General features: G+C 45.1%; 2 protein-coding genes and 2 long non-coding RNA genes across 6 annotated transcripts; 2 read left to right on the forward strand and 2 right to left on the reverse strand.

Annotated features, from left to right (window-relative positions):
• Positions 1 to 12,326: 12,326 nt before the first annotated feature.
• On the forward strand, positions 12,327 to 22,039 carry LOC135901333 (uncharacterized). Its single transcript, XR_011512109.1, has 2 exons — positions 12,327 to 12,381; positions 21,804 to 22,039. It is a non-coding gene; the product is annotated as an uncharacterized lncRNA (long non-coding RNA).
• Positions 22,040 to 27,475: 5,436 nt separating this feature from the next.
• On the reverse strand, positions 27,476 to 33,605 carry LOC135900789 (uncharacterized). 2 transcript variants are annotated; one of them, XR_011512108.1, is made up of 3 exons: positions 33,351 to 33,605; positions 33,010 to 33,129; positions 27,476 to 27,685 (listed from the first exon to the last, which is right to left on the reverse strand). It is a non-coding gene; the product is annotated as an uncharacterized lncRNA (long non-coding RNA). The 2 variants fall into 2 exon arrangements; XR_011512107.1 differs by lacking the exon at positions 33,010 to 33,129.
• Positions 33,606 to 34,072: 467 nt separating this feature from the next.
• On the forward strand, positions 34,073 to 40,619 carry LOC135900787 (uncharacterized). 2 transcript variants are annotated; one of them, XM_065430364.2, is made up of 2 exons: positions 34,073 to 35,412; positions 35,576 to 40,619. In XM_065430364.2, the coding sequence occupies exons 1-2, from the start codon at positions 35,298 to 35,300 to the stop codon at positions 36,145 to 36,147; spliced, it is 687 nt and encodes a 228-aa protein (XP_065286436.1). In that variant the 5' UTR covers positions 34,073 to 35,297; the 3' UTR covers positions 36,148 to 40,619. The 2 variants fall into 2 exon arrangements, with proteins under 2 accessions (XP_065286436.1, XP_065286437.1); XM_065430365.2 differs by having other exon boundaries at positions 34,088 to 35,470.
• A 3,231-nt stretch (positions 40,620 to 43,850) lies between these two features.
• Prosbeta1 (proteasome beta1 subunit) lies at positions 43,851 to 58,588 on the reverse strand. Its single transcript, XM_065430367.2, has 6 exons — positions 58,404 to 58,588; positions 58,146 to 58,213; positions 56,913 to 57,044; positions 48,566 to 48,695; positions 47,917 to 48,061; positions 43,851 to 44,043 (listed from the first exon to the last, which is right to left on the reverse strand). The coding sequence occupies exons 1-6, from the start codon at positions 58,527 to 58,529 to the stop codon at positions 43,916 to 43,918; spliced, it is 729 nt and encodes a 242-aa protein (XP_065286439.1). The 5' UTR covers positions 58,530 to 58,588; the 3' UTR covers positions 43,851 to 43,915.
• Between the last annotated feature and the right edge of the window lie 13,501 nt (positions 58,589 to 72,089).

Below are 72,089 nucleotides of genomic sequence, written 5' to 3' on the forward strand. Positions count from 1 at the left end.
CTTGCCGTTGAGTGTGTTTGTCGTGTAGCGATAACACGACGACTGCTGTGTCTTGTGGTTCAATGCTACGAGCCAGTGCAACTGTCGTGACATGATGAAGAGGCGGTATGGATCGTGTCATCGTATCTCCTCGATCGTGTTCGGGCTGCCAGCGCGATCTGATCTCGCGGCACACCAATATCAAGCGTAGTGTGTGCGCGTGTGTGAATGCGGTTGACTGTTAATTCTCGTGAACCGTGCGACGTCGCCGCGTGAACTCGAATCATGATGAGCATTGTTGTGTTTATCCCTTCTCGCCTCCGAGGGCCCCTATACGAAACGCACGCGGATTGGCCCAGCTACTACTGCACTGTGTTTTGCTGGCAATCCGTGTATCGCTTTTGGCGTTTTTCTTATGTTCATTTGCAGTTGTGTGTTTTTCATCAGTAAAATGGCATTGCCGATTACTGAAACATCTTCGAGTGTAAGGGAAACTTGGAAGGAACGAGCTCGTAGCTTTATGTAATGTACTTTGATAGGCGTAATACAGTAGTATTACGCTTTATTATTTGACGGCCAGTAGCTGTGGCTATGCAGTATTCGTTTTTAAAAGCAGAGTAATGCAGGCACTTAGCAATATATTTATTCACATATGCAATGCACAAAATACGATTAGGATATTGGAAATTACTTTTTGGACATGTTGTAAAGCGCAGTTAACAACGCGCGCACGAACACAGGAAAGTGTAAAAGTAGAATTCGCTGCTGAAATTTATTTTTTATCGCACGTAACGCAATGCGGATATTTGTCAGCGAGTTAATGCGTTTCTGCCCCACTTGCATGCTAGGTCATACTGCACTTGCTAAGTCAACGGGCTCATAATGCACTAAAATCAGTAATCTCCACAAACTTTGGCCGTCATCATTCATGCGCGCGAATGAACTAATACTGCAGCTCTGCACACACAGGTGTATACCTTCTCTCGCACCTTCGTATCGCTCTACGTTACTTTCCTCGCATAGTCGTGCACTTACCGACGATTCAGTCTTTGCGCCCATTTCTATGCAACCACAATTACCTTCTGGTTAGGTTTTGTTTGCTGCGCGGGATGCAAAATAACTTGTTGTCATCCTCCGTCTGATCTCGGCACCCATCCGCACAGCAACAAGGCATTTCGGTCCTTCGCATCCTAGGTCATACCGATCTATTCAGAGGGCTCACAGCGAACTAAAATAAATAATCTCCACAAACTTCGGCCCTCAACATTCATGCACGCGAGTGAAATACTATCACCGCTCGACACACGCACGTGTATACTTTCTATCGCACATTCGTATCGTTGCATGTTACTTGCCTCGCATAGTCGTGCTGTTACCGACGGTTCAAAGTCCGTCCGTCCAATTCTGTGTAACCACACTTTTGGTCTGGTTAGGTTCTGGTTGCCGCGCGCGATGCGAAATAACTTCTTGCCATCCTTCGTCCGGTTTCAGCACCCAACCGCACAGCAACAAGGCATTTCGGCCCTCCCGGAACGAAATTATCGCAGCGATGTGCATAGCACAACAGGCGAAACCCGCGCACTTCGCCTGGCGCGCAGGAACATTCATGGCGGCAAAGGGGCGGAGCAAGGTCACATGTTATCGATCAGCCTATCGCAGGCGTTGTCGGCTGGATCAAAGCCTGTCGGTACCTTTAACCCACCTAAAGTCTCTCAATCACGGAGTTTCCTTCCTCCGTGTCTCTCAATAATTCCCACCTGCACTGCAGCGCTCCTAGCGGCAGCCGCCGGCATTCATTGCATCCGGCGCCACCCTCGAGGCCGCGGACGGCTCACCATAGGGCAGGCACGTACCCAGGATTTTTTTTCGGGGGGGGGGGGGGGGCACCACCTCCACCATCATCATCATCGTCATCATCATCAATCTGTTTTATGTCCACTGCAGGACGAAGGCCTCTCCCTGCGATCTCCAATTACCCCTGTCCTGCGCCAACCGATTCCAACTAGCACCCGCGAATTTCCTAATTTCATCGCTCCACCTAGTGTTCTGTCGTCCTCGATTGCATTTCCCTTCTCTTGGTACCCTTCTGTAACCCTATTGGTCCATGGGTTATCTAACCGTCGCATTACATGACCTGCCCAGCTACATTTTTTCCTCTTGATGTCAATTAGAATATCGTCTATACCCGTTCGCTCTCTGATCCAAACCGCCTTCTCTCTTAACGTTATGCCTAGCAATCTTCGTTCGATCGCTCTTTGCGCGGTCCTTAACTTGCTGTCAAGCCTCTGTCCCATATGTCAGCACTGGCAAAATGCACTGATTGCACACCTTACTTTGAATAACAATGGTAAGCTTCCAGTCAGGAGCTGGCAATGTCTGCCGTATGCGATCCAACCTATTTTTATTCTTCTGTGAATTTCCTTCTCATGATCAGGGTTCCCTGTGATTAATTGACCTAGGTAAACGCACTCCTTCACAGTCTCTAGTGGGCGACTGGCGATCCTGATCTATTATTCCTTTGCCCGGATTTATCATTATGTTCATCTTCTGCATATTAATATTCAACCCCACGCTAACACTCTCTCTGTTAAGGTCTCCAATCATTTGTTGTAACTCGTCTGCATTGTTGTTGAATAGGACAATGTCATAGGCAAACCGAAGGTTGCTGAGATATTTGCCGTCGATCTTTACTCCTAAGCCTTTCCAGTTTAATAGCTTGAATTCTTCTAAGCACGCAGTGAATAGCTTTGGAGAAATTGTGTTTCCCTGTCTGACCCTTTTCTCTATAGGTATCTCTCTGCTTTTCTTGTGTAGAATTAAGGTAGCTGTAGAACCTCTGTAGATATTCTTACGCGAAGGACGAGTCAGTAAGACGAGAAACTATTTACAGATTATATTTACAACAACGGTTGCAGCGCTGACCGGTTAGATTCACAGCGCGAGCCCAGTTCGTTCTTCCTCCTCTTTTCTGGAGTGATGGCGCCCACTTACCTCGTTCAAACAAACAAATACCACACGCATGTAGCAATATTTTTCAAGCTTTTTACGTAAGCGTTCTGTAGTCCTTGATTACGTAGTGCCTCTATGACTACTGGTATCTCTACTGAATCAAATGCATTTTCGTAATCTATATAAGCCACATAGAGAGGCTTATAGTACTCTGCAGATTTCGCAATAACCTGATTGATGACATGGATGTGATCCATTGTAAGGTATCTCTTCCTGAAGCCAGCCTGTTCGCTTGGTTGACAAAATCCAGTGTTGCCCTTATTCTATTGGAGATTGTTTCGGTAAATATTTTATATAATACTGGGAGCAAGCTAATGGTCCTATAATTTTTCAATTCTTTGACGTCTCCTTTTTTTTGTGGATTAGTATAATGTCTGCATTCTTCCAGTTTTCTGGGACCCTTGCAGTCGATAGACACTTCGTATAAAGAGCCGCCAGTTTTCCAAGCATTATGTCTCCTCCATCTTTGATTAAATCGACTGTTGTCAGTGGCGTAGCAACAGAGGGGGCAGGGGTGCCGTTGGCCCCGGGTGCAAGGGGCCAGAGGGGGGGGGGGGGGGGGCGGTGTCATATACGTCTGAAGACACAGCTCTTACTGCCGGCTACACCCAGGGGGAGAGGGGGGGGTGACAGAAGACCTACGGGCCCCGGGTGCCGGACGACCTAGCTACGCCACTGACTGTTATTCCACCTTCTCCTCCCGCTCTTCATCGTTTCATGTCTTGCAGGGCCCTTCTGACCTCATCGCTAGTTATAGGAGAGCTTCTGTATCCTGTTCATTACTGTTTCTAAGTAAGGTATCCTGACTCTTCTCGGTACTGTATACAGGTCAGCTTAGAATATTTCCGCTGCTTTTACTATATCTTCGAGATTGCTTATGATATTATCCTTCGTATATTTTAGTGAATACATCATGGTTTGTCCTATGCCAGGTTTCTTTTTTACTGATTTCAGGCTGCATTCATTTTATACGGCTTCTTCAGTCTTTCTCATGTTATAGTTTCGAATATCAGTTATTTTCGCCTTCTTGATCAGTTTTGACAGTTCCGCGAATTGCGTAACGCTGTGCGGCCGCCAGTCCCATACAACCACGTGGAGCGCAGGACTCTGCGATTCTAGGCGTACTGCGCTCACCGCGAAAGGTTAGAAAAACACCCACATAAGCACAGCAGAGAAGTGGCTACGTGAGGCGGTTCGACCGATAACTGTAGAAGCGTCATTCAAACCAAGTAATTGTTCTCCACTTCCGGCGGCGTTTTTTCTACTTCCCTTTTAAATAAAAAGATGTTGATCCATAAATATTTTCATAAACAACGGTTAACTTTTGATTATTCGCTTTTGCTTGCAGTTTGGTTGTTGCCTTGGCTCTCTCCCTTAGTAGATCGCTTAATTTCTCAGCTCCTTGGGATTCTTGTTTCCGGTTGCCAATTTTGCACGAAATGTGCTATACAATTAGGGAAAAACAGACGAGGTAACGGGTGACAGTAATCTTGCTCATGGGTTTAAGGGTTATTGCAGGGTTTCATGATGGACGCTCTTTCACATTATTTTATTTCCCACCTTATCTAACCCATATCACGTGTATATGGTTCCGCGCATCTGCCAGCGTCGCGGCGAGCCGTAACTCAAGGAAATAATGAAGCAAACGGATAAGTTTAAACGCAATTGGCGTTTTCTCCGGCCGCAACTCGTTCCATGAGAGTACAAACCAGCTAAGTAACAGCCGCATCCCTCTCCTGGTCCCAGGATCAGCCTAAACAAAGAAGGTTGAACTAACTAAAGCAACAGCTATGCGCGTGACGGTTGAATAGACGGTGACAACTGAACGCACCTCGAGTTAATCGGGCGGGTGCAGAATCTATGAGAAAACTGTCCTTCACATTACAAGACATGCCGATAACTACCGCCATCTAAAAGGAGTGAAAAAGGAAGCATAATGCTGACCGATGAACAGCTGCCAAGTCTCAACATTGATCTGGCGGCGCTTTAGGAATGTGTGAGGAGTGGTGGCGTGGGTGGGTGGGGTATGCCATTTGATTTCGGGGGGGGGGCGCCCCCCCCCCCCTGGGTACGTGCCTGCCGTAGGGCATAGAGATTCCTACAAACTTTATGCCATAGGGCACACTAGCCAGTACATTCTAGGCTAGGGCATTGAAGGAGGAAGTCAAGGGAGAGATAATACCATCAATCGGGGAGCTAATGTTTTCTATACTATTTTAGATATTTATTTTGGGAGAGGTGGGAGTGAAAACTAAAGTTTAAGGGGAAGTGGATATAAAGAAAAAAAATAGGAAGGGGAGTAAAAGGCAAGGTGGCGTCAGCCGCCGCCCGTCACAAAGGGTGTAGCCGCCATCCATCCATCCATTGCATCATAGAGCTACGAGTTTCTCACTATAACAGGATGAGTATAGTGTATTAGCCCCGAGAATTAGGAGTGGCGCCCTCTCGCGAGTGACGTCACGGCCAGGACGCCGCTCGCTCCGGCTCGCTCGGCTGCCGCGCGCGCTCGTTCCCTTCGTGTATGCTTGGGGGATGGGTGGCTCGAGCCGTACGTATTGAAGAATACGTCGGCTTCTTTCAGCTGCCATACCTTAACCATAGTTTCTTCTTCAAAAGCGTGTGAGTCGAGAAACTTTGCGGCTTGGATATCGCAAGCTAAGTAGCGTTAAAGGGGTCTACTAGGTTTTGCAATGCATATATGCGCCGTGTCTATCGCTAAATTTTGACTAAAAAAAGAATATCTGCAAATTCAACGCGCGAAGTTGTGTATGATGCTTCGATAAACACTTAACATTCCTTTAGTATTTAGCTATGAGAGGCATTGCATTTTATGTCGAAGGAAAATTTGGTAATTGGCGTCAACATGTTATCCGATGTTAGAAAGACACTGCCCAGCGAAGCTGTCATCACGATTCCTATTACTCTGGTGTGTTGTTCTATTCAAATATGGCCATTCATTGTTGCGTAAAAAAATAGTTAGGCGCGCATTTCTTATGAAAAAGTTTGCTGCTACTTTCATCCCCCTCTGAAACAGGCCTCCAAAAAACGAATTGCTCATGGCTGCTAACACGACGGCGCGTCATGTAGAGTATTTACATAGTTAATTCACAAACACCATAGTAGCAATCACCTGAGAGAAAAGTTTCGTTGTTAAGATCGAGAGCCACTCAATTGAAAGTGATGAAATGTTTCATAGTGGCCCTCAGTAGCCTTTATCGACAATATGGCACACCCCTGATCACGTAACGGTAGCAATCGACTGTCCGTATGGCGAGGCACGCTATGTTCGCAAAACCCATCAGTTCACTACAATTTCGAATTAAAACCATAAAGCATTTTTTACAATGCTAACTGGAATGGCTAAAGTATTCTCGAGCTACTACACCGCGCAGCTTAGATTGCCTACAAAAGGAAAATTCAAGCACCTCACGATGTCTCGATCCAGCGTTATTTAATTATACAAACGGATAACAATTCGCTTCGTCGGTACATAAATTAAGGCTAAATTAAGTTTGCTCCAATCCAGCCGCAAACATTCATAAAGAAAGCACCACAAGCCTTGCATATACTTTCACTTGATTTCTGACCCTCCACCGGGGGAATTTCGATATCTTGAATATGTCCCATACTACTAGTCATTGACGCTTCGACGTCTTTCTGGCTGCAGCTATGCGGTCCAGCAAGCATGCTTCACTAAAAAAATTGGGCCGAGCAGCCTGTGTCAGTTCGCCAAACAGATTCGTCATGTATATTCCTCAAGCAACAAGCACCAGTAAATTTATCAAGTGAGTTTGATTTGATTTGATTTATTAATTTCCATTTACACACACACATGTGCAGAGGAGTGGTAAATGGAGGTGGATGAGGGAAAAAAGCCGCACAGACGCGGCTTGAGGTAACCTCACCCCCTTAGGTACAATATGGCTGCATGGGGTAACACGTCAAACGCCATATAAATTACATTTATATAGTGGCCATAAAACATTGCAGTTATACAATATATGAAAGAACAGTAAAATATTTCCACAATAACAATGCAAAACACACTGCGGCATTGAAATAAATAAATGATATACACTAGGTAACATAGACAAAAAAAAGAGAAACATAACATACATTATTAATCATTAACAAAGGCTCTCTAAAGAGGTGAGTTGAACGTGTAGCACGGAAAAGGGAATATATATTGGTACATTCCTAATTGTACTCTGTAAATAGCTGTAAGCCTTCATTAACTTTACTTCAAGTTTCCGCCGCTTAAAAAAAATAAACACGTGAAGAACCGCCTAATATTGACAAGCAGGTAAAGAAGCAAGTGAGGCGTGTAGAATCTAAGCTCCAGTATTAGTTAAGTCCCCGTGCTACTGCCGAGCGTTTCTGTGAGGAAATGCAAAAATTCGATATTATACCATGAACTTCTCGTCGTGAGCAAACCTGTTTTAGCGGAATAAAATCAACGTGACTGCTGTAGAAGTCATATATAGCCAACTTTGTGACATACTTGTTACAGCGCGGCAGGTATGGTATCATAACTGGATTCCTATAGGCTATGCTTTTGCGTTTGTCTATGTGCGTATGAAAAACCCGCAATGGGCTGGTCTGCGTCGCTTCGGCTGGCACTGTAGCGTTGCCTTCGAGAGCTGCATTGTTGTCTAAGAAATTAGCTCTTTGAATAAATGTTCGCAAAGGAAGACGTCGTAAAAATATATTTGAGACGACCACCATAAGTATACAAGCAGAGAGAACGAGGGTGAACAAACGAAAACACCGCAGAAAGCGCCCGGACAACGCCCGAACTGTAGCAGACGACAGGCGCGAGTCCGTGCCCTGACGTCACGCGAGCGGCGCTCGCAGCGCCGCTCGTGTTCGTTCTCGGGGCTAATAGTAACTCCATGGTAACTCTAGATGCCTGCCGCGTGAGCCGAGAAGCTGGTTCCTGCCCATCTCCTCTTTACTCTGGCGCACCCGGGTTAACCCGGTTCGGCTGCGAGCGCTAGCTGTGGTGGCCATAGAGTTTCCTACAAAAATACTCTATGGTGGTGGCCGCTGCAAACCTAGATCACGTAGCCCAGCCTCCGAGATTTTAGTGGCGTCTGTTGCGATCCCGGAGGCAGGACCCACAATCTCTCGTCAAGCGATTGGTCGAGGGCGCGCCAGCCTAGTTATCGTCACTTCCTCCGCAACAGGAAAAATAGATGGATGGATGTTATGAGCGTCCTCTTTGAAACGAGGCGGTGGGTTGCGCCACCAAGCCCTTGTTACTATGCTGCCTAATAGCCTACCTAGGTTAACCAATGAAAAAGGAAAGAAAAAAAAGCACTATAAACTACCACGTCCAAATTTTCTGATCTTCTATTGCGAACTGTGTTTTTGTACGTCTCCGTCTTTTGTCGTTTCCCTGGTTGGGTTAAAGTCCCTGGGTGGCATAGAGTTTCATATTAGTATACCTAGAGGCAAATCTGGCGCTGCGATCGTTCAACATCATGGGAATGATGGGAAGTACAGGCTTCGGATTGGCATTCTGTTGACTGGCGAACTAGTGTACAAGTATTTTTTTAAAAGTTTCGGTTTCGCTCCAAGCGCAATTGCTATAACCTGCAGTTGGACAGTGCAACGCAAAGCTCTCTGCGTTTGTTATGTTGCTCGGAGTGGCAAAAGCGCGCTGGGCCAGCGACTGGGACGATGCTTGTGTCGCGGTGTGGCGTCGAAGCCGTGACGAGAAAGCGGCGGCATCGTAAACGTTGAAAGAACATGTTTTGAGCGTTTAGACCTTTGCTTGTTAAGTGTGTTAGGTTGGCACTGTAGCGTTACGTGCTTTATGAAACTTCAGAATAGGACAAAGAAGGCACTACTGATACAAGACATATACAATTGTACTTCTAGTGTCTTGACAATCAAATTTTATTGAGGGCTTTATTATGTGCTCGTTTATGTGCTCATTGAAATGCGTGTTTTAGGACTTTGAGAACACAAACTTACTTGTGGTAGGAAAGGTTGCTGCTTCCTGGCTGTAGTCTAGTGTCGCGCAATGGGTACCCGCAAAGCCACGCTGTAACGCTTCGGAAGCGGTACGCCAATATAAAATATGATGGAGCATACTCGTAGGAGGCCACTAGCGTCCTAGCTAGCACTGCAGCAGATGTGCTTAAAAGTACTTGAAGACGTTCAGCAATTGTGACAGCCGACGAAACCTTTCGAAAGAGCGAGAGAGTTCGCAAGTGCCTGTCGTCTGCGAGAAAAGTCTCGCGTTTGCAGCGAGCAGGCGTCGTAGCAGACGACACTTGTAGCATTCCTCTCAAGGGCGCAACGCTTTGTCACAACACAACATTTTTATTTCCAGACATACTTGATGAGTATTTTTATATAAGTACATGCACGGTTGTTTTGCTGTTGCAAAAATGAATAAATAATTATTCTTTGGCGTTAAATTGGGAACAGAATCGCACAAGTATGCATACCCTGGTGTGTCCTGCTGACAAACCATAGTAAACCATGCTTCCATCTCAAAGTCATGCAAAGTTTATGTAGCGTGTTGTGCATTATATAACATACTGCAGAAATATAATTAGATTTTACGCGATAATATTTGAGTATAGCGTTGTTTAGTGCGCCAGAAGCAAACGCCATTAGTCTAAAGACCGAAGTCAATCCGAAGCCTGTACTTCCCAGGTTTCCCAACCACGACCTACTGGAACTCCAGACCTGCACAGATATCCGGCTTCTATGGGAGCAGCTTGCGCCCACTTTCGTTCAACCGACTGCCGTAGGTGGCGCTTTTATAACCTGTTCGTCTGCTACGCGGTGGGCGGTTGTGCGGCGTTGTAAGTAGTACGGCAGCTGTGGTGTTGCGACGAAATGCTTCTCTAGTTGATGATTTTTGCTAACACAGTGACAGAGATGTCACAAGGCTTTGATCGGTAACTTGGCTCCAAAAGTTGACTCCCCGAACCTAAAGAATGTCGGAGCGTGTAGTCTGCTGCTCTCTAAAATAGCGTTAAATAGCCGCTCGCACTGCCTTTTTCAAGGAGATTATTATAAATCCCATTGTGTATAGAGTTCGCAACGTACCCAACAGTTTCATTGTACACGTTGTAAAATTCGCGTCTGCGCTCTTTAGAAACTTGAAGCCACCGTAATGTTCGACGACAGAACGATTACCACTCATTTTAACTCTTAAATGTTGTCCGTGAATGCGTCACGAGCTCAAAAAGTGAATTACGCACACAGATTCACTGCGTACGTATCTTCAGCACCACCGTTATGCTACCGCCGTACTACGCGGAAAAGCTAGCTTTACAGTTTGAAAAGAGTTCCGTGACACGATTTTTAAGGCCTGCGCTGCAGCACGTTTTAAAGCATTGGGATCGCTTAATTTTTTGCGCGCTTTCTACTGAGCTAGACATCCAACGATATTAAAAACAAGATATGCTCACCTTCCCTTGAAACAGAATCGATCAGACTGTTGCACATATCGGGTGGAGGACTTACTAGTGAATACTTTTACTATACTTTTACCAGATCATCTTCCTTTCACTACGGCACACAGTAGTAAATCCTAATGTCATCTACGACATTAGGCTGTCTGTAATCAACTAAAGAAAGCTAGATTATCCTATGAATCTTTTTAAACAATTTTTCCAGTCTCTTAAGGAGGCTAGGAAAGGGAAATTTATGCCGTTGATCTAGCATTGCAGCGGCCACCTATGCTCGTTGTTTACATTTCTTGCACCGCTCATCCTCTTCTAGTTTCACTATTCAAACGCAAAGCATTCTCAAATATGTCTTCTTTTGTATATTTCTGAATTTATTCATTTACCGCCAAAACAAGCGCTTTGTGCCTGCCGAAATGGCAAGACAAGCGCTGAACAGATCGCAGAAGCAGACGACAGCGAACAGGTTATGACTAGCGCCACTCTGCTCGTAAGTTCTTTCCCTAGCGGCAAAAGGGGCGAACTAGACCAGGCGTGCTGGAGGAGGGAGATCTGTGCAGGTCTGTAGTTCAGTAGGTCGTGTTCCCAACTGAACATCGCCCCCGAGTGCTCCGTGGTCTCTGCGCATGCGTTAGCTGAGAGAAGGTGAGAAAGGAGGACAAATTAACTTTACCGGATGTGACGTCACATTGTTGTTTGTTTTTGCTTTTTCGAAATAACTACCCTCGAACTCAGACGCGTGGCTCGCGTCTCGTTCGCGCGCGTATGGCGCGCGTACGTATGGCTGTGGTCCGCTTTTAGTTTTTGGCGAATGCCTCAAGTTGCGGACACTGCGGTGGGCCAGGGCTTGATGACATTTTTTGCCCAGCTGCTGGTGCTACCGCGACGTACTTGGAGCAACGGTAAGTGTTGTGCGATTACCCGTTCTCTTGCTGACACGTAAAAAACCGGTTGCGCATTCGAGCTGTGGTCGATGTGATCTCGAAATTCGAAGGAACACGAAACGGTTGTCGCAGGTCCCGTAGTGATCGCAGTATAATTTATTCGTTCGTGCCTTCAACACTGCAGTTCCTACGCGTTGCACCGATGTAAAAAAAATAACAAAAAAACAGCGGCATCTTCCACGCGCCAGAAATGCATGCACTCAACTAGCGTGGATGTCGTCCTATGATGTTTATCGCGTTCTTAAGTCTATTTTTCTCCATCTCTATAGGATGACTACGCTATGCCCTTCTTATTTACCCATGCAGCGCATTGCTGCATTTAATTAACTTTCTCACTGCTGACCGCGGTATGGGCGTCAGAGGCTTTCAATCGTTGCAGTGAGATAACGAAAGCGTATTTCCTTCACTTAAAGCTTCTTAGTAGCCCCTTTGCGAGCCGTCGAGTTAAATCATACAATGCGTACGTTGTGAGCGAGCTGGTAAACGAACCCACTTTACTGCTGCTGCTACTATCGCTTTTACTGGAACTTTCAAAATTAAACATATATGAGTATGAATCGGCTCACCAAGCTTTATATGCACGTCCGTTGCTTTCGTTCATAGATCATGTGCGTAGCTTTGCAACTGTGACCGATATTTAAAAAACAGCAAGAAGGCAGATGACACAAGTAGTGTGTCTGCTTTAATTGTTGTCTGTGCTGTTTTTAGAATATCAACCAACTCCACGCACTCGTGCTGTTTACAGCTAAAACGTGTTTTTTCTTGTTGCATGAGGAGCATTTGCTTCTAATTGTGGCAGTAACGTTGTGAATTGTCCTCGGCCCAGATCGCTGACTGTGTGCAAATTTGTCTAATTTGTTTCACCTTACTGCTGTCTTTACAGCTTCTGCTTATTTCCTCTGCCTGCACCTTATATTTGTTGTGTTTATTGAGACCTGGCCTTTCTCTGCCTCGTTGAAGACAAATGGACACAAGTACTGGTCGCTGTTGGTTTGTTTGGTTTGCTCAGTCTGAGCGTGGTATGTATATGCATTTGCTAAAAGGGTATGCTGCTGCATCTAATGCAGGTACTGCTTATCTAAAGGTAGATTTAATTAGTAGTGGTTTGAGTGATGTATCACACCAGGGAGTTATTGTTCTAGAAAGGTGACAAAGCTGGTCCACAAATTTAAGGTATGGAGATGCTTAACCATGTAAGTGTTCTAAGTTGCCGTGAAGTATTACACACATTTAAAATTTCAGTTGCAAAAGACATAGTAGAAGAATCCAGAAGATTTGCTGCCAGATGTCTTGAGACAATACATTGTAGAGAAAGCATTATAGTGTGAGCTGCCAATGATCGTCGTCAGCTCTAACCCATTTTTCTATATAGTCATTGTTGCTTCATAGTCTGTTGCCATCGTATGCTTGTTATAAGCAAAAAATTGAGCTGCGTGACTCCCCTGATTTTTCTCGCTCATAAGCTACAAATATTTTGATTTCGGCTGCCTTGGTTCCTCATGGTAGAAAACGAGTGTTTATTAGCCACTTGCCAGCTTCTAAGATCATGTACTTTGTAGTATGGGTGTTTTAAAGGATACTTAACATCTGCCATCATGACTGTGAGTGCTGCTGCCCAGCACTCTTAGGGCTATGCTTAGTACACATGCGCAGCTATTCAAGAAAATTGACATCGGGACAACTGCCATTTAAGCTCACTTGGTAGAGCATTGCAAGCACAAGGCAGAAAACGTGGGTTCAGCTTCGTTGTCTCTTGTGCAAAGCATTATCATGATCTGTCTCCTGGCTTCTTCGTACATCCAGTCAGATAGGCTCAATAATAGTAACGTGCCTGATGGTGGGTCGTTAGTCTGGGTCCTTAGTGCAGCAGCCCAATTCTTTACCCGTTAGGCTACAGATGCATGCATAGTGCGCCAGATTAATCTCACTGGTTCTCTCATAGCAGCTGATTCTTTCAGATGTTATGTGACACAGAGTTTGGGATTCTCCCGTTTCAGCTCAGATGCAACATAAAGCAGACGTTGTGTCTATTTTGGTGAGAAGTTGTGTGTGCAGTTGTTTTGGTTTCTCTGTGTTGACGTATTGTGCTTTGTATTTATGTGGTGTTAGGCATTACCTCAATTGCAGCTTCAATGCTGTGCCCATAAAAACAGTTGTAGGTAGGTGCTCAGGAGTAATGGGAAGCTCATTCTTCCTAATTCTCTCTTGCATACGGCAGGTAGTGCGTCCAGTTTAGTGCCACGCACCTGTGTGGGGCATTTCCTTGTTCTTATTCTGCTGATGTGTTGTACATAGGGGGAAAGTCAGCCCTCTACATCATGGTTGTCAGTGCCGCTGAATACAGTGCAGTCTCAGCCTCGCTGCCTTGAAATGTCATAAGAGGTGACATCTGGGCATAAAGTAGCATCTTGCTGTCCCTTGTCATTGGGCATAGCCAAGGTTGTGGTTGTGCAACCCAAGGATCCTGGAAAAGGAGCAAAAACATTTATTGAGCTCTAGAAAAATTTAATGAATTTCGCGGAGTCAGATGGTGTCTTCCATCTTTTTAGCAATAACCCTCTGCCTCTAGTCCAGGGCTCCGCTGGATGCCGCTGCCAGCTGGGCCTGTCGGATCAGCCCTAGTTGGATGTCCTGACAGTCGCTAGAGAGCATTCCTTTCCATTGCTCTGCACTCAGGTTTGGTGCCGCGTTTGTTTTCTGGCAGGCCTACGTTATACGGTAGAGCGTGGGTGTTTCCTGGCACCATGGGCATTTGTCAGTGTACTGTGTGGGTTGTATTTTACTGAGTGTGTTTAAGTTCGTATATGCACCCGTCTGTAGCAGCCTCCAAGCTATGGAGTCCTCTCTAGTGAGAGAGCTATGCAGTGGGGGGTACCGCTTCCTGCTGCCCTTATAGTGGTTTAGGATAGCCGAGTATTCTCTGGGGACTGGCTCAGTTTCCTCGAGGTCATTGGTGGAGGGTGCTCGGTATGCTGTGTATTCTCGAGCTACCCTGTCAACCTCACGGTTGCCTTCCACGTCCGTGTGACCCGGCGTCCACACTATCGTGTGTCTAATTGGTTGTTCTTTTTCTGGGTTTTGTGTGTGGTGATCTTCAGAGCGAAGTATGTGGAGCGCTCTGTGACCTATTCTGCCTAACATGTAGTTTCGGCATGCTGTTTGGGAGTTGGTTAGTATTGTTAAAAACCACCTAGTCCGATAGCCCTCCGCTGCCGCTAGAGCGACGGCCGCTTCTTCAGCCTCGACTACCGTGCAGTCCTGTAGAGACGCGCTGACGATTTCTCGCATGTCCGAGTTTATGCATTTGTACATAGCCACCCACTTTTCAACATCGGCGCCATCGGTACCGCAGAAACTTCCAGGATCCTTATTTATAACCCCAACGCAGTAGCGGCGGTGATAAATAAGGATCCTGGAACTTTCTGCGGTACCGATGGCGCCGATGTTGAAGAGGCGGTGGCTATGTACGAACGCATGAGTGGAATCAACAGGTGGGACCCTACGCATATGCTAGTTAACCTGTTGTTCTACCTAAGAGGCATGGCAAAAGTGTGGTACGAAAACCACGAAGATGAGCTAACAAGCTGGGACCAACGCAAAGAGAAGTTGACAGAGTTGTTTGGCAAACCAGCCGGCCATAAAATTGATGCAAAACAGGAACTGGCCTCCTGTGCCCAATCCCCCATGGAGTCCTGTCTCTTGTACATCCAGGACATACTGGCACTTTGTCGTAAAGCAAACCCAATCACAACATAACAGAAGCTGAAAAGGTCGGGCATGTGCTTAAGGGCATTGCTGACGACGCCTTTAATCTGCTCATGTGCAAAAGCTGCCCTACAGTTGATGTTATCTTTAAAGAGTGCTGAGAATTCCAGCAGGCCAAAAGCCGATGCGTCTTGCAACCATTCGCCAGACTTCCTAATACTGCTGCAATGCAGACGTGTGAAGATCAACCCACACAGCAGCATGCACCGCCATCGGAAGACGTGGTGTGAATCGTTGACATGAACTGGATGTGATGGCGCCTGCATTTCTGTTCGCGTATCCCTGATGCTACATTTTCAGTCCCCTTCTCACAAGCTATCATTCACCAGGAACTTGAAAACATTGGTTTATGTTCTGTCTGTGCTCTTGCCAACACCAGAGCTAACAAATACCGTTCTACTATTTTTGCTCCATCCCGACGCTTCTCTCCGTGTTATCGCAACCCGACTGAGTGGACAACTGCAGACGACCAGCCGATATGTTTCATCTGCCGCCGCATTGGTCATGTCGCCTGATACTGTCGCAGCTCATCGCCCTTAACACTTCGCACGCCGACCAACCTGAGCCGTTTTGATGAAAATGTTTCGCCCACTGCTGAATCTAACAGCGCCAACTCTGCTAGGAACATGTGGTACAGTTGCTCACCATCGTCGCACGTACACCAGTCTCGTTCACCGCAAACATGTTGCCCATCTTCCTGTTCACTTCAGCCATGTCGCCTTTGGTCCCCTGTGGCATTTGGCCACACCCGTTCGTAAAACTAAGAAATGCAGCCCTCGGAGGTGGTGCTGCATTGCCTAATGCTGCAGCAAATCCTCTGTCTATGCCCACAAGAATAAGTGTAATTGGCGTTAAAATAGACAGCATAGCTGTCCAAGCACTCATCAACAGTGGAGCCCACATATCTGTGATGAGTGCTAGCCTGTGTAGACGTTTAAAGAAGTTCCTCACCCCAGCAGCTGCCCGAGTGCTTCATATGACTGACGGTGGCATGCTGGTTGTTCTTGGAATGTGTACTGCAAGTATAGCTGGCCGTCCTAGTTCTGTTCTCTTTGCTGTGATCGTCTTCCCTCATAACGTTATCCTTGGATTTGACTTTGGATTTGGACTTTTTATCCACTCATTCTGCTCTCATCGACTTAATGACCGGCGTTCTTCAGTTAGAACTGCCTCAACTAGCCGATGCTCCAAGCACCGCCTCCCCGCACTTGTGCTCACTTCACGATGTGCGTTTGTCACCCGATGCAGTTACTTACGTCACTTTGACCGCCCAGCCACAGGTTCCTGATGGTGAATATGTTCTTTGCCCCATCATCGATGTGCTTTGAACCAGTCACGGTTACTAATAATGACATCGTTTTACCGCTTCTGAATTTCAGCCTGTGCGCTGAAGTGATTCCAGCCAGCATTTTCTTGGACAGCGTTTCTAGTGGTTCTGAATTTGATGTTGAGAGTCTGCATTCTGAGAAGGGTTTATTAGTGCCAATTGCAGCTCCCAGCTCTGGTTCATTAACGGATGACTTTGCAAAAATGACTGCACTTAACCTCACCTCTACACAGGCCAGGGACATACGTCTCCTGCTTGAATCGTACAATGGCATCTTTGATTTCGGCTACAGGCCTTTAGGCCGAACATCTGTTGTTCACTACCGTATAAACACTGGAGACACAAATCCTATTTGTCGGCGTCCCTATCGTGCATCGCATGAACATCGAGTCATCCAACCAGAGGTGGGCAAAACGCTCCGCAAGGGGGTCATCGAGCCATCAGCCAGCCCTTGGGCTTTGCCTGTCATCCGTGTGAAAAAAGAAAGATGGTGCCTGGCATTTTTGCGTCAATTATTGCCACTTAAATGGGATCACACGAAAAGATGTCTACTCACTACCATGCATCGATGACGCCTTGGACTGCTTGCACAGTGCTAAATACTTATCGTCCATCGATCTTCGATCCAGCTACTGGCAGACTTCAGTTGATGAAATGGTTGGAGAAGACAGCCGTCATCATGCCGGATGGCTTATATCAGTTCAAAGTCATGCCCTTTGGCCTATGCAATGCTCCAGCGACATTTGAACGTCTGATGGACTCTCTTCTACGAGGCTACATATGGACCACCTGTCTTTGTTACCTTGACGAAGCTGTTGTTTTTTCTCCCATGTTCAGCAGCCGACTTACCCGACTCGCTGCCATTATTGCGGTCTTCTTAAAAGCAGACTTCCAACTGAATTCCACGAAGTGTCAATCTGGGCGTCGTCAGATTACAGTGTTGGCACACCTCATTGACGCATCTGGTGTTCAACCAGATTCGGAAAAAGTTTGTGCCATACGCAGTTTCCCTGTGCCATATTCTGCTTCTGACGTGCGCTGCTTCGTCGGCCTGTGTTCTTACTTTCGCCGTTTCGTCAAAAACTTTGCCAACATTGCTCAGCCTTTAACAGATCTTCTAAAGGAGAACACGCCATTCTCACGGGGCCCGGAGCAGGCTCACGCTTTTGCCGCTCTCATTGGGTTTCTGACCACCCCTCCCATACTTGCCCACTTTGATCCATCTGCACTGACCGAAGTCCACACTGGTGCAAGCGGTCATGGCATCGGCGCTGTTCTCGATCAACAACACAAGGGTACCGAGTGCGTGATAGCTTATGCCTGCTGTCACCTGCCGAGAGAAATTACCCCATCACCAAGTGGGACTGCTTTGCTTTAGTTTGGGCTATCGTCACGTTCCGGTCATATTTGTACGGCTGCACATTTTCGATCGTTACAGACCACCATGCACTCTGCCAGCTGTCTTCCCTCCGGGACCCGAAAGGGCGGCTTGGTCGCTGGGCTTTGTGGCTCCAGGAATTTTCATTTATTGTCACTTACAAGACTGGATGCCTCCAAAAGGACACTGCCTGCCTCTCGTCACCCCGTGGATCCACTTAATCCTTCTACGCATGATCCGATGACCTGCGTGATGGCATTCACTGACATGACTGACATGCACGGCGAACAACAACGCGACGAGTCCTTACAGCCCATCATCGCCGGAATACAATCACTCCAGCAGCACTGACGGCACATGCCGCATGTTCGTGCCGCACAACGGCATCCTCTACCACAGCACTATCAACGCTGATGGCCCTGAGTTGCTCCTTGTCCCTCCTTGTCATCTGCAATCTGTTCTTGAACGTCACGATGCACCGACGGCGGGACACCTTGGAGTTTTGCGTACATACGATCACGTACGACACCGGTTCTTCTGGCTGGGTCTCTACTGCTTACTGCACTCTTATGTCGCAACTTGTGAATTGTGTCAGCACCGAGAGAAACCTCCCCGACCACCTGTCGGATGACTCCATCCAGTTGAAGTTCCTTCCGAACCGTTCTCTCGCTTAGGCCTTGACTTGCCTGGCACTTTTCCGACGACTAGAGTAAACAAGTCGATTGCCGTCGCTACTGATTACACGACACGCTACGCGATAACAAAGGTGTTGCCGACTATAGTTGTGCAACAGACGTTGTTGATTTTCTCCATCACTGTTGTGAATGTGACCAAGTTCTCGCGGCATTATATTGTAAATACAGTCTTTCTATACTTCCAACATCCCCATAACAGTATGCTTTGCCTCTGGCATGTTCATGATCACCGATGGCATACAAAATAGTGATGCAGACTAAGCTTCGCAAAGAATTAATGTTCCATCTCTTCCTTACAGGCTGCTGTGTTTCAACTAAATCTGCATTTCCTGTGTCCAGTGGTCTCGTTGCTCAATTAGTGCTTGCCTATTTCTGTTGCACTGCAACCCACTAATGTTAAAATGTGATACCTCTCCTCTTTTCCGTTGTCCTCCTGTCCTTTTACACTGCTGCAAACTTTTAGATTTCAATGCTCGAATGATTAATACAACAATTGATGCTACCATATTATGTGAAGACTGTCATGACGGCAATAATTTAGGTGGACCTGAAACTAAATGAAAAAAAAGAAAACAGACGTGTGAGTAGGAATAACTTGTGACCAAACTGGCTCCATGCTAAACTTTGCCTCAAGGAAATTGGTCTTAAAAGTCTCAAACCCTTTTCGTGCTCTCGTGACTGTCTAATATACAGTCACGGAAGTTGCACAAAAAGGAGTGCCTTTCTGTTGGGGAACTGTTTTTATCACGAGTATGCTATACAGCACCAGTTGTGCTATGAGCAGGCACAACTGCACATACAAGCTATAGCCTGAACTTTAAAGTAATTTCAGATCTATTTGTGAACTTCCCAAGCCACTTCACAACTGCAAGCTGAATCTGATGTATGCTGTCTCAGGGTCATGACCTATATTTGGGGGAAGACTAAGAATGCAGCCTGTGACTGAAGTTTCAGTGTTTTGAGCCCACCATTTCGAAATGCTTTTTATGTGCACTCAGTAGGAGACAGTTCTCCAAGCTTCTTGATATGATTTTCAGTGATACTAGAAGCAAAGCTTATTAGTTGTATTATACTAAATTTTCATATTTTCTCTAATATACTGTGGTCGCGATAACACCACACTGCTTAAAAGGCATTGAGAATAAAAAAGCTACTTATTTGCCCTAGTATAATGTAGAAATCGGCATTCTGCAGTCTGAAAAGTGAAAACAAAAACATTATCGTTGCGACATTCACAGCCACTTTAGCTGCTCATAAAATCATTGATGTACATGTAAAGAGCCTCTATGTTGTGTCTGTTAAAAACATGCTCCATCATGCTGCAGCATTATGCACATTAGCTTTGTGTAGAAGCCACAGCTGTTGCAATGTGCTGCACCGCAATGCACCTTGGTTATGTGGAAAAGCTACCATTGTTGCTATGCTCTTTACTGTTATACACGTCAACCTTGTGGCAAAGCCACTGCACTTGCAATGTGCTGCACCTCAAAATGTTTCAGGTATGTGGGAATGCACACTTGCATGCGCTAGATTTGGGCATTTTTATGCAAATAATTATTTTTTCATACCAAGCACTTTGCAGTAGGCAATTTTACGTCCCGACTCGTTTCGGTCTTCTGCATTGAAAACAAAAATATGTTACAGTGACCCCGAACCTGTTTCCCAGCATAACAACCTGACACTCTAGCCATTTGACCACTGTCGTGCACATACTTCTTGCTCCCCAATGCATTGCTGTGTGTATGGGATAGTGGCACGTGTATAACAGTGCATAATACATGTCAGAGCATGTGTGCATATACAAGTTGCTTATCAAACTGTGAGCATGTCAGTCTCTCCCATTCTTCCTTTGTAGCTGGACTTCGAGGTGCTTTGTTAGAATGCACCACCTTCGGGATTCGCTCACATTTCCAAGTCCCCCTCACTGTAGCAGCTAGCACAACATGGACACTGTACCTTTATGCTGTAATGTTTCTTCACTGGAGTACAAAAAGGAATTGTGTAGATCCAACATACATGTTAAAAGTGGTTAATGAGAATCTATGAAACATTCATATTTAATGCATTGTTGCAATCCAAATGATGGAAAGCGTATTTGCGTTGGCAAGCTAGCAGTAGCAGATGTCACAGGCATGTTATACAGGGAAGCCACCTTATCACCTATAGCTGTTCTCTGTGCAGTGAGGATGAAGGTGACATGTGCTTGTTTAGTGAAGAACGTTGACAAGAGGTGTATGCACAGAGACATATGACACTTATCTTAATACTACATGTAAGGCTTGTATACTTGTGTCGCAGGGACACATACCCATTCTATGAGATGGGCCTAGAATAGGCACGTGCCCATTTGCGCATACTGCATAAGCCAAGTTTTCCACTCGTCAAAACAGCTGCCACCACAGTGTTAGGAAAGAGGCAAAGAAACCATGCCTTTGCATTCATACTCTCCTCACAAAGCTTGTGTCATATATGCAATCACTCGCCATACACAAATACATTGGTCAACACTGCAATGTTTGGAAGAACCCAAACCAACGCTACATAGCCATTTACCTGCAACATAAATCCCAACTGTGTCTGGAATCTACATAATGTTTCTTAATTTTTCAGGCATTTGGTGGTAGAGGCCAGCGCATTAGACAGAAATCCTTCTTGACTGCAGCAATGTTCAGAATGTAGTATGAGGTACTCTGTCTAGCTGGAAGTTGAAGATAGAAGTTATATTAGTAGTTAAAATATAGTAGCTAGTATTGAAACTACACATGCAATCAAGGCTGAGCCACATGCGAACACGGAAGAGCAGACACACACGGTGGTCACTTGAGCTGGCATTGTGTAGCTTTACCAACAAGCCCAGCTGGACACTGAAGTAAGGCATGTTGTTGGGCTAGTCAGCTTGTAGCTTCAGCAAAATTTTAAACTGTGTGAGGAAGACAGGACATGAACAAAAGCATAGATGCTTGCGCAAAGTATAGACTTCCGACTGGCTTTGTTTGGTGAAGGCAGAGAGTTTATAAGGTTCTTCAAAATGGCAAAACAAAAAACATTCGCAAAGAAATTGTGCAAGAGGCAGATATGAAAAATAGCAAGGCCACCTGTGCATTAAGAGTGCAGTAGAGTCCCAAGGTGCCCATCTAAGAATTCTATTTTTTTCCTTGATAGGTATCAAGAAGGTGAGCTAACTTAGTTGTCACAAATTTTAGCGATGTGGAATGCTTTGATGACTTCTCTTTCTGCTTTTGAGCTTGCCTTCGAAAGGAATTTATTCTGTTCCAGATGAGGCAGGCAGCTTTTGCTGTCGCAGCTCCTGCACTGCAAGAGGAGATTCTCAAGGAAAGAATTACTCAGATGGGCACATTAAGACTCTCCTGCACTCTTAATGCATACATGGCCATGATATTTTTCATCACTGCCTCATGCACAAATTATTCGCAATTGCTCCTTGTTTTGCTAATTTGAAGTACCTTATATATTCTCTGCTTTCACGAAATAAAACCAGTTGGAAGCCTGTGCTTTGTGTGCGCCTATGTTTCAGTTCATGTCCTGTCTTCCTTGCGGAGTTTAAAATTTTGCCTAACCAGCTGTATAGCTTGTGTATACAATGAGTAATTAATATTATGATGACTGCAGCACAGCAATGGTCTAGTGGCATAGTGTCGACATAGTGTAGAGATCGTACTAAGTAAAAAATCTGGAAATGCCATAAATTGTGAAATCAACCCTTATCCCTTGGTTTCCTACAGCTGCAGAGCACTTGACCACTGCAGCAGTCAGGCATGCTGTATATTGACACGTGTACTTCTTTATCGGGCGACCACTTCTCGCCACCTAACAAATGTAATCGCGCTGCGCAGGACGTGCCTGCATGTAAAAGAAGTTTCTGGAAGTTATCGATGGGTTCCATCCACTGTCTTTCACTGCAACTTGTGTTATCTAAATGCATGTGTGCGTGACGTGAATAATGTGAAACTTTGTGAAAGGCACGCGGGTCCCAGCGATTGCTCTGGAACATTCGACGACAGATGTATAAAAGCCGACGCGCTTGACCCGCTCATCAGATTTTCGACGACCGCCGATCGTGTTCGCCGCTACCATCCTTCTTTGAGTGTAGCCTGTTTTTGAGGGCACAAGTTCGCCCAATAAAACGCTCGTTTCATTAATCACAGTTTTGCTGCCCACGTGACAATATTGGGGAGTGCCAGGAATTGAGAGATCGAGACAGACCGCCACTAGAAGTTCCCTGGGCCAGGTGACAACTCAAATGCATCCAAATATTTCTATATTTCACTATATAAACTTTTGTAGAATGAGGAACTTTTCAAGGGTGCAGTTGTTTCACACAAAAGAAAACTATTACTAAATAGTGACCAGTTTCTTTTGTTTTGTAAGCCAGATTGCATGTATTTGACATTGCTTACTGACTCTTACTTATTCTCGCTGTCTGATACAAGCATATGCCTTCACATGTTTTCAAACAATGTGTGGAGCCATGTTTTTGGTGGAATAAAATTGGTCCCAATACAGAGCTTCGTGGCACACCAGATCTTACTAGCAATCACGGAGAAGAAAATTCATTAGTAGTTACAAATTGGTTAGCGTTAGTTAAAAATTTACTAATCCAATTCGTAGTCCTGTCAATTCGAAGTTTACTGTCTTTTGTGTATTGGACCAAGCTGATGACCCCTGGCCTGGGCGGGCCCTGGCACTTTACCTAGTGGTGGCCTTTGAAAATAGCAGTGTGGCACCAGTGGTTGCATCAGGATCTAGGCTCATGAAGATAGACAGCAACGTGCACAGGGCAAGGAGTTTGGTGGCCTGGTACTCGTCACAGTTGTGGAGAACACTATAGTTTTTGCGAGTCCTAGCCCCTACCTAGGGTACCAGTCTGCGCACTGTGTATATATATATATATAGGATGTGCAGGATTGCTCGTTGGCAGCACGTGATCATGCGGCAGCTGACGGGCCTTCTATGTGTTTCGCCCTGGTAGTGCGGTCGTCTTTGTGATTCTAGAGCTGTGCTGGCATTGCGCAAGAACAGGATCTAACGGCATGGTGCAGAATTGCAGAGTGGGGGTGCTCCATTCTATTCCCACTCCATTCCTTCAGAGTTGTTATGCGATTCCAGTCCTTATAACTTGTCAGAATTCTGACAGTTGGACCAGTCCCACTGTTTGAGTGGTCAAACTAATCTACTCCAATCCTCCAATTACAGTAAATAAAACGCTTCCCGTATAATTACTTACTACTTGCGCCCCGATACAGCGATAGCGTAGAGGTAGAGCATCCGCCTCACGTGCAGAAGGACTGTGGTTCAAATCCAGGTGCCAGCATACTTTGCCCCGGCTGACCTTCCACATATGCCCCCATGGGTAATGTCCAAAATACCGGTAGGTCTATCTATTCCCGGAATTTCTAAAAAATCGCGAATACCTACCGTCGGCCTCAGACATTTAACACTTGAATATATGTCGAAAGAATATGACTCCTCGGTGAGCGTGTATACAGACGGCTCGGTCTCGTCGTATGCGTCTGGTGCGGCTTTTGTCGTGCCTGCGCATCAAGTCATTCGACGGTTTCGTCTGCATAACAAGACAACTACAACATCTACGGAATTAGTGGCAATAAGAGAGGCCGTTCAATATATTGCACGACAGCCTCCTCAAATATGGACAGTTTTCAGTGATGCAAAATCGGCTCTTCAACTACTTAGAGTGGTGTTGAAAGAAAGCGCTTACAGAGTGTTGGCTCTTCAGACTGCCGAGCTCTACACTTTAGCGCAAGAAAACGGCCACCAGATCACATTTCAGTGGATTCCTAGTCGCTGCGGTATACAGGGCAACGAACTGGCCGACGCCGAAGCGAAGAAAGCACTCGAAGAACGAGAGTCACTGCTTTCAATTCTTTTTTCAAGAGCGGACGCCAACTGTCTCCTCTCCAGTGTCATCCGAAAATTGACAGCAAAGCACTGGGACAATCCGGATAATCGCCACAGACGACTTCAGAGATTGGACCCCACCATGAGTTTTAGGCTACCACCGAAAATTCAACGAAGCTGTGCCAGTCTTCTGCACAGACTAAGGCTGGGGGTAGCGTTTACGCGCACCTCATGCGACGCACCGAGTCTCCACACTGTGAGGTGTGCAATGTGACTGAGACTATAGGTCATGTGCTTTGTGACTGCCCTAAGTTTGTGGAAGAGCGTGATAGGTTGGTCAAGGACCTTACGCGTCTCGACAGCGCACCGTTGTCGGAGGACGTTATTTTAGGCCTTTGGCCAGACGCTCAGTCGAGTTTCAAGGCGATCAAGGCATTACTGAACTTTTTAAAAATTACGGGCCTGGATTGCAGACTTTGAGCATGCCAAATTGCTTGCCATATGTTCTACATCTTCCTTCTATCGTCATCGTCACCCATCATGCACCTCTTTCTTCCCTCTTTCTTTCCCTCTTCCCCTTCCCCCAATGCCGAGTAGCTGGCTAGAGGAATATACCTCAGGCCGACCTCTCGGCATTTCGTGTCATTAAACTTCTTTCTCTCTCTCTCCAGGTGCCACACAATTTTCCACCGGATAAAAAAATCCACGTTGATACAGTTGTATAAACAGGCCTGGTGGCCTGACCCCAGTGACCAGAACTGGTAATGCACTCCCTTACCAGAGCAGGATTGGCCACAACCTCCTATATGAATAGAACAATCAAACCCCGGCCCTCGGTCCCCAGCAGCTGCGAAGCAACTGACCACAGCGGCGGTCAGACCTGCGACGCCGCAGAGGGTGCTAATAATCTCTGGATCCGGACAGGCCACCATTGGAATCTGAACATGGCAACGTTTAACGCTAAAACGTTCTCTAGTGAGGCGAGTCTAGCAGTGCTGTTGGAGGAATTAGCGGGCATTAAACGGGATATAATAGAGCTCAGTGAGGTTGGGAGGACAAATGAAGCATATACAGCGCTAAAAAGCAGGCACATCCTGTGCCACCGGGGCTAAGCGGAGAGACGAGAACCAGGAGTTGGATTCCTGATTAATAAGGATATAGCTGGTAACATACAGGAATTGTATAGCATTAACGAGAGGGTAGCAGGTCTTGTTGTAAAACTTAAGAAGAGGTACAAATTGAAGGCCGTACATGTCTAGCCGCCTACATCCAGTGACCAGCAAGTCGAAAGCTTCTATGAAGACGTGGAATCGGCGATGGATAAAGTCAAAACAAGATACCTTTCTCCAGCCTGCTTCTTGCCTACCCTGGCATTGAAGTCGCCCATCAGTATAGTAGAGTTTGCAGAATGGAATAATTTGCGGACAATGAATACCTTCTTCCGCAAGTGGGATAACCGAAAGTGGACTTGGAGGAGCCCGAATGGCGAGACTAGAAATGAAGTAGACCTCATACCCTGCGCTAACCCTGGCATCATACAAGATGTGGACGTGCTCGGCAAGGTGCGCTACAGTGACCATAGGATGGTAATATCTCGAATTAGCCTAGACTAAAGGAGGGAATGGAAAAAACTGGTACATAAGAAGCCGATCAATGAGTTAGCGGTAAGAGGGAAAGTAGAGGAATTTCGGATCAGGCTGCGGAAGAGGTATTGGGCTTTAACTCAGGAAGAGACCCTCAGTGTTGAAGCAATGAACGAAAATCTTATGGGCATCATTAAGGAGTGTGCAATAGAAGTCGGTTGTAACTTCGTTAGACAGGATACCGGTAAGTTATCACAGGAGATGAAAGACCTAATTAAGAAACCAACCCTTATACATAGCTTTCATTGATTACAAGAAAGCGTTTGATTGAGTAAAAACCTCAGCAGTCATTATGGAATCGGGGTGTAGATGAGCCTTATGTGAAAATACTGCAAGATATCTACAGCGGCTCCACAGCCACCGTAGTCCTCCGTAAAGAAAGCAACAAAATCCCAATAAAGAAGGGCGTCAGGCAGGGAGATACGAACTCTCCTATGCTATTGACGGCGTGTCTACAGGAGGTATTCAGAGACCTGGATTGGGAAGAATTGGGGATAAGAGTTAATGGAGAATACCTTAGTAACTTGCAATTCGCTGATAATATTGCCTTGCTTAGTAACTCAGAGGACCAATTGCAATGCATGCTCACTGACCTGGAGAGGCAAAGCAGAATGTTGGGTCTAAAAATTAGTCTGCAGAAAACTAAAATAATGTTTAACAGTCTCGGAAGAGAACAGCAGTTTACAATAGGTAGTGAGGCACTGGAAGTGGTAAGGGGAATACATCTACTTAGGGCAGGTAGTGACTGCGGATCCGGATCATGAGACTGAATTAATTTGAAGAATAAGAATGGGCTGGGGTGCGTTTGGCAGGCATTCTCGGATCGTGAACAGCAGGTTGCCATTATCCCTCAAGAGGAAAGTGTGAAACAGCTGTGTCTTACTAGTACTCACGTACAGGGCAGAAACCTGGAGGCTTACGAAACGGGTTCTACTTAAATTGAAGACAGCGCAACGAGCTATGGAAAGAAGAAGAATGATGGGTGTAACATTAAGGGGATAAGATGAGAACAGATTGGGTGAGGGAACAAACGCGAGTTAATGATATCTTAGCTGAAATCAAGAAAAATGGGCAGGGCACGTAATGAGGAGGGAAGATAATCGATGGTCATTAAGGTTTATGGACTGGATTCCAAGAGAGGGGAAGCGTAGCAGGGGGCGGCAGCAAGTTAGGTGGGCGGATGAGATTAATAAGTTTGCAGGGACAACATGGCCACAATTAGGACATGACCGGGGTAGTTGCTGTTTACGCAAGCATTTTGCAAATGCGGCTCACTTTTAAGCACCCCTCCTTATGTCTAAAAAAACAGAAATAAACATTCAGTATACTTTTTCAACTTTTACTAAGCTTATCATATAGCTCAGTGTTAACATACAGTAATCACAGGTGAGGTTACAAAAAGCAGTAATAATTGACAGTAAACACTGCTTGGATGGTGAAAAACATGGGAATCAGGTCATTTTATTTTTGACAACAACCTTTTTTGGCATAGGAGGCTCAGGAAATGGTGATGTAGCAACACTGTAAAGACTGAATAAGATAGATGTGGAATGCCTTGATGACTTCTCTTTCTGTTTTCTTTATTTTGTCTTCGAAAGGAATTTATTCTGTTCAAGATAAGGGAGGCAGCTTTTGCATCTGCAACAGAACATCGGTGGATGTTGTGTGAAGCACTTTTTCTTTGCTTTTTCACTACCTGAGTAAGGTAACTTTCTTTGTGCTTCATCGCGCGATTTCTACAGTCAACTTCCATTAATTCTACCCTGACGAGACTGACGGGTCGAATTAAGATGCAAAAACCTGCTGAAACACCGTTGATTCATTTGGCAGTATGTGCTTGCGCAATTTGCCTCTGAAACGAACATGCATCAACTTTCTATTTGTCCAAAGTATAAAACTAAAGTAGAAATGACAACTCCAAATCAAAGTGGAAACCTACGCATACCTGATTTTTTAGTATGCCAGCCAACTTTCTAAAGTCAGCTTCGCTGTATTACAGCCATGATAAGCGGTAAAGCATATACTGAAAAGATTTCGCGCCAAAGAACAACACACACAAGAAAGACGACGACACCATGGGCGCCTATGGTGTCGTCTTTCATGTGTGTGTTGATTTTCGGCACAAAATCATTTCAGTATGCAAGATCACCAACCAGCCCAGCAGTTAACTCTTCTAACGTGAAGCATATGAATGCTACAAACATGGTTTTAGTTTCGCACTTGATTGTACAGCTAGGCAATTTTCGGCTCAATGTCCTTGGAAAACAAAAACTGTTCGTTAGAATCAGATACGTACTACAATCAGACATTGTCAGCTACCGTTACAGCTTAAAAATCTTTCTCAGCTGGGTCAAAAATAAGCATTTCAGGCAGGAGATAGCGTTTGTATAACACATTCATTGTCCCCTAAGCTCTGCTCAGGCAGACGTTGCCACTAAAAGGGGTCGTTATTGGGGTCTGGTCAAGTTCGCATTATATGGCGAATGCCAGTTTTAGGATCAAAATACTGAATGTTTAGGCCCATAGAAATGCATGGGCACCGGCCAGGACCGAATTAACTGAAAAATGAAATTATTGAGTCGGATTATTGGAAGTTTACCGTACACCCTTTTCTGTTCTACAAGGACTTGTCATTTTAATATGTAGTTTTCTTCTATCAGTGTGGCAATGGTGCTAAATTTAGCATTTGAAATCATCCATCGTTCCAAGGACAAGTTGCAAAGTAAGGGCACATTTTGAGACTTGAAACATTTGCACATATAAAGGCAGGACACATTAACAGCTGTCCACTTAACATAAGTTGGCTGTATTATCTGCATAGTATGTGGTTGCTTTTTTGGAATGTGGTCATTCTGTAAAAGAAAGTTTTATTTGTTTCAAATAAATTGCTGAACTATTGCTTGTGTGTTTTCCTGTGCTCTCTGTGCTGATTGCGCTTTTGAAAGTGCAGTGAGCGACTGCAGACTGAAATGCACAAGGGTTCACTTCATCATGTCAGGAAGGATTTTTTGGCTTGACCAAGGAGCCTTAACCCCTACCATGCATACACACTTTTTTGTATAAACACATCAAATGAAAGAGAGTGACCTCATCTATTTTAAAGCCTGGCAATGTTAGACAGAGTGAAGTACAAATACCATTTGCTTTTAAGAGGAAGCTTTAGCTCCGACGCGGCCTATTCAAATACATGTAAAACGCAAAAATGTTTTTCTGAGACTACATTTGGACTGATTTTAATGAAATTTGTTGCATTTGAGAAAGAAAGTTAAATTCTAGTGACTGTTGGAAGTGGAATTTCGATTTAGGGCCTGAATTTTGTTAAAAAGATTTTCAAATATTCGACCGTTTGAAAAAAAATAGAAGCAGGTTTACAAATTCATAGGTCTGCATCAAGAACAGACATCGCGGTTCGGTAAACAGCATACATTAGATCTTTCAAAGCGGACAAATTCGATAGGTCATTTTACATCTTACGTGAATTTGTTACGTTGGTTACAAGGGTTCTGCAAAAGTTGTATTTCCATATTACTAAAATTTTTTATATTCATGTGTACATCAATTTTGTCCGCTTTAGATGTACTATTAGATGCAATTCACAGAATTGTATTATCCTTCATCATTGTCAGTTAGAGTTGTAAACTTGATAGCTTCGTATCTTGGAAATTTTCAATTTCTGCCAATATTTAATAAAAAATTAATGACCTATATCGAAAATTCGGAACCAACATTCACTAGATTTCAAGCTCTTCTTTTAAATGCAACAAACCTCATCAAATTCGTTGCAGTGGTTGCCGAGAAAAATCAATTCTCCTTTTACATGTATTTAGATAGGAGCACCTGAGCTAAAGCTTCCTCTTAAGTATTGCTGCTAAAACCTCATGTTTGTGTATAGTATGCACATGCAGTGCTGGCTATGCCGTGGTTGAGCCCCGAAACAGCTTTCTCCATGCTGCTTGCTATAGCATTGCTGTGTTCTGCAAACTGAGGGCAAAACTATAAATATCTAGAAGTTCAGCAGCGCAATTGACAGCTATTTCCGTATGTTTGATGCACTCCTGGCCAGGGACTTTTCGTCCTGTAGGCAAAATAGATGGCCGCCTTGGACGCTGTTTTGGAAAAAGTGCAGCATACGTCGAAAGCTTCCTCAGAATGCTTCACCAGCAGGTTCTGCCAGCGAGTGAAGTGGGGCACAATAATCTGACTTTACATGGTGCGGCACAATACCTTAAAATGCTGCTGCTTCTGGCTTCCATTTACTATGACATGCTGGTGCACCTCAACATGGAGCAGCCCCATTTTACTAAAATTCTGAATTCTTCTACCAACATGGTGTGGTGTGGCTATCTATGATCACTGTATAAAACCAGGGCAAAAAGCATGTCTAGAAAGTACAAAAGCTGGTATAACTGTAATGAATGACCTGCAGTCATCCAAAATGTGTAAAATCGCAAGAATTGGTCAAGCTCAAACACTGCAGAGTTTAACTAGTCCTGGCATAATTTTTTTTCTTATGCATGTGTAGCTGTCATTCAGTCAATTACACTACGAAACTTCAAATGCCTTCTATGTGCAACAAATATATCCTTAATGCAAACATTTAAACATGTGCCAAAGGCAGTGTGGCCCCATAATCTGGTGACAACATTGCGTGGTAGGTCACAAACAAATGATGCATGCTGCAGTTGTTCATCAGTAAGCCATGCCATTATTAGGTCATTGAAAACTGAGCATGTTAGGACCACTATGCAGCACAACATTGGTCTTTCTGTCTTGGTGCACACTGTGGAGTGGGTGCATGTTAAAAACCTCAGCCGATTAAAGTTAAGCCGGAGTCCGCAACTATGGCATGCCTCGTACTCGTATCATGGTTGTGACTTATAGAACACTAGAATTAAATTAATTTTAATTTAGATGTTTGAGAAGAGTCATAAGAAAATTTATTTAGTGAGGCAAGTCTTAGCACACATAAAGAATCGCTGAAAGCACACGCAGCTTTCAGTGGCATGGTGTGGTCATAAAAGCTGCCATTCGGAACCAGATTAATATAAAAAAATTCAGTCCAAAAGTTAAATGTCAGTGCTCCTTTACATGTAAGCATGAGGGACACATCTTTAAAGGCATCATCTAAATCCTGTGGAAGTATTTATTGGTGAATATCAGATGGCCCTACATCTAAGGAAGTTATAGAGTGTTATGATAACAGGAAGCCACAAGATTTTTGTTGTGCACTCTTCCTATAGAGACAATATAGGGCAGCAACAAAATAGTTGGGCCTTGTGAAGAATTCATTCAAGATCTTTGCCAATTTGGCAGGTTCAATATTACTAGAGATAATGAAGGCCAATCACCTTGAAATGCTTGCCCAAACTTCATCAGCATTGCATCACTTATTTCAAATAACTTTCTTTTTGTCATTTTGCCAGATTAAAGTTCTCGAAAACCTGCTTGGCTGGTTTCAAGAACTTTTTGAGAACGGTTTGGTTCCATTCGAATGCAGCATTGTCAGTCTTTAGTGAACTAGACCCATCTTTACTGATATGCAATCAAGTAGATCAAAGCAGATGCTGTCAAAGTGCATGTGACAGAGTGTTAGGAGTGGGCATTCCTGGGTGATGTTGCCAAAAAGGGAGTTGTGAGCTTAATGCACATAGCAGCTGTAGCATATGAAAACCAGCACATTACTAATTTTTTAGATACCGCAGGGCTTGCACTGATGCTGGTCATAGTCTACTATAATTTCCACCATATATGGCCCTTGTAATCACAAGTTTTTATTGTCCTACAATATATTCCCTCTGTGTACAATCAACATCTCTGCCAAGGACAACAGAAACAATACGATTGGAAAATGCAGAATTCTCCATCTGCGGAGGTGGCTGGCTGATTGCCGTATAAGATGCTTTGTGAGCTGGCATTGATGTCTAAATCTCAACTCATCTGCAAGCGTGCAAAATAGGCTTTGGGATACTTTTACCACAAGCAGAGACTAGAATGACTGTTGCCTGTGACATATGGCACATACCCATGACGACGGATCAGCTAGGATTCCCCATGAATACAACATCAAATAGCTTTATGTTCCCACTAACTTGATAGTACATAATACTGATATGTAACAAAAATAAACAACAAAGTAACTGAAAAACGAACAGGTCTACTACGATTGAGCCACAAAGGGATTAAGATGGAAACATTTGTGTTAATAGTATGAAAAATACGTGCCTAAGATGTCATCTTCCCAGCAGCAACAACATGATCATGCACAAACTAGCATTACTCTTCAGGTGCACTCCAGGCTGCTCACACCATTTTCTACAAGATTTGAAGCCCAACAGGCAGAAGGGGTCACAATTTGGCCAGTCAGAAGGGCAATGCGCTAAATACAAAAAAAACCTACAGGCCCACTATGCAATGCTTTTGCCAAACTTTCCCAACCTTCAACGTGTGCAAGTCCACAATGACCAGGAAAAGAAGTAAACAAATTCCTTAAAGATGGAATGAAAAAGAAATGTTGCGACAATTAAGAAATGAATTCTTTGTACTTTCTAGTGGCACACGGATAGACAGCTGGTGGGCACAATTTGAATTTGAACTCATGGCAGTGCTGCAGGGGCAAATACCACACTCATACTTCTGAAAAGCGTTGGTTACAATGCTGATTTGGAAGGGAAACATTGCAAATACTTCTTCAGAAGTTCAAGCATCTGACCAGTAAGTTGTTGAGCATGACTAGGGGAAATATCAATTTCACAAATAGCACCATTTCAAATAAACTGGCCCACTGCATTACTATTTTTCTAAAAGCCTCTGTGCGCGTTAATACAACCTCAACCTGAGGCAGCTTACATCTAGGTCCCATGGAATCAAAAAATACAGCGGCGAGTATAACACTTAAATTTGCTATCTTGCGAACATGAGCGAAAACTTCAATTTGAAAAGGTTTGGTCGAAAGGAAAACTCACGGCTGTAACTCTGCTGCTCGTCGCCAGTTGTGTTAATAATAGTAATAAAAAAACATCTGCACGATGAATAGACACTTCGATATTTGAAGCAGCTCGTTAGTGGATATCAAGGAATGTGCACTGGAAAAGAGCGAAACATGTAACCGACTGACTGACGGAAGTAAGGCTCACAGGATAAGTTTTCTCTGCCTACACCGATAATGCAGAACGTATTGTGCAATTAAATCGCCCGTAATGCGCAGCAATTACCGCACTCGATTGAAGTCGCCATCGCAGCGACGCGCCATTTATTTCAGGACCACGAAAAACAAGGTATTCACTTAAGTACAGCGGCGGTTTACCTGTCGGCAAGCCCCTAACTCGCATATGACGAAAGCAAATCTCACGGAGTCCAAGCCCACGATTGCTCAAGTCAAACTGCGCTCGCACGAATATCGCGCACGTTATACGCTTTCGACACGCACAAAAGCGCGCGCAGAACGTCTTGCAGCCGACACGGCGGCAATGGCTAATCTACGTTCGAGAGTAGCTTTTTCAAAAAAGTAAAAACAAGCAACAATGTGACGTCACATCCTACAAGAAAGAGTTGTTCTCCTCTCTTACCTTCTTTCAGCTCACGCATGCGTAGCGACCGCGGAGCCCTCGGGGGCGATGTTCAGGTCATATCATTCCCATGTAGGTTGAGGCGACGCTCATGAGAACCCCCGTAGACACTAGCGCCACATTTCCCTCTAGGGTATTTTTAGAAACTCTATGCTGGGTGGGTTAGGGTGCCTCGATGCACCCTAGGGTGGGTCGGCTGCGAGCGCCGTCTCTCCGCGACTACACTGAACCAACAACGTTACTAGACTAGCTTCAGTTGTCAAACTCCCCGCACGCGCGCTTACAGCCGCTGTCGCCACTTCTGTGACAGCCGCCAGATGGCAGCGCCATTCTATCGAGCTCCACTGCAGACGCCTCGCCGCAGCCTTGAGCTCGTGCGGACGCGCAGTTGCGCATGGTTGCGCGTTTCACGCTCGCTGGCGTTCTCCCTTGTTCGAATTAGTGATACCACGAGAAAGCGGTATCCACCTACAGCAATAAGATTTATAGGGCCAGTTGGTTCATACTGAATGAAGGGTAAACTGCACGAAAGGAAGAAATACATACAGCGAAGCGGAGAAGCTGCGTTTCTAAATGTCCTGTGTTTCTTCCTGTCATCTTGACGTTTCGCGCAGTTTAGGCTCACGAGCCTGAAGATCTGGCCAAAGTGCTTGATCGTAGGACGATCTTCATCCCCACCGAAGCTTCTCACCACGTCAAAGAAGCTCTACAAAAAGATAGATGAGGTCGGTCTTTCAACACACGAGCCACAAAAAAGAAAAAAGAAGTCGGCTTTTTCATTCCGTGAAGATGGTTAATCAGCGAAGCTGAAACGTGCCGCCCCTGTGTTTATCACTGGGTTAATCCCGAGGGTTCATGAAAGTATCTCTCAATTATGAGGTTACACACACAATTTGCTGCGACGGAGAAACGTCACTGCGGTATGCCTGCAGTCCGCAGTTGTCGCTTGCGTTCGATGTCTCGAGTTTGCTCGTCGGCGTTGTTAGCAGCCTTCGCCCAGGATTTGGCGCTTGTGATTCTTCGAAATTATATTTCTTCAAAATTAAATCTGTCCGTTACGCAAGACAATGATGTGGCTCATACTCCCTTAAGCAATGGCTCATACCCCCGTAAACGCGGCCTCCACATTACGACGGCAGAAGTGAAGTGAAATTCTACGCTGGAATGATGGACGGCAACTCAGCCAGCTGTGGAAGACGACGACGAACGCGTGAGCAGTGGCACGAGCGCGCGCCGTGGATTTCGCAGAGAGTTCTCGGTCGGCACGAGGAATCGCTCTGTGTCCCGCCAAGCGAAGCGTCGCATTGCTGGGAGCACAGAAAAAGTGGTGCGCCGAATTGTCGACATCGTTCCGATAGCCGCCTATGCAGCCAGGTACGCAGCACGTCGGCATCGTCTGCTGATTCTTAAGAAACTCGGCGAAGGCCACAGTTCCACGGATGACATGCTTGCTGAAATTCGCCGTCAACAACGAACACACCAACGCTGCACCGCGTGCTTAGTGCGGGTGCAGCCCGCCCATGCCCGCCCGCGTAGCTGGCTAGTGAGGAAGTGAAGCTGGGCGCGACTGCAGCGCCACGAAGGCGCGGGCGGGTGGCGGTTCCGCGCAACGGCACCGAGTGGCCGAGTTTTAAACTGAGGTCTAGTAACGTTGCCCTGAACTAGGGAACATCCGCTCCGCTTCAATGGGAAGACTAGCGACGCGGCAGGCATTGCTCTATGCATCGCATGGAGCCGTTCCAAAGAACAAATCGCACCGGGCACAAACAACGAAACAAGTTTTTTTTGTGAAATTCACAGGTACTCCTACATTTCTCTGTCGCAGTGCACTTGCGGATGTTATAAAGCGAACATGATCGTAAGTAATCGACACGTACTGCCAGCTTGCATCTCGCATTCGCGCACATACCTGTGACGTCCGCCCAGCGCTGATCTTAAGCGAGTCTACTCGTCTCGAGCGCAGGCATGGCTAGCACAAGTCAGCTGGAAAAGCCGTATATCGCCGAGGAACGGGTACATGGCATGAGACTGCGCGCATTTTCAAACGGCGTGCTGGAGGTAAAGTGCGACATGGGCGGCCACGAGTTCGAGTGCACGATCGACAAGCATCACAGAGTCCGAGCGACCCGCCTGCCACTGGCCATCGCCTGGGCAGTATGTGAAGACATCGAATGGTCATCTCTGGAGGAAGCCCTGGCAAAGCTGCCGAAGCGACTCAAGGCGCACCTACTGCGCCGACAGCAGATCGAAGACACCGAACGCAAGCATGCGTCGCGCCTAGTCGGCCGCAAACTGCAGACCGCCGGCAGCTACACGTTCGTGAGGATGGACCTAGCGCTCAGCGTCGAAATGTGCAGCGGCGTTCTTCGGCTGGAACTGTGGTACGACGACTTCGCGGTGCATCCTACACGTATTGCCGTGCACAGCAGGGGTGCGCCCGAGTTCATAGACTTAGTCACAAAGAAAGGGGAGGACATAAGGGAACTGATGGAGAGTGAGCCTCTCGACAAAGCCTGCGACGTGTTGTGCACGTAATTAGCGGCGCGCTCTTGCCCTGCCGTTTCTGAAGTGCGACACGCGCAACTGGAATGAACTTTTCTGCGCAGCTGTCGTCGATGACAGTGATTTCTTTTCTTGCAATTTTTGTGCCCGCACTGCGCAAATATTGACTGCCGCATCGCAGCTTGTAAACTTGCGTTGTCATACCCGGCTATTTCGGGTGCTAAATGTGGTGCAGGTCGTCGGACGCTAAACAAGCACGGGGTCGGCGCACAGAACACGCAGCCACACACCGATAACCATGACGACCTTCGACGTTGATAGGACGAATAAGTTTTATGGAAAATATATGCAGATACTCGGCGAGTGGAAACGTGTGTTCACTAAGAATGTGATTTCCTAAGTTAAAGTGAGAGATTGTACCTGTGCGAACAGTGAAACTAGCAAAATGACTAGGCACTCATAAACGCAACTAATTATTTCTGGTTTAGTTAAATGTAGTTGGCAACACACAAAGTTGAAATTGGTTGCTATTATTAATTTTGTGCACTGCATTTTATCATACATGAGAATTTTAGGACTATGAACCAACAGCACCGAGAAAGGTTAACTAAATAGCACTTGGTTAGTTAAAGTAGTGCAGGGTCGAGCAAGACAAAAGAACACCTTAGTATTGGGCAATAATGGAAGCAGATCCAACTTGCTCAAGTCAGTGACAACACTGTGTGGTACATGCAACTATAAGGAACAATTTCTGCTTTGTATAGTCTAACTAAAAAGAATCAAGCCCCTCAGATCCCTTTATTCCTCGAGCTGTGTTACATACAGGATTTTACACAAACTTGGGAGAAAGGCAGATGAACTTTATTGTCCAAACGGTTTGTTGTGTGAACCGTTGTCGCTGGTAATATACTCAGGTGTTGCTTTGAGGCAGGAGAAACATTACACTATGCTCAGAATTTTGATTCAGAGTTTGTTAGCTTTATGTAAGGAATAATAAAAACAGTACCGTATCAGTAAACATGAAGTGTAATGGGCCCTAGGAATTGGCATGCGGTCAGTCTTTAAAGCTACAGGTTATAGCACTTTCCTGCTTCCTCGTGCTAGCTCAATAGTAGAGGTGTGTGAATATTCTAAATTTTGAATACGAATTGAATAGTCCCTGCTATTTGATTAGAGAATTCACTATTTGTAGTTGCCGAATATTTGGTTATTTTGAACATATAAGAGATAACAGCACTTTTTTGTGTCTCCAGGAAGATAAAATGATCGATGGGACAACTGTTCCGAATGATTTTGCTGCGGGGATAGCTGTCACTGTTGCGTAGAGACACCAGTTCCTGAGCAAATGCATGGGACTAATAACTTGTGCTCAATAATTTCTGGTCATTCAAAAAAGATGGCTTGCCTTTAGGCAGACTTTATGCGAACTTGTTCAACATTATTATTTGGCAAGTTTCAGCATGTTTGCATCCCTTAGCGCAATGTGTGGTTGCCGTGGTATCTCACCTTTCAGTGAAGAGAACACTACATTCACTTGGTAGAAGACTGTTCTCTTGTTTTATTACCCTAAATGCCATGGTGCTCCAGATAACTGAAAGCAGACGTTTATCACATACAGGCTTGTCGGTTGTCCAGACATGCAGGCAATTGTGTACGGCATTACATGCATGTGCCATGTACAGTTGTGATCAATTTGAAGGTGAACAGTCGAGCGGCGACCGAAACTAGGAGCAGCGCCACGTTACGTCATCACAGTCAGTCAAGAGGGAAACATCATATAGCTTCCCTCTCTCTCTCTTTTGCTGTTCCCTGAGCAGCTGTCACTCCCGTCTAGCAACTTGCAGCTTTTCATTATTTTTTTATGCCCCAGGAAACAGGCAGCGGTACACCGCACATATCGTGTTTTGCACAGAGGCGTCCTTGTTAGCAAAGATATGCATGAGGCAGCGACGCACACACATCCTTGACATGAAAGGGAAACAAACACAAAAATTTGGTGACGTAGTCATGGGGGTCACAGGTGCAGCCTGGAAGAGCATAAAAGGGGGAGAAAGCAGTGCAATTTTTTATCTCCGCAGTTCCGAAATCGGCCGTTATGCTGCTTGGAAGGCGCGCCTGTCGATGCTTGCGCGATCACCTTCAAATTTATCGCGACTGTACAGGGTGTGCCAATTATCATGTGCCAAGTTTTAAAATAAACACGGATCATTCTATGTGAATAAGATGAAGTGCATATTCTTGAGAGTCTTATTGAGAAATTGCCTGTAATGTTTTGTCCTTGTCATCCAATTATATAATGAAAAATAATTATCTAACTTTTTAATTGTTTCATTTGTCAAGATGTCAATGAGGCAGTTTAGAGAATCATTAAGACGAGTCAAAATGAGTTGCTTCCAGCAGTGTACACACCATGCGTTTACTTTTTCCAGCAAATAGAGAAAGCCCCCAAACTAATAAAACTACCATGTGACTGCGCACCGATGCGTACGAGATAGCAGTGCCATCAAGCTGTCCCATTGCGAAAACAAGCTGTTTATCCTTTACTGGGCCAAGTTGCAGTCATGGCTGCATGCATGTTCTTTCCACAACACGTGAACAGCTCCTGGCAAGATCAAGAAAATGTGCTGCCCTGAATGGTGAGTGAATTGAGCAACTTGCTTTCCCATTGAGACTGCTTGATGGTGCTGCTATCCCATGCACATGGGGGTGCAGTCACATAGTACTAATGCCATAGCGTTAGAGGTCCCATGTCACAGAAAATCCGGTGACCCGCATCCGGTGTCGACCATCTTTTCCGTAAAGATGATTTTAAACCACGCATACCCAACCACTCTTCTATCACCAAAGTTGCTCATACCTTGGCTTTCATTCTTCACAGTTCATTTCATTTTCATTTCATTGACACCAGTTGTTGCTCATAATTCTGAGAAAGGTAGCCCACAAACAAATGTAATGAAAAAAAAAAAAACACGTAGTGCATATCTTTTATATTACATGTTCTGAGACTGAAATATATTAAAAGTGCGAAGCGATAACAGGAGATCAACCCACGCAAGAGGCTACGTTTCTAAGAAAAAGCTTGCTTTCGTGCATAGCGTTCGCCGTCAGCGTTTCCCGGCAAATGTTACCATTACACAAGCTACAATTGCCGGGAAGCATGAAAAGCAGTCAGGGGTCTTTGAATGTTATCGCATTCCACTCTTAAAGGGCAAAGGTTAGGCATCCTCCCAACTTTTTTTTTTTTTCGTGTCATGGGCTGTCTCTGCATGGTGAAAAAAAGTAAACATGACATGTGTACCTTGCTGGAAACGCCTCATTGTGACTTCTCTTACGATCCTCTACAAACATGTAGTTGACACCTTGACAATAAGGACAATTACAATGTTAGATAGTTGCTTTTGATAGCATAATTTGATGTGAAGGACTTAAACATTTTTTGCGGTTTCTCAATTAGACACTAAATACGCACATGCTATTACTTGCGTATAATAATCTGTTCTTTCAGAACTTGGTGCAGGTTAGTTGAGACAACCTGTACACGGCCAATTTCTTTTTCGCCGTACTGACTTCATGCAAACTTGATATTTCATGTTGCTTAAAAAATGAGAAAATATTCTATGTTCGATTAAAAGTCATTTTACTTGAATATTTGCATTTAATTAGGAAATTTCACTATTCAGGAACCCTTACTCAATAGGCAATTACTTGTGCGCCCTACACCATCCATGTAGCAAAGGCAAGATTTTACCAAGAGATTCACAGAAAAGCTTTATCTAGATCTAAAGCGACGGTTTCTTTGCCTACACTTGGGTTTGATGTGGCTGCTCCTGCTGGGCCAGTATATTGCCAGATACTATATGGTTATACGTTATATGCATAATAAAAGTCAAACTACTAGCTTATAACAGTTACGTTAGGTCCAAATTGGGATTCGCCTCAATAATATGGGACCCTTTCACTAAAAAAGATGTCAGCCAACTGGGAACTGGTTCAGCGTAATTCAGTCAGATTCACTTATAGAAAATATTGAGAGCAAGATTGTCCCTCCATTATAATGACACAAAATAATATCGAAACGTTGCAAGCATGTAGAAAATTTAATCGCATCATGTTTCTTCACAATTGTCTTTCTGGGGAAACCAAATTTACATTACCTTCTTGCATCCAGCATATTTCTATGAGGAGAACATGCCACACGCATGATTTTTCTCTAGTGCCGTTGTTTGCTAAACAAATTTATATAAGCACAGTTTTTTTCCCACAAAAAATATCAGAATGGAATTGTGTTCCCCAGAGTATTTTTCTGTCCCCGGATTTCGCGAACGAACTAGACCATTTTCTTTTCCATTCGTAGGCCTTGTATTCAAGTGATGACATTGTTGTACCTTTTTTTTTGTCTGTGTAATCACTGTCCTGCTTGGATTTCATTATTGTACCGTAGCCTGTCCTGCATGGGCCTGCAGTATTCTCTAAATAAAAATAAAAGTAAGCTCCATCAAACTGGATATGTAGAACTGAATGTTCACTCACAGCGCAGTGCCATCGCAGGCATGTTTTTTGTGTAATCAAGCATTAAGTAGCATCATAAAACCAATACAGTGCTCAGCAATTCAAACGCAACACTCCAAGCAGGTGGTTGCTGGCACTTGTTGCACCATTGGCGAGCACTGGGGTATCGAATGCAATCACGATTCCTCACAAATGTTCTTGCCCTCTTCGCATGCCACTGCATCAGCTCCGTGTTCCCGGCACCCAACAGTGGTGTAACAAGCGCTGGTCACCATGTTCTCAGAATATTGCGTTTGCGTCGCTGGGCACTGTATGTAGATGTAATGCCAGCCGATAGGTACGGTGTCTCTAAGGTAAACGGATTTCCAGATGGAATAGTGCACGACATTCAATGGCTTTTTTTAAATTATATTTTTGCCACTGGGTGTGCAGCCATTCTTAGCCACTCACACAAAACGAGGCGGTTTAGTGCAATAAACCGGCCATGCTGCACGAGCATGCCAGCTAAAAAAATAAGTGCAGTGTAACCTACACCTGAACGAAAAACAGTGGGAAGCTTTGCTGTCCCATGTCAACTACAGGAATCGGCTTTATCAGGTCAAAAGAGCATGCTGGGTGGCTACGGCTCACGCGGTCCTGAAATGAGGGCTCCACCCATGACCGAGACCTCCCTGCGGGGAGCACACCGGTGTATTTTTGTACAATTAAATTCCTCTCTCTCTGGCGAACCTGCCAGGGCATATATGTGGTGGTTATGTGCTATTGCGACAAATGTATTCAGACGTGCCAAATTTCATTCAGACATGCCGCAAGGCAATCTATGCAAATAAAGATCCGTAAAACCCATCACATGACTGTGGATAGTAGTGCATTTAGCATTAAATCAATATAGTGACACGTGTTGCTACCGCTGAAAAGGGTTATGTATTAGGCATGTGCTGCAGCAGAACTCTCTTTTGTGCTTCCCCGATAACATTTGGCGGCATCTAGCAGCACTTCGGCAAAACCTGTGCATCACTGAAAAAAATTTATGGTGCGCAGGTGCATGTGAATGCTGAGGAACGCGTCTAGGTTTCTCTCTCGCGCTTCTTTTTGGAAACACTGCGCCATCTGGTGGTGCTGCAGAGAAGTCTGCACATGGCCTCCAAACTAGAAGCCTGGTGCACTGGCGCCGGCAAACCCCGAGAATACCTTATTTACTTGAATCTAACGTGCACTTTTTTTCCCGATAAAACGGGTCCAAAAATTGCGTGTGCTTTAGAATCGAGAACGACCCTAAATCTGCATTACCATATCGCCATCGGCATTTCAATATGGCTGCCTGCCTCGTACGCATAGAGTTTCTCACTACATTATCATAGTGAGAAACTCTATGCTCGTACGTGCTTCGAGCCACGACTTCGAGCCTAGCTACAGTGCTCTAGAATTCTAGAGCACTGTAGCCTAGCTGCCGTGCTGCCGTGGCTTTCTCCATGTGCTGCAGTACGAGTGCTTAGGCAATGCTTCCTTTGGCTTAAGTTAGTGCACCGCCCATCTTCCCGTTTTCTGCTTGCCCTATCAGCATGGTAGCTCCGACTGCAAAGACATGCCAAGTTTATCACGATGCTGCAATTAAAAGGAAAACGATCACATGTGGCGGAGACGGACGGAAATCGGGCAGCATCATGGGCGTTCGGAGTTCCTGAAACTTGCATGTGGGACTGGTGCAAACAGGAGAGGCATTCTACACTGGCAGCTGCTATGTACGGCGCGGCCTGTTCTCGTGGTTTAGTTCGCGTTGAAGCGAGAGGTTGCACAAAAGTGAATTCCCTCGCTCCTGCTATGGCATTTGCTCGCTCCAGCGTTTTGATAAAGAGTTTCCACGGTCTTTGAGTGAGACGTGTTCATGTTTGCTTATGTGCGCGTGACACCAAGCTTGTTAATTTAGCTAATAAGTGAATGTTTAGAAGTTCATATGGCCGATAAAATTACTATCCTTACTTTTTGTATAGCTGTCCACTAATTTGCTGTTGTTTTCGATGCTTCGCCTTTAAAAATCCTTCGCCTTCGCCTAAATCCGATCCTTTGCATAAATAAAAAAACTGCAACTTTTTTTATTTATCACAACTTGGGAGTAAACATTTTTTTCCAAATGAGAGAAAGTTGTATTTCTGTATGAAAGAATGAGGTGCGCAGTACTGTAAAGGACTTTCTTTTAGGTCACGGCAAATGGGTGCGCAATACAATCAAGAGCTTTTTCTCCTTTTTTTGGTTGTGAGGAACAGGTGCGCGTTAGAATCGAGTAAATACGGTAGTTCCCTAGCTTACCACACACCAACCGACAGCAACAGCACACTCCGCAATGTTGCGATTCGAGTTGGAGCACAGTAGGGATCAGCCGAATGTACCACAGCACTGGCACCATTCATCTTGTTCGTTTAAATGTATTCCCATGGGCACATAAAATATATATCAATGAAATTATCCATGCAGTCAGGAAGCACAAGCTGTTATGCAGCTAAAGTGAAGTGAAAGCTGATACTGTCTGCAGATCTGTTTTCTGAGGTAAGTGAACACACAAGTTTGCTAGTTGAGGTTGACAGATTATCTCAACATTACTGCTCATGATGGCTGGGTCTGCACTGATGTTTTTGTCGCCATTACTCCATACACAGGATTTGTGTTCTGTATAGACTCATGTAAGGGACACACCCCCAACTTGGCAGCCCAAAATTTGGAGAACAAAAATTTCCAGGGGAAGCAATCGCATTTGGTGCCCCGATGCCACGCACAAGTTGGTAAATTTTTGCATGCTGCGTACTTCCGCACGCCGCTACTAGATGGCAAGAGCTCTGCGTTGACCTCTTATGCAATGGATCCAGGTTGTGCAAAGTCGCCTGCTTCGCCGACACCATTATGACTAAAAGGTTCGGTTCCAGGTAAGTGCTGCTCCTTGTCAAAATTGTGAAAAGGAAGTGTGGCCTTTACACGAGTCTGTACGGTAGTTGTAAAGCACACCACAGGACATTGACAGCTGTCCATAGGATTTAATAATAATACAGAAGTGAAGTCTGCACATACACAAAGCCTCTGGTCATGCAAGTTGTCTGGAAAAAAGATAAAGAAATCTTTATTTTGGGATGACTCTTATTCAATGGCCAGGCTGTCTGTGAGTGTAGGTGCGAAGACAAGGAGTGATTCTGAAGCAGCAATTTTAAGCCTACAGGAATGCTTGCTCAGGAGTCAAATGATGGCCAGCACAACAGGTTTATTGAACTCCACGAGAGCAGCAGATACAAAGAAAAGGGGTAGCTCATCCCTGGTAAAACTGCGGAATCTCCTCTCCAGTGAGAACCATGCGCTCCACTCCGTCCTTGGTGATCACTCCTAGCCGTACGACACCTCCACTGCTGCCATCACGAGCAATGGCCAGGGCAATTGCTGAAAGCAGACAAGCCAAAATGCAAGCATGACTGGAATTGAAAGATAAATTTGCTATCTCCCTCACAGATGGTACCCCCCTTGGCAGTATCCACTGCTGTTTTGCCAATTTCAAGACAATGGGGTTGTTCCGGGCTGTGGAAAACTTCAATATTGCGAACATGTTACGCGACACTTGACACACAACAAGCCGACACTGCACATGTGAAACTTCACAAACTTTTGATATCGGAATGAAACGGCACTTGTTTTTTCAGCCCGTCGCAATGACTCGCCAAGCTTATGCGCTGTAAAGCATCGAAGACGGTCTACGTAGAGAGCTAAGGAGACAGCTTCGAGGTCATGTAACAGAACGCGTTTCAAACTGTTTGGAAGACGTATGGAAGATGCTACTGCAACGTGACGCCACCTAATGGCGACAAGAAAAAGTTGAGAAAAGCACACAAAGTACAGCGAGTACTGGAACACGGCCTCTATTGTAAAGGCCATCGCGTCGGGCACTAAGTTGCACAGGCTGAATATTCTTTTGCCATAGTTTCATTAAAATTTAATCTCATATGTGGCCGCACAGTGGTTCAGAAGGCTGCAAAGCTGTCTTTTTTGCATGTTCAAGGCTGTGCACACCGTTGGACATATACTACAGAAAAAAGCATTGATGGATGCAAAGAAGTAATTTTGGCTCTTTCTTCAGATTTGTTATAATGAGGTTCGAATGTATTTTATTTCGTAATTGCTTTTACTCGAATTTCGGCATTCAGAATTTTTAAGTGTTTCAAACAAACAAATATAAATGTCAAAACATGAACGATCGACAGCCTCAATTTCGGTGAGCAAATTGCATTGCCATTTACATGGCTCAAAGCCAAGACAATCTAAAGATGAATTTCATTACAGTTAACAACCAAATTTTTGGACCTGCTTGATTATTAGAACATCCCCAAAATCCTTCAATCTTTCTCATAGAACGAATGTATAACAACGTCCGAGACATGATTTGCACACACAATGTCAGAGATGTGGCAGCTGCAAAGGAGGTTAGCATTATATGGCCCATGAAGTGGAAAATCTAGCAGCATGACTGGAGATGCTGCAAAAAGTCATGTAGTCACAGCCAATCAACAGGAGGTACGAGCCGCTTAGGCTGCTGGGTTCCTTGGAGCACCACCAGGTGGTGCATACCTCCGCACATCCGTGGCAGTGTCATTGTGGGGGACAGAAAGAAAAATAACCAGTAAGCTGGCCATTGCGCATTCCGTTTGCTGCAAGCGTTTCCCGGTAAAAATTGCGGCTGCATAAGCTGCAGTTGCTGGGAAGCAGCAACTGTGTGGCCGGTCTATATATATAGAGCCTTGCGTCATGGTGCCAGTCGGTGCAGTGATTTCAATGAGTTCTGTTGTGTGCTCTGATGGACAAACCTTTCACTTTGACTTCTCAGTCACTAGCTGTGCCCGGCTCATTTGGACGACCACGCAAGTACACGAACGAGGCCGAGGCCTAATCGAAAAGATGTTGCAATGCTTTCGCATTCACCTATTTAGGAATACCTAAGTGCCCTTGAATTTTTCAGGTTGTTTCCAACCTTCTCACTTTCATTGGCGAGGTGGTTTTTCAGCTTTATGAGAGCCGTATGGCTATTCCGAATAAATATGCGTCGACTGGGTGCGAAGCTAACTCAACTGCCGACATCTGGTGAAGCAGTGCTGGTTAGGCCTAACAGACATGACAGTGCAGCCATGATGAACCTTCACTGCTGACCAACGTAGTCACAGGCAGCAAACTGTTGTGAGAAGTTTGCCACTATGCTGACGTACAATCACGGACTGATAATTTACACTCGATAGAGTGTGAATACTCTAGACTCTTAAATATGGATTCACCAGAAAATAAGTTTTATTTGACGAGTGGCCACAAAAAAGACGCGGTATTTTCTGATGATCATTTTTTGCAATAATTTCTTGTGACTAAACCCCAGACACAGTGGCACCTACAAGTGACAACATACTAGGCCCAACGTCCACCATTTTATCAGTGCCAGAAGCCAGGAAGGCAGTAGCCTGACGACGCATTCATTACTAGTTGCAAAATCTTGCGAAAATGAAATTATCTTAGAAAGCAATTGTATCAAAATATAGCCCAAGTTTGCCGATGCAGTGCTGCACATACAAATGGTTGCATTTGACCAGAATAAGTATAAGGATTCTATATCTTTATTATCATTCACCGTTCACAACTGGCCAGTTATGCTGATAATAGGAGTGGATCGTCTTTCAGACCACTGACAAAGTGCATAAAGGGAAATATCGGAGTGAAATCGCTGCATTATCTCTGCCCTGGTCAGTATGTATTCCGACTATTGTCATGCTGTCACTACATGTACAAAAAAGTATGGCCAAAGCATGCACCAAATATCCAACTATTGACAACAGCACAGAAGTCAACTGCACTGCAATAGTCGAATGATTGTGGGTTCCTTCACAACAGTCATTCGCACTTTTTATAGCGAAGCTGTATACCCTTGCCCTCCAAGGAAATTTTCGTGTCATAATAAAAAAAACTCCCCATACTTGGGCCGATCCCGGAGATAGTGCAATGCGGGGCCGACCTTTGGCGAGGTGAAGCAGGCGTTAAGCACTCCCCATACGTGTGCCAATTCCGAAGATAGTGTCACGCCGGGCCAACCCTCGGCGGAGGTGAAGCAGGCGTTAAGCACTCCCTGTACGTGTGCCGATTCTGAAGATAGTGCCATGCCCGGCTGACCCTCAGCGGAGGTGAAGCAGGTGTTAAGCACTCCCCATATGTGTCCCGATCCCGAAGATAGTGAAATGCCGGTCCGACCAGTGGCGGAGGTGAAGCAGGCGTTAAGCACTCCCCATATGTGGACCGATCCCGAAGATAGTTTAATGCCGGGCCAGCCCGCGGTGGAGGTGCAGTTCGCCATTAAAGGCCCCACATACACAGCTTTGCTGGTAGTTCTACTTCATAGAGTGGAAGGGCACTGAGTTCTTTTTTTTTTTTTTTGACCAATCGGGCATGTAACAGTGCACATCCTCATACTGAACTACTATTTGGACCATAACATGCAATTTGCTGAATATTCAAGCAAGGACAAGCAGCAGCGAAAGTGATTTTTTTTTACGTTGAGGGCTTTAGAATCGGGGCCCCAATAGTTTGGGGCCCTAAAGAGCTTTGCGGGTGTTAGCGGTGAGGCATGCAGGAGTGAAGAGATTTAGAATAGGGCTTTGCGTTTGCGGATAGCGTCTTGCACTGACAGTGCCACTAAGGCGTCAAAGAAAAGCTATTAGAAATAATTAAATAAAATATACCATATTATGATAACAGTAATTTTGATCTTCACGTTTTAGCGTTTAAATACAATTTAGACATTCTTTAGCAGCGAGCAATTAGTTGCGCTTAGTTTTGAGTAACCAACTTTGCGTGCTTTCGCCAGCCAAGCTAAGCTGTGTTAGGCTTTTGAGCCATGAAATCCACAATCGAATTTCGAATCAGTAGCATCTAATGAATTAATCTTCATAACGCACGCCAGTTGAGAGAAAGCGATAACCGCAGTCACTTCTCCTAGCTTGTGGACTTCATGCATTACCATGAATCAAGCCCAGTTTGGTGCTAGCTAAGAGACGTTACTTCGATGGGTGCTGCCATGCTTGTTTACGCAAATCTCTTGGGGCAGCTTTTGGGGCTCCCTCTAAATCAGTGAAATAGTGTGCCCGATGTAAAGCCCATATGCAGTTTGTGTGTCGTGCATGCGCAGTGGCTTCGACGCTATTTATCTGGTGCCTGAAACGTTTGGGGCCTCTATTCTAAAGCTCTCTATTAAGGGAAAAACACACGTCTCTGTATGCTGAGCAAACTTACTGTTTGTGACAAACTTGACGCATTCTTCCTTGGTCATGCCAGGCTTGTAGTTGGCATCGACGTAGCCATACACATAGGTGCTGCCTGAGCCACCCATTGCCACAGGCTGACGCAAGAGCATGCCCCCCAGTGGAACCATGTATACCTGGACGTACAGAGAGACAAGATATAGCTTAGTGCAATATATACCTTAGTGCAAGATATACCTTAGTGCTCAACCCTACAGGTGCCAATAAGGCTTTACGAATGCGGTTTTGGTTGGTTTCAGATCGGATTACACTGTGCAAGAAATCTTTTGCCGAATTTTCTTGAAAAAGAAAAAGACATGAATTAGAATCGGGCAAATACTGTAATAATTCATTGTGAGTTACCTTTTCCTAAATTAAGATGTTCCAGAGGCAGGCTGAAAATAGGCGTTTTCAGTGGGAGATGATGTGTGTTAGACCCATTCATTGTACACTGAGCACCACCAAGATGGATGCTGCTGCTATTGGAGTCACCACAGGGGTCAGGTGCGTGCACGCCAACTAGCGAAGTTCGAATTATCTGGCGAAGGCTAAGAAACATGGCTACCTCTTTGCAAGTGTCTAAATGTCTGCATTCTGATAACACAAACAAAACCAAAACAATACATCAATAAGCTTCTTACCTGGCCACCATTCTGACGGTCCCAACCGGCGCAGATTATCCCAGCCACCAGCTGATCACGATAGTTGTAGCAAAGCTCCCGGAAAATGTTGGCGGCCGTCTCCACCTTGGCTGGTTGGCCAGTCTCCATCCTGTGGCATCGGAAAGCCAGTGCAGCAAATTTAAGCAAAACCACGAACATTATTGTTAGAAAGCCAACACTAGGGTACGATGCTAGAAAAAAAAAATGTGCAGATCCAATACACATGTATGTGAAATAAAGCTTTAGTGAAGTGGTAAATAAACAATATATAACTAATGAGGATGCACACTACTGTGTTTATTTTCATACTATGAAACATGTAACTTCATGCCAATTTTATATTTATTTTATGCACTACACCGTTTACAAGATATGCCGAAATGCAAAGACCAAATCTGGTGGATCCACAGAGGGATACGTCTCATGGTGAGGCGTGATGCTTGCTGAGGGAAGATTGGCAAGGACAGGTGTGTGCTGCGGGGACGCTCCACTCACTGGCACCCAATGATGTTTTCTCCACATGGCTCCCGTGTCTCCTTGAATTCGGCTTCTTCATGTTGCAAGTTTGCCGCCAGTAGTCGGTAGTTGCATAGCCATACGAGAGATGGCACTAGTGTTCTGATATCTGGTGGGATGAATACTCAGGCGCATAGGGAACGACCATTCTCCTCCTTAGCTTGGTGTCGCATGCTTGCTGACACGCTTTGTGGAACTGCCCAGAGAAAGGTTTCGGAGTGGGGCACCGAGATGGACAAACACAATTGTTTAAGCATGCCACAATTCGCATGACTGTACACGCGAATCATTAGGCAGTGGTGTCTGGCAAGGGGTGAACATGCTTGCTTGATATCCTGTTGAAGTGAGTTGGACTTCCTCGATTCGTCAGCACCCGTTGCGATGTTCCATTGGTTGTAAGGCTAGCTGCAATTTGTGTATAAAAAGCACAATAGATGCCCTTTTGGTTGTTTGTGCTACTATGCTGTCGTTACTTTGTCCCAAGAGCACATCTGAGACCCAACAATTTCTGCTAAATGTGGAACTCTTGGGGCATCGGACGATAGTTTTGACGGTTTTGCTCGGTTCAAAACAACTTGTGTTTAAATCGATACGTAGGCCTCTCATGGACATTGATCGCTACCATTGGTGGCACGCTTTTTTTGAGAGTGAGGCGATGGTTGCTGTAGTTTGTTTGAACTTGTTGGAATGCTAAGCCTTCTCCACAGTTCTAGGAAGATATTGTCATGTAGTAGTGACGGTGAAGGCAGCAAAACTGTGATTGTGAAAAACAACGATAGCGACAAACACACTTGGCAAAAATCTCATCTGCAGGTCAAGCGCGTCGGCTTTTATATGTGAGTTGTCGAATGTTCCAGAGTAACCGCTGGGACCTGCGTGTCTTCCAAAGTTCTACACATTCTTTAATCGAATTTTTTTTCAGCTGCGAAGCCTTCCTTTCGAGGAAGTCATTCGCCTTTCCTTTGTAGCACTTAGCTACAACGATGGATGTCTCGTTTTCCCTTTAATAATTACTTCTCTCCACCTTGCGGGTTTCTGCAGAACTATTATGTCAAAGTTCTACACTATTCATGTCGCACAAACATGCAATCAGATTATACAAGGTTCTGTGACAGACAGTGGATGGAACCATCGATAACATTTCAGAAACTTTCGATACATGCAGGCGCGTCCTGCACCATGCAATAACATTTGTTAGGCGGTGAAACGTGATCACCCGATAAAGATAAGCAAGTACACGTGTGTCAATATTCGTCGTTACAAGAGCCACATGGTCTGCATTCTGAGAGAGCGAGGCCTAGCACCCAGAGAGCATTGGCAAGCCTGAAGTGAGTAAGCAAGGAAGTCTCATGGGTGGTCTGAGTTTTTTATGTAAATAGATTCTTCTATCTTTTTGAATCTGGGAGCCGGTTGATCGCAGGCCACGGATGCCACTATGGGCCATCTGGAATTGTAAACTGACACTGGTTGGGACACTGGGCGCCGTCTGCTCAAATGCCATGTGCAGAAAATGGGGTAGGGCCACCTCACAAAGCTGACGTCTTCTTACAGATGCCTGTTTTACATCCATTTTGGGTGTTATTTCTGGATGCAAGTCGTAGTCAAGTAGTGACTCATTAAGCAAGAGGCTTTTCTGAGCTGCAATTCACATGTAGAGCGACACAACTAGGTGAACTGTAGGATTGAGGTGTCGCCCTTTGCTTTGCTCATTCTAGTTTAGCCTTGCATAATTTGAAATTACTAGTTCAGCTAAAGAAAGCTAGCTTTGTTCACGAGAACTTAGCATCTGAGGAGCTGCTCAATATTTTGCTAGTAGAATTGAACATTGTACCACATGGGTGATGTGCATGCAGAATTTCCCTCCCTTGTTTCAGTGTTTGTGGAGTGTAGGCAGTGTGAACGGAGTCATCCCTGGCTTGCTGCCACCTGCACATTGTCTGCCCTGCCACCTGCTGCGCCGGACAATGATTAAGCCACCCCAAGCAATGGGGCTGCCCGTGGCAGGTCCGGTGAAATATCCACCTCTGTTGGCTCACAACCTGCCGCAACTGGGCCAGGAGCCAGCAGTCACCAATGGCTGCTGCGGCGCTCTTGGCAGGAGGGCACCAGTTCGAGCAGCACTTGCTCATGCTGACCACCACATCGCCGTTTCCAAAATCCTGGCCTGGAGTTTTGCCGTCAAGCCTGCAAACACACCCTCCGCAGAGTTGCTGCTGTGAGTAGTGGATGCCAGCGGTGTACCCAAGACATTGTCTGTACGCATGTTACGTACAAGAGTGCACGGATATTTCCTCGGCACAGCCACCATTGCATGTACTATCTCTTGTTCACGATGCACACATTGCGTTAGACAGTGCATCATGTTTTGCTGGACTATGTATGTGATTTAGGGTTGGGAGAATGTGGGGATGCTCGACTGTCATGTGTCCCCTGATGTTTTATCCGAATGGCTCTCATGTCTCCTGTAATCTGGCTTCTCGGTGTAGCTGTGTGCCACCGGTAGTCGGTAGCTGTGCAGCAGTACAAGAGATGCCACTAGCATTCCGTTGCTAGTGCTACTTGGTGGTGTGGATACTCGGGCGCAAAGGAAACGAGCCTTCTATTGTTTAGCTTAGGGTCGGGGTCAAGCGTGGCCATCTTACATGCTTCATGAGACTGTCCTGCGAAATCCTTTGGAGCAGGGCACTGGGATGGACAAACATGATCGTTCAAACATGCTGTCATTCGCATGACTGCAAATGCGAACGATTAGGCATTGGTGTATGGCATGGGGCAAACATTCACTCAATATCCTGTTGCAGTGAGCCGGACTTAATCGATTCATGAGCGCCTGTCGGCATGTTCCATTTGCTGTAAATCAACTAGCTGGCACTGCTGCATAAGAGGCACAATAAAAATTGTTTTGACTGTTTGCACTATTATGTTGTCTTTCCTTTTTCCCAAGGGCATGTTTGAGACCCCACAGTGCACAGAAAAGTACGAAAGATATATACCAATACTTGAGTATTCTAAACATTTTGTCACAACTGGCACATACGCAATGGCCAAATCAAACAAAGCAAATCAAAGAGTCTGTTGAGCATGATGCACTCTGCCATGAAGAGGCCTGTACGCTTTAGAGGTTAAAGGAGTACTGACACAAAATTTTGAAGTCGAGATAACTTGTGAGATCAACTTATGGGACACGCACACATGTGCTATGAAATACAAATGGCAAATGTGGCTTAAAAAAAAAAATAAATCTTAAGGTACATGCGCAGAGCCAACTGCACAGCGCCTCACAACATTGATATCAATGTTGTGATATCAGTCATCAGTCAGACAGCTGCAGCCAATGCTCGCCTCTTTCGCCATTGATGGTGGCACAAAAATTGGCCACAATTTGTTTCTGGCCTGAAATAACTTATAAAATAACGTGACCTCAAAAGTGCACGTGTTGTAAAACATTGCACAAAATAAAATCGTTGGTGCGATTCCGACTTGCAAGTGGTCAGTGCAGCCTATGTAGCAATCATCTATGTGAAGCGGCTCATCTGGTTAGCATGTTTTTTCATCATTACCAATGGTGTCGGGAAAATGAACTGCATTGTCACTTACAAGTGCCATAATTGTGCTGGTGTTGGTTGTGCTGATGAATATTACAAGGACAGATTACAAGGGCCGTCAGTCCTAGATCTGACTGCCAGCGACCTAGGCCTATACTATTTCCTAGTGGTCACCAGCTTGCCTAGTGTGCTCGTTCACTACCACTGGCGTCAATAAGCTGCAGAAGTGGACCTCACTGAAGAGCAGTCAGATTTTCTTGCTTCATTTCGAGCATGCTTGGTATAAACAAAACTCGCTGTGCTTAGCGCAGTCCAATCTTCCACAATGAGTACGTGCCTAAGCCTGGTGCTGTACTGACTATTTACCCCCCCTCAAGTCCTGCTCCAAAGTACACTCCTTCATTCCCAAAATGCTTTCAACAAGTTCGTACTACTTGCAGTAGAATGCAAACTGCGTACAATAGTTGTCGCAGGCTGCAATTTTAGAGTCAATGCTTTGTAGTGGGTCGAATCGAAAGCGGTTGGCCATGTGTAATACGGCCAACTGCCTGCATGCTCCGCAAAATACTCCCGCCTGCATGAAATCGTCGCCCCTAGACGACAAAAACGAGGAGGACAACGACAATGATGGTGAGGACACAGCAAAGCACATACAGGCGTAGCAGATGAACTAGCAACATGAAGGTCGCGTGCCGGCGTGCGCATCACAGTTTTGTGCGATCACGTGTCCAGCTGTGTTTACAAACCTACTATCCCCACTCGTTGCTCTTTGAAACCAAAACTTTAACTGGTCACCAAAAACTTGACTCTATAAATTATCTGCGCACCCTAAAGCAAATGAGGTTTCGTGTCATGATTAGTGGGTCATTAAGTACTTATTACAACATAGAAACAAGATTAAAATTTGTGCGCCAGTACTTCTTTTAGAGATATACTGACTATGTGTCATTATATGCTTTGATTTTGAGTTGCACACTTATCCTTTCATCACGCAGAACACAGTTGTCCTGACTGGCACTACAATGCGAGTCAAACATACAAGGCTAACAGTACTATAATCCCATTTGCTGCAGCTGGCATTCAGCACATGCAAAGCATTTACATATATGTATGTATTCACAAATATGTGGGAGAAGGGGGGGGGGGGGCAAGGAAAGCATTGATTTAAAGAGATATCCAGTCTCCATACTCAGTGGCAACCTGAGAATTCTGTACGTGCTCTGCCAACAAAATCACGCCATGCCTGCACTTTTGTGCCTCTGCTCTCTGAAACATAGTTCCCAATGATTACCGGTAATCAACAGAAATTCTCCTCCACAGCAATGTCACAGAAATAGGCGAACATACCATACTTATACGAAGAGAAGGCGTGGCTTTTTCACAGAATCCTTAGTCTTGAATCCTCCCCCGCCCTCGCACAGATTATTCCAATTATTTTGGGGCCTTCCGATTATCCAGTTTCAGCTAATCCTCACTGAGTCTGAATAATTTGTTGGCTACTCTATATCGCCCTATATTAATGTGCATATTTAAGATCTCTTCTTTTGTTCCCCCAACTGCACCTTCGCTTTGTAATTGTGACTGCCTCATATAGAATAAGTATGGCAACTGGCAGGCTTATGACACAGTCTCTTATAGTTAGGCAATGGTGTATTTGCCATCGCATCCTTAGGTTGACACTGAGTGAAGAAGCAAAACGATCTAGCTTATCGACCATATTTCAACACTTCAAAAGTAAATCAGCTAACTAATATTTAGTATGGCATCCTAGTGTGGTACTGTTTGCTACGAGAAATGCCACAGTGCATGGTCATGTTAACTACGACTACTAGTGACTCTGTTTTCGAATAGGTAAATGAGCACAGTTTGCATCCAGCAGCCAAAAAAAGCCAGGCAGCCTGTGCAAGGAATTGAACAATGCCTAGTGGTGAAATGCCACATAGTCATGTCACCCATAGACCTCTGACTGTTCCTTTATGACTCAATACTTTACGAAAAAATACTTAAGGAATTGTTCAATAGCCACCAAGCTACACTGGAATGGGTGATAAAAGCAACCACTCTGAGAGCACATTGCACACATGAACTTGGGCCAAAATAATGCAACCGTTCTTCTCCAATTCTATTCCTTTTCCCATTTCGTCAGTGGCCCAAGCGTTGCTCTGCCTGCATCATCACACCGACCAAACAGCTGTGAGTAGAGGATCATAAAGGAATTGAATCGAATGAAAAGAGTCCCTACGTTATAGTGGCCTTGGCTTCATTAGTCAACTGTTTTCTGTAGTGCCAATATCGTTATGACAAACAGAAATCTCACATGACCCAGTACAAGCTGTTCGTAATTGAGGTTGCAAACAGTAAAATACATTACCATATATACTAGTGCAAAAGCTGCAATTCTTTCTTAAATGATTTCTCAGGTGCGGGTAACACCTGAATCAGGCCTATGGCTACATATTAACACACTGTAGTGCAGAGTGACTACTGGGTCTGATAATTAAAAAAGTGGCGACAGATATCAACATTTTATTTCGCTATTCACTGCCGCTTTCAAGCTAATCCCTCTCAGACAAGCTCAGCTCATTGGTACTCTCACCACTGTCGGACGAGCTCATCTCACCAGCGCACTCCCAAAGCTGGTCGTCCTCTGTGCTGTCCATGGCGTTTGATATCCCCGTGAGTCTAAAGCTTTTTGCGATGGTGTTCACTGACACAGAGCGCCACACGTCCAGAATCTAATCGCACATTTGTTGAAGAGACACTCACTTCAGTCGCCCTGCCAGAGTTGTTTCGTGGTCGCCTGCGACCATCCACTCGGTGTAGTTCTGCCGAAATTCTGTCTTGAATGGCCGGTTTATGCAAACATCGAGCGGTTGCAGCATAATTGTCAAGCCATCAGGAATCACGGCCAAGTCCGTTCGGCAGTCGGCACAACAAGCCTTCACTCGGTCTGCTAGGCAGACTTGCAACGATGATGATAATGGCATGTGGTGAGTGGGAAAAACTAACTGGCACCATCTTGTAGCACTTCGTGGGACTAGGCGCATTTCTGGCATGTTTTGGTATCTTTTTTTCAAATTTTTGCATCCGAAAGTGGGGGTGTGGATTATACACGGGTGCAGCTTATACATGAGTATTTACAGTAATTATGCACACAGGGATTGTAAAAGCTGTGACATGAGAATAAAATTGTCAGTTTTATTCAAGTTAGAAAATGAACTGCCGTACAACATTCCAAAACTCAAGCATGGCTCAAAAAGCACACTGCTAAAGCTGTGCAAACAGTACTGATACTATATTTTCGACTTCATTTTCTTGTGTTAAACGAAGGACCTGAAACAAAGGACCAAATGTAAGCTGCTCCTAGGCTGCTCATGTTTGTGCCTCCGCCTATCTTGCAAAATGCTCAGTCTACCTGTGTTTACCTAAAATTTTCTACTGAGGTAGTAATCTTCCAACATGAAGTGACAACCGCAAACGCATAAATCCTGGCATATACTGGACATCAGCAGCCCAATGCACTGCAGGCACTCCGCTCACCTGTTGCCTTGCAGAGGGAAGTGATGTTGCAGCTTGACCTGTCTACAATGGCTAGATTTGCAGCCCACAACGAAATTAGAAAGATTCATGGTCCTCGTGAAAAGGAACTTTGAGACCAACTTTGACTGCACAGCTCGCATCAACGCAAAGCATGTTGTAACACATGCAGACGACACTTGCTGTGTGTCGAAAGTGCATAAGTGTAGTGATAAATTGTCGTGTATTCTCTTTCTGTTACTTTCCTTTTTTTAGAGGCAGATTAACCAACATTCCAACTATTACAAAAAACATTTGTTCGCCGTAAAGTTGATTGGAAAAATTATCAATGACACAACATGGGTAGCCAATTGGATAGCTCGCCCAACTGAAGTGGCGCATGCCCGCTATGTAAATGGTGATGGGGTGGCTGAAAACTTGAGCAGCGCTGCTGCGATCAGTAGCGATGCACATTTTTAAAACCTTATAATGAATTACATGTTTTACACGAAGTGCTTAAATGTGTCCGTTAATGATCAGAAGGACCTACCCTAAAGACTCAGTATGTTTGTACAATATTGTCAAAATCATTTCGGGATCCCTTTAAAACGACATGAGGACAGGGAAAAAAAAAACAAAAGGATTAAACCATAATTCAAGCTTCATTCCGCACTCAAGCCAAATGTTGCTGTCTGTTTTCATCTGTAAACAAAGCCTCAATGTAGTCTGAAGAATGAATTGTGACTCACTCGTAGAAGCTGAGGTGGTAAGTCACTATGTCCGCAATGGCCTGTGTGTCTGCAGCAGAACCCGAGCGGCAGCAGTAGATTCGGTCTGTCACACGTGTCAGCTTGTCAGAGACACGGTTGGCCACGTAAGCCCTGCAAGAGACCGATTTAGATTAAAGACATGCCTAAGGAGCATTTAAAGATTGAAAAAAATAAAGCAGTATAAAAGAACCCACATCAGGACAAAAGTACTTTTATAGGTAATTGATGGTTGGCAAACAGTAAGTCATGACAGCTGGTTGATATCACTGCAATGGAAAGTATGCAGTCACCGTATTCACCTGGTACCAACCCATAAGGCCGAAAATTAGGGGCCAAGAAAGAAGTTCGAAAGCAACTCAAAGACCATGCAATGAGTGCCCAAAAATGAAGAGATGTACACAACATCAAGACAGGAAGATGGCACTGTGGCTTAGATATAAAAAGCAGAAAGGTGGAATTCTAGTAGAGATTATGGAGTAGTAGAGTTCGGCAGGCTATGTCATGCAATAAATATGTAACCGATTGTCTGATACAGTAACAGAGTGGGTCTCAAGGGAACAGACACATAATAGTCGAGTGTTATAGGTTTTAGATGGAGTGATATGGTCGAGAAAAATTTACAAGCATAGGATGATCGAGGATCATCGAGGATCGACTGATCGAGGACGACAGTAATTGGTGTTCTGTGAAAGAGGTCCCTGTACTGCTGCAGCAAATTCAAATCAGCTGATGATGGGATAAGTTATGAACAGCAACACACAGGCTTGCCCAATCCTCTATCATATTCTACTCAAGCAGTAAGACCAGCATGCTCTGCCGCGCGTAGCTCCTGCAGTGTCACGCACACCAAACCGCCTTCAGACTATGCGACCTGTGTGGTAGCTGCTATAAGTAGTCTATCCGAATAAAATGCGAAATTGGCAGCCAAGCATTTATTCTACCTTCTACACTTCTTCCGTCCTTTTAAGACATAGCGCTCCTCGGCGAGTTCTGAAGCTCACGAGCAAAAGCAAAGCAACATCAACGCGAGTACGCTCGGTTTGTGTTTCCACTCAGGCTCTTTTGCGACACATATGGCAGCACTACTCAACTTGACACGTAGATTAATTTAAGCTACAACATATACCATACACACACAGAAAACTTTTTACACACGTCGAGTCTAACCGATCACACAGCAAGAGCAAAACAAGCATGATTGAGAAACCGTACCCTGTGCTCGTCCGAGAATCCGCACCGATCACGACGCCGCCATCAAACTCCACCGCAATAACAGTTGTCTGAAACGCAGAAACAACACGCTTATAGAAAAGTTCGAGAAAAGGAAAGAAGGTGGCAAAAGGTGCCTGAGCTTGGGAGATAAGCTCTGACAGAATTGCATGTCACTGCGAGCGCCGGTCGTATCATGCAACCAACACACGTGAAGGCAAATACGCTCACGCGCGATCACATAGGCTGAGGGATGCTCACCCCTGTTGAATGTTCAGATCTCATCCAGTCGGGAACAACGTCACTCAAGTCAGGGGGAGCGAATAAATTCATATCTGTGCCGATTTGAGGAAACGAAGAATGACCCAACACATTAGGGAACGCCATTTTTTACTTGTAGAGCGATGTCGATGTTTATGCGGTTGTTGTGGAGCAGTGCAGCATTTGTGAAGTAATGGCCAGAGCTGTAGCCAAAGTTGCCTTAACCCACCGTTTATAAAGCTTTTTTCGGTGCCTTAACTAGCCACGACAAGGCTAACTTATGGCGGCAGCGGCGTCAATGGTTATTTTGTCAGCCCACAGTAAAAGCTTTTCGATATGGTTCTCTACTTTCTTCATAGTTTTCTTGTTCCTGTAACAAAGATAATATAGAGATATGAGTTTTATAAAAACAAATATGCTCAAGAATGCCTGCAGTGAACATACAACCATGAATAACCATGCCGTGCTTCACCACAATCACTTTCGGTCCAAGCAGGCTCAATATCATAGCCTTAGAGATCCGATACTTATAGGCAACCATGGGCAACCGTGACTGGGGCGTTGCTGAAACGTGAGTATGGTGGTGGTATGGTGTACTGGAATAGGGCAGTGAGTCATCCGGGGCCGTAAACGCGGCTCTCTTTGCGATGACGGCCTGGGGTGCTGAAGCACTCCGGCCTACTGCAGCATCATCTGTCGCTGTAGCATCAAGTCATTGCTGGCAAATGGACCCATAATGATGCAATACAGAGCCTCTGGGATTGGCAATTATAGGCGTCTCGGAGGTTATGCATGTCCTAGCGGAGCTTGCCGATTGCTTGCTGCGGTTTTTCCTGCCGCGTTTGCATTAATTACACGCACGGGAAGCGCTGGATTTGTAAATGTCTTGCATGCGTGTGTGTGTGTGTGTGTGTGTGTGTGTGTGTGTGTGTGTGTGTGTGTGTGTGTGTGTGTGTGTGTGTGTGTGTGTGTGTGTGTGTGTGTGTGTGTGTGTGTGTGTGTGTGTGTGTGTGTGTGTGTGTGTGTGTGTGTGTGCGCGCGTGCACCGCGGCTCCTACACAACGATTACAACAGTTGGTTGTATTCTTGCCCTTTGGCACCCTTTTGCGGATCGAAATATGAAAACGATGGTAGCTGCATCCGTCACACAGCATTCTCATACTTTTCTTCGGTAAAACCCGGCGAAAAAAAGGCAAATGCGTTATATTAACGAACGGAACGAGCAGACGATCAGAAACACCGCATCATCTGTGGTTGCAAACGTGCAAGCCTAGATGGCGTTATTGATGTATCCTAACAATCTTTATTACTTATTTTTTGTGCAAATTATAATAATTTCAATTGTGTTTTGAGAGTGTTTGAGTTCATAAATGCAAAAAGTTCTGCACAACATATGTAAATTTCACGCGCTAGGCACCCTGTTCGATCCAAGCGCCGATTTGGCGGCACCATCGCAGAAGCTTCCCCGGTCCTCCCATTGCTTTGCTATACGGACGACACACTGCCCCATACTACAGGTTTTCCCGCTCAATTTAATCCAAGCACCACTCAATTTAATCCAAACGCCAGCCGAAATAATCCAAAGGCCAGTGAACTTAATCCAGGCACAACCGAATTCAGGAACATTTGAATTTCAAGACTTCTGAAAATTTGCAAACATGTAATGAGTTAACACCCTGAAAATGAAAGAGCGAGGTGAGAGATCAGTAGCTATCCTGCTACTGCTTATATTCTCAGTGGCGTAGCAACAGGGGGGGCCGGGGGGCCGTGGGCCCCGGGTGCAAGGGACCACTGGGGGGTGTCATATACGTCTGAAGGCACCCCTCTTTCCGCCGGCTAAACCCGGGGGAGGGGGTTGACAGAAGACCTATGGGCCCCGGGTGCCAGACGACCTAGCTACGCCACTGTATATTCTACTTCGTTATGAGGGCGACACAGCAGATGACAATTCTCGAAATTAATTGAAAGGAAACGTGAGCATGAGTACGTTGAGTTAATGATACACATGCGATTTGGTCATGGCTATCAAAGGGAATAATAAAGGGTGATTCGATGATAATCACTAGGCCCTCGTCTGGAGGCTGCTGTCGTTAGCGAATACGATTCATTATTCTACTGTGATATCCACAGCCTCTAATCGAACACCTTGTGATCGATACCACTAAAACACTCATGAATAACATTTGCATAATACACCTAACTGATATGGTCGAGTCTCTAGTGAGCACAAGTAAAATATAATGCGCAGTTCAGGGTTCTCGATGTTTTGCAAAACATAACTTCATAAGTCATATGTCACTGGTGAATATTATTCACCTATTTTAATATCATTGATGCAGCTTTCACTCGTGAGTGCCGTCAGTAGTATCAATCAAGCTGTAGCAAGATGGGCACTTTTGTGTTACCATTGTTAACTGATACCGCCGAGTTTTTAGTGATCACTAGTGATGCGCTCTCTGCGATGTTCTCCAATTTTCATGCAGAATGGCGTCATAAGTATAAAATGAAATTTCATTCAGACGGCGATTCAATACCTATTATTTCTTGACTGTAGGAGATGCTAAGATTGATTCACTAATGATGAAGAATAACTTTGTGTAATGTGATGGTCACAGTGATCATTCATGCACGGCGTCAATGGTATAAATGAAAGTGTCAATAAATTAGAGTTTTAATCAGTCAACGTTGCTAATTGACATCACATAGCCATTAATGATAACTAGCGATAAGCTCTGTTCGGTGTTCTTGTACTTTTATTTTGGGATGGCAGCGGCAGAAGCCTCCCGGCGAGGGCCTAGTGATCATCATCGAATCACTCGTTATTGTTTCGTTTGATAGCCATGACCAAATCGCATGTGTATCATAAACTCAACGTACTCATGCTGACGTTTCCTCTCAATCTATTTCGAGAATTGTCATCTGCTGTGTCGCTCTCATAAAGAAGTAGAATATAAAAACTGGCAGGACAGCTACTGGTTTCTCACCTCGCTCTTTCACTTTCACGGTATTAACTCATAATATGCTCGCAAATATTTAGAAGTCTTGAAATTCGAAGATTCTTGAATTCCGTTTTGCCTGGATTAAATTAACTGGCGTTTGGTTTATTTCGGCACCCGCCGTGGTTGCTTGGTGGCTATGGTGTTGGGCGTCTGAGCACGAGGTCGCGGGATCGAATCCCGGCCACGGGCATTTCGATGGGGGCGAAATGCGAAAACACCCGTGTGCTTAGATTTAGGTGCACGTTAAAGAACCCCAGGTGGTCAAAATTTCCGGAGTCCTCCACTACGGCGTGCCTCATAATCAGAAAGTGGTTTTGACACGTAAAACCCCAATTATTATTATTATTATTATTATCGTAACTGGCGTCGACTGAATGATTAGCGATTCTAGCAGCCACCGGGATGACATGTTCTCTTCCTTGGCGACAACAGTCACAATGTCACAGGCAATCTTGTGATTGCAATTACACTCTAAATTCCCACTCGACTGGCCTCTCGAGGCACTTTGCGTGTATTTGCGGGCTTCTTTCACGCTCGGAAAAACACTTTTATGTAGCACGTATAGAGCAACAGAAAGCTGTATCGGGAGTTTTTGATCTTGCTCTAAAATTTTCACATTGACACTTTTCATCAAATTATAATATTTGAGAAGTTGATTAATTAAGATTGATTACGTAATTAGGCGGAATGTAAAAAATAATCTGAGTATTTCCAAGAGACGGCAAATACTACCTTGGTTCTGTCCAGCTACGTTGCATTTGGAAATTTTTAAAGGGACACTAAAGCGAAACAATAAATCAGTTTAGTCCAATGAACCATTGTTTCAGAACGCTGCTGGCAGTCATTTTAAAAAAATATATTTTGATTATTAGATGAGAAAATGAAGGTCCAAGTATCAGTATTTGAATTTAGCGCCGAAACCCCAGCGCCGGTACGCCAGCGTGACGTCAGGGATTCCAAAGTATGTTTTCGCATTTGGGCCGCGTTGGCTGAGTAAAGGTTCCCGAAACTTGCCATGTTTAATATTTGGTTCCTTTAGAACACAATGTAGTCAATCTGTACCGCTATATATATAGTGAGTAGGCTCTAGAAGATGCCATAAAAATCCATGACGTCACAGCCGCCAGGTGCGGGAACTTAAGTAGGCTTCGCCACCCGTATTTCGTTCCTGCGCTTTTTCTGGCTGTCCAAACGTCTTATCGTTGCAAGAGTGGTGTTTTTGATGTTGTAGAAATGTAATTTACTGATGCAGAAGAAATCATTTTTCACTTTAGTGTCCCTTTAAAGTCTGGCTAGAGTTACGCGGGACATCCTACATACGTATGTGCGTGCTGTATTTTCGCCGCTCAGTGCGCGTTGAAGCGATAGGCAGCACGAAGGTTCCTTCGCTCGCTGCTGCTGCCGCGCCTCCTCACGTCAGCGTTTTGACAGCGAGTGTCCGCGTTCATCGAATGTGATGTGTTCATGCTTGCCTGTGTGCGTTGACACCATGCTTGTTAATTTAGTTATAGCAAGCGAATGTTTCCAAATTTATACGGCCGATGAAACTACTATCCTTACTTCGTATGGCTGTCTAGAATTTGCTATCGCAATCGATGTTTCGCCTTTCGGGCGAAACTGAGACTTTTTTTTTATATAATGTGAATCCGGCGACAAGCGTTTACGGACCACGGGATCTCAGAGAACGTTCAATTCCCGAGCAGCCTGCAGCAGCAGCCAGTAAAACTGTATTCGACAATGTTGTTAGCATATTCTAGTCGAGGCCAGAAAAGCAAATGCCAGACTGCGTTATGAGCTTGCGGTGATGTTCAGCTTTTTCCCAGATCTCGTGCCCCGCAATATCTTGTCGCCGGGTGTACAAACGCTTTTATCATTTGCACTGTCGTCTTTGCGCTTGTAAGATCAGTGACTGCCCATGTCAAGCGCGCGATGTATGACCGTCGCCCACCCTTCGTTCGACACAATCATACCAATTTTATTGTCGCTTTGTGCTTCGGACTTGCACTGGAAGTGATCTGAGCAACCGTAGCTTCTTGGCCTTGCTCGATAGCTGTCATAGTCGAGGCTTAATTGTGCTTCTTGGCCGAGAAGCGTCTGAGACGATGACAGACGGCATGCCATGACTTGCGTCGAGCACGCCTGTTGGCACTGGGTCCCGTAGGGATATGGCGTGAGGCTTCCCACGTGAAACATGGAGATGCGCCCGGCAGTAGCGTAGCCAGAAATTTTGTTTGGGGGGGCTACGCCACTGGCCCCATATATATATATATATATATATATACATGTGTGTGTGTGTGTGTGTGTGTATACATGTGCCCCATGTGTGTGTATATATATATATATATATATATATATATACACACACATGGGGCCAGTGGCGTAGCCAGAAATTTTGTTGTTGCATTTAAAAGTAAAAGTTTAATTCTAGTGACTACTGCTTTCAAATTTTTTATTTAGGTGGTCAATTATTTATTAAAAATTGGCCAAATCGAAAATTTTCAGGAAACGAAGCTATCAAGTTTAAAACTCCGTGACTCAACAATGAAAAATGATATCACAATTCTGTGAATTGCATATAATAGTACATCTACAGCGGACAAAATGGATATGTTACACATGAATCTCAAAAAAATTTAGTATTGTGGAAATACGGCTTGTGCAGAACCCTTGTACACAACGTAACCAATTCACGTAAAATACAAATTGACATAGCAAACTTGCCCGCTTTGACTGTTATAATAGATGCCGTTTACACAACCACAATGTCTGTTATTCATGCATAGCTATTAGTTTGTAAACATCGTGCTTCTATATTTTCAAACTTTCGAATTTTTCAAAATATTTTAAACAACATTCAGGCCCTAAATCGAAGTTGTGTTTCCAACAGAACTAGGATTTAACTTTCTCTCTCAAATGCAACGAATTTCAATAAAAGCGATTAGCAGGATTATCTAAGAAAAGGGTTTCTGCGTTTTACAAGTATATGAATAGGCCGCGTCGGATTGGGCCCGAGCTAAGGCTTCCTCTTAAACAATTTGTCAAGGGATCAAATCCATGAATAACTGCATTGTCATTGCCAAAGATGCTGCAAACGAATTCTTGAACGCTACGCACAGTCAAAACAATAAAATATGTATTTTTTCATAAAAGAATATACTCGTATGTGCCAAAAATATTGCCCAAAATAACTGATATCAATGCTTCCATATTTTTGTCTATTTAAGTAAAGAAAATATCACACGAACTTTAGAACTATATCAGTTCGAAACCAGGAAAGCAGTGCATGCCACTGATATGAAAAATTAAAAGGCAATGAACTGAACAAGTTGAGGACAAATATGTTAATGAAACTTTGTCATGCAAGAACCGTGCTTACATTCTTGTATATATGCAATGGCCAGTGAAAAATCTCAATGACGCTGTAATTTGTTTTAATGTATTACGCAAAAGCAGCTGTCACCGGTCGTGTATCGTGAGTAATTGCACCGAAATCAGTCGCAACAGAGGGCACGTATAAAAAGCAGGAATTCTGCAAGATATACGAGGCCAAGTCAAATAAATGTGAGCCAACAACGGGGTACTTCTTTTAAAAGTAGTCTTCATGAGAATTTAGACATTTGTCCCATTGACTAACGAGTCGCGTGATTCCCGTCATATAAAACTCCTTGGGTTGCTGCTTCAAAAAGTCTGTATCTGGTTCCCTTGAGCTGTTTTTTCGGTTGCCCCAAAATGTAGAAGTCGCAAGGTGACAGGTCTGAGCTGTATGGCGGATGCTGCAGCGTTTCCCACTTGAACTTTGCCAGTTTTGTATTAACCACATAAGCGACGTGGGGACAGGCATTGTCGTGGAAAAAGATGACCCCATTCGTCAATTTTCCTCGTTGTTCGTTCTTGATTGCGACACACTGCCGTTCTGGCGTTTCACAATATCGGAAACAATTGATAGCCTCTCAAGATTTAGCAAATTCTATCAGTAATGGACCCTGACGACCGAAAGAAAAGTCAACAACACCTTTCCAGCGGAAATGATGGCCTTTGCGTTCTTTGGGCGTGGTAAATTCGAATGTTTCCACTGTAAGCTTTGCCGTCGTGTTTCAGGCTCGTAGTAGTGGCACCAAGGTTTGTCCCCGATCACAATTGCAAACATGAAGTCGTCATCCTCATTGTGATACCCGATCAGATGAGTCAAGGCAGCGCGAAACTACTCCGCCTTCTCGCTATGGATCAAAATCTTGGGGATCCATTGCGCACCAAAGAGCCGATAACCGAGAAGCTCATGAATTAAGGTGTGAACCGAACCGTGACTGATGTTCAGACGGTCTGCCAGTTCATCGATGCTTATCCTCCGTTCTTGTTTCATCAGCTCATGAACCTTTGAAATTGTGTGGGGGGTGATTGCACGATGGTTTTGGCCCGGTCTTGGAATGTCTTTACAACGTCCTTTGAACCGTTTGCTCCAACGCTTCACAGTGGTCAATGAAATGCCGTGTTCAACGTAAATGGCAGCCATATGGCGATTAATTTCTGTTTCGGAAACACCTTTAGCTGTCAAAAACTTCGCGACACCGAGCTGTTCAACTTTTGAAGTGTCCATTATGTGACGCAACCATATTCAACCCAGTGTATGAGAGCATTAAAGAACATTTATCTTCACACCTGCGTGTCACTTTTGTAAATGAGACATGCCGTTCTCCTACGCGGATGCCTCGCAGATAATGAACCGAACCATTATTGCGTGGTTAGGGTAGGCGCACTTTCATTTGACTCGCCCTCGTACATTAGAAATGCAAAGATACAATGGGATATACAAATGTGAAAATACGGCTTGATAAAGGACAAAAAAGTGTCACTGGAAACATAGTTCACTGCATGTATACAAAACATCGCAACAAGATATTTAAGTATACGTATAAGTCTCCAATGAGTCTATGTATGTAAGAAAAAGTAACTGTATGTAATGCGTCAAACAAGGCAAATAAACATGTTGTACAATCATAGATTCACAGAATCCTAGATTCCGCCCCCATTCCATCCACTCCCCCCGATGTATTGCGTGCGACGGAAGGCGGCGCGCTTGCTCCCCGCTTTTCTCCTTTGCGCACACAAGACTGAGCCACCATCGTCGGCTCACCCATTCCACCTCCCCTCCTACGCTTTCACTCGCACACACAGCATGCAGCGCGTGGTCACGATGTTATCACCCTTGGACTTTACGAAACATGAGGGCGACGGCGACGGCAGGAATGCGCCTGGAGTGTCCATGTAATTGCTTTCGCAATAATATAATAAACGTATCCGGCAACTAAAGCGTCCCGTCGCCCATTACTTTCGGCAAAAGAAGTATCAAAATCGAACTTTCACCATGCGACAATTCGCTCCGCCGCAACAATGTATTTTTTTTCTGTGAGGCCGGAGCAAGGAGGATATATAAAACATATATATCCTCCTTGGGCCGGAGGCACCGAAATGGAAAAAAAAAACTCATAGGAAAGTATGTTGGCCAGAATCGAATGCCTACATCGGGCACCTAATGGGGCTACAGAATTAATACCGAAGAAAACATGAGACGATTGGCCCACTGAGAACCATACGCATATTGCTCAGTATCCTACACCGGCGAAACAAGACTTTCCGGAAAGGTTTCACTCAAGGAACGCGGTGCAATCCTTCGAATCCCCACAGTGATGGCGGCGAGCGACCATTGTTTTTTTTTTCTCTCGTCTGCTAGCCAGAAAGCTTCCAAAACTCTGTCAGGTGAAAATCCGCTCGGCCAGAGCAAACCGAACGCCCACCGAAGTGCACCGCGCGGTGGTCGGGGCCGTACGAGAAAAACATATGCGCTCTGGGTCGCTCTGGCAGCCCGCGGGTAGGGTAGCGAGAACAAAAAAAATTGAAGAGGCTCAATGTGTTCTCGGCGAATAAAAGTCAAAGTAGAAAAAATAAATAAGAACGTAGTTACTTTGGCTGGCTTTAGTGTATTCACATGGTTGTTCTGGCATAGGTTAAAAAAGTGTTGATATTTTTTTATGTGACATGACGGCACAAATGAACCACCCCAACACATCCTCTCATTGGACCTCGCTGCGTGCTTTGTCAACTCGTCTGCTAGTGTGTTGATTTGGCTTGTCCCGTTGTATGTTCCGATGTAAGACTTTAGAAAAGTCAGTGGACCTTTGGCGTCAAATGTTTATAACAACATTAAACTAACAAAGTTCCGCAATTGAAAATTTAAAGCACAACTTTGGAAATGTCAATGCACGTTTCACATGAAGAGCTTATGAGATTTATACCCATAAAGTTCCGCAATTGATATCCATGCGCTCCATAGATTCCGTGGCCTCAGTGAGATGCCGCGGTGAGCCCGCTCACCATCAAAGCGCCCTTGAAACTTTGTGCTCGGATGGGACTGCTTGGCGTTATGTGACTGCCGGTGTATGGGCGTTGCCACGAAATCCAGCCCGAGTTCGCAATCTTCGCGGTTAAATGTCTTTTCGAGCGTGAAAAAGACATTCTAGACAAAATAGAAAGTGATTTCCGGCGCCTGCAGGGTCGCTTTGGTCAGCGGTGCATGGACAGCACGAAAAAATTTCGGGGGGGGGGGGGCTGAAGCCCCATAAGCCCCCCCCCCCCCTTCCCTGGCTACGCCCCTGGCGCCCGGCTACAACTTTTCCAACAGCGAGCCAATGGACTCCGACAACAACTACACTGTCGCGGAGGGCAATCGATTGAAGAGAAAATGCCGCAAGGCAACCAAAGACATGAGTGAGCAGGGCCCCAACTGACCGCCTACTCCGACTTACAGGATTGCTTGCTCGATGTCTCTATGAATTTAAATTCTGTACACAGACAGATTCTTAACACCAACCTTGGTAATGCGGCTCCGAAAGGAATTAACGAAGTGCGTTTCAACACCAAGAAAAGCGTAGTCACAGTAGAAGTATACGGCGCAGGCCGCCCCTGGAAAAATTGAAAACCGTGCGCGTACTAGGACACATAGAAGTCAGGTCGTTCATCGTGCACGGTGGTCGCACTAGGACAGGTGTTATTTCCGATGTCGTGATGGACATTAGCGACGAAGAGCTACAAACGCTTCTGTCTTCAACGGTGAAGGTCATCAATTTTCGGTCGCTCGACAAACGTCAAGCTTCCTTTCGAGGGAGACGTGCACGCTACCTCATCCGTTCCAGGTGGGATACATGAGACACTCGGTGCGTCCTTATGTGCTCCGACCACTGCAATGTCACAAGTGCCTAAAGCTAAGTTACGTCAGCGCTGTACGGACAGGCCAGACAGGCCTCCGCTGTGCCGGCAGCCATGACACACTCAGGCACAGTAAAAGAAATGAAGTGCTCGAATTGCGATGAACCCCACGAGGCCAATTACAAGGATTGTTCCAAACAGCAAAAGGAGATAAAAATACTGAACCAAATGAGCAAGACAAGTATGTTCCACAAGGAGGTGGCAGCGCCCGTGCAACACGATCGATACACGAAAGCGTCGTCGGCGTAGACAAGCTGTGGGTCCAAATGAGTGCTCCCTGTCTACAATTCCTCAGGTCCAGCAAAAGGTAGTTGAATCGGCATCGGTAGATATCTCCAAAGCATTGCTTCAAGCCAGCCGCGCAAGCCTGGAACCGAATGTTTGACCACGCTTACCGCCGCGCTCACGGGCCTCAGACTGTCAGCGCGAGCAATGACAGCGCACTCAGATATCGCCATCGGACACTGTCATCGAAGCCATGCTACGACAAATATTCGACGCCCTGCAGCTGATACTGTCTGGGTTAAATACGCCAGTGGCGCTAACAGCGGCAAAAACCATGAAGGCTATAGACAGTCTCCTAGCTACACTGCAGTAACTTCTACCTCTGCCCGCGTGGATGACTGCGCTGTGCTGTGAAGTGTGCACGTTGCACGGAAACAGTATGCGATGCAGCCCTCATCATATTCACCATACCTCCACCCTCTTTCCTCTTCACACCGTATCTCTGCTATTCCTCCAAACGCCTTCCCCAGCGTAAAGTAAGGCATTTTACCTCGTTTTTACATAAGGCATTTTTACCTCGTTTTAAACAAATGATGTGGTCGCAGCTATACGGGAAGGCGGCGCTTTGGCGGCTTGTCGCGATATGTTATCACTCCGCCATCTCTGCGATACCGCGCAACGTGAACGAGGTGGCGGGAGCATCCTTGAGCAGTGGCATACACCTTATCACTCCATATTACAATAACTGCATCATGATAATCGCGATAACTGCAACTCTCGCTTCGTGACCGGCTGAGGTGTTTCTTCTTTTTTTTTCTTTTTTGAAAGTTTTACCAACGGCATAGACGATAAATGTATAAATGTAGGCCGGTTTCGGCGATGTAGTGCATTAGTAGTGCTCGATGGTTGGCCCCATGGAGCCAATAACCATAGCCTGGTGGTCTCGTGGGATGAAAGCGCACTATTGACAGCTACCACTGCCGGATCTGTCTTATGCCAAGCCATGTACGCTATAGGTGTTTGATTGTAGCCGCGCACGCTGAAGTTGAGCAATGTGGGCAGGCATGCATCAAGCTTTCCACGGAGATGTTGCCAGGAGTTGGTGAACGATGAGGCAAACCACCACCTCCTGGTGGATAAGGCTGCCTATAGGAGGGTTGAACCATGCACACGGTGGGATTAAATCTCGTTTGGTGCGACGGGGAATCTTCTTGCGTTTGAGGAAATCACCCTGGGGGTCACTTGGGAAAGGTGCGCCCAAGGTAGCCCGCTGTGGGTAGCGGGTCTGGTTCTGAAGTCACGAGGGCGAATTCATATTTGCCTTTCAAGTAAATCGTGGGATTTTGCGTGTTGACTCGATGCTATAACGTAAAGTTAGAATAACCCGCCAAGGTTGCTCAGTGGCTATGGTGTTGGGCTGCTGAGCACGAGGTCGCGGGATCGAATCCCCGCCACGGCGACCGCTTTTAGATGGGGGCGAAATGCGAAAACACCCGTGTACTTAGATTTAGGTGCACGTTACAAAACCCCAGGTGGTCGAAATTACCGGAGTCCTCCGCTACGGCGTGCCTCATAATCAGAAAGTGGTTTTGGCACGTAAAGCCCCATAATTATTAAAGTTATAATAGGGTATTAGGTGTGACGATCATGCGGGACAGCAGTCGCTATAGACGCAGGATGCCATTACACTGAATTCAAAGGCGGTTGCTAAAATTTAATTTCGCTCTTCAGTGTGGAGTGGTTAGCTTGCCGAAGAACAGCGACACTTATTAGCTGAACTAAAACCTAATTGTTTTAGTCTCTCAAATGATCACGATCTTGCGCGCAACAATGCAAGGGCAGCTTTATGCTAAACGACGCGTTTTTAGTGTTGTTGCCATAAAATTTTAATCTCGTCTGAAGCAACCTGGCGATCCTGCTAATGTGTTGTCTCACAGTGGCCTAGCTTGTTTACTTGAACTGATTACTTGCTTGGATTCCGAAGCGAATATAAACAAAAACAAAGTAAGAAACGCAGATGTATACCTATAAAGGCTGATGCAAAGTGCGTATTAACTATTAATACTTTAACTTCGTTGCACATAGATACTGACTTTTTCATACAGGATTCGCAGATGATGCGGTATTAATTAAGTTGCGCAACTATTTTTAGCAGAGCAGACGGAACGCCATGGCGAAACACGCGCAAAAAGCCCGAAGCGAGTGCTGAAGCGAATTGTCTGGATGAGTGCCATCTACCCCGCTGAATGACACATTGCGTTTATTTCTGGTGAAAATAAAGTTTCGGCACATTTCGGGTGAACGTGCGGCACAGGAGGACAAACATACGGTAAGTTCACTGCAGTCAGCGCGTTTCATTGCTATAAAATCGTGCCAAATTGTTCACAGAGAAGCGCCGGCGTGTACATTTCTATGCGTGCCGCCAATCGCCTAACCCACACTTGCATTAGCATTAGCATAAGCTATCAATTATCACATATATAAGCAATGACTAGACACCAGCTGCTTGTTGTGTGACTAGACACCAGCTGCACACACACACACCACACACACGCACGCACACGCACGCACACACGCACACACACGCACACGCACACACACGCACACACACGCACGCACGCACACACACACACACACGCACACACACACACACACACACACACACACACACACACACACACACACACACACACACACATACAGAATGCAGAGAGGTATAAACGTCCTGTAGGCTACGCCACTCGGGAGAGAGAGGATGAGGAAGCGAAAGAAAAGTGGAGATGGCAAAAGAAGAGAGATGGTTGACGCGCAATGTAGACACTGGGTGTCTGCAAGCCTTTCTTCAGATCCGCTGATACTATTAGAAAAGTAATTAAAAGACGCGTACTTTTCTGGGTTGATGATAGATGAGACAAATCACCCGGGAAATGTGCCTCTGTAATACCATTGGCTGAGCAACTTCGCACACACTGATCCCACAATAGTCTGGGAACGTCAAAGCTATTTGGGGGATCTCATATGTGCACGTATATTTAGTGGGCGAGTATGTTCTGCAACATTTTTGGTTGCCTTTTTCTTTTTTTAAATATGAGGATATTACTGTGATTTTGTTTGTTTTTATGGGCATAAATTGAGAAAATGCAGACGAACTCGCTTATTTACGTGCACATTTCAGAGTTACGACAAAAAATAAAATAAAGCA

This window comes from Dermacentor albipictus, chromosome 2 (assembly GCF_038994185.2).
Source record: "Dermacentor albipictus isolate Rhodes 1998 colony chromosome 2, USDA_Dalb.pri_finalv2, whole genome shotgun sequence".
Lineage (NCBI taxonomy): Eukaryota > Metazoa > Arthropoda > Arachnida > Ixodida > Ixodidae > Dermacentor > Dermacentor albipictus.

Bases quoted from the DNA above. Each gene is read 5' to 3' on its own strand.
- LOC135900787 (XM_065430364.2), top strand. From the start codon at position 35,298: ATGGGAAGACTAGCGACGCGGCAGGCATTGCTCTATGCATCGCATGGA. The intron at 35,413-35,575 runs GTACTCCTACAT...TCTCGAGCGCAG, and splicing joins TTTTTTTGTGAAATTCACAG to GCATGGCTAGCACAAGTCAG.
- Prosbeta1 (XM_065430367.2), bottom strand. From the start codon at position 58,529: ATGGCGTTCCCTAATGTGTTGGGTCATTCTTCGTTTCCTCAAATCGGC. The intron at 48,696-56,912 runs GTGAGTCACAAT...CCGATGCCACAG, and splicing joins TACCACCTCAGCTTCTACGA to GATGGAGACTGGCCAACCAG. The intron at 44,044-47,916 runs GTAAGTTTGCTC...GTCTGCTTTCAG, and splicing joins CGTCAAGTTTGTCACAAACA to CAATTGCCCTGGCCATTGCT.